The following is a 72,089-nucleotide window of genomic DNA, read 5'->3' on the forward strand; positions in this document are numbered from 1 at the left end:
CATGTAGGTTTCATTGCATTTCTCTAATCTTTAGCAATGTTGACGTCATGTGACTTTTTTCTTAAAGGATGTGAGTTAAATGTACCTAATGAAATCAGCTCCCTGAACGTTTTCCCAGTTTTGAATTCTTTTTCGTTGACCACCCCGGGGGACTTCTGGAGGGCAATTATTTACTTCCAGCCTAGGGGACCTTGGGAATATGAAGTCCCAATCAGCACAGCTTTTATAGTTGCTGTTACAAAAAAATGTCCACAAGGTGGCAGCATTTCTTCCTGTCCCACTTAATTTTCCTATTTCAGGACATTCATTGTTATTTTATTTTGGAGTAGAATTGATATCTAATATTGTGTTTGTTTCAGGTGTATGGGAGCTTGATTCACTTATACATAGATGTTTATCAGTTCTTTTTGGAGTTCTGTTTCCCATATAGATGATTAAAATGTGTTCTGTAGACTATCCTGTATGATTCAATGGATTTATTTTGATCAACTGTTTAATATATGAGCATATGTTGTTAGCAAAGTCTTAATTTATTCCTCCACCCTAAGATTTTTTTTTTTTGGTAATCATAAGTTTGTTTTCTAAGTTTGTGAGTGTTTCTATTGCATAATATTTGACATTAGCACTCATTAAAAAATATACCTGTCAATGATACCCTGTGATATTTGTCTTTCTCTCTCTGACTTCCTTTACTGAGTATGGTAATCACCCTGTCCATCTACACTGCTGTCAATTGCATTATTCTGTTCTAATTCATGGCTGAGTAGTATTCCAGTGTAGAGGTACAACACTCAGTCCTCATTTTTCTGTCAATGGATATCTTGGTTGAATTTGTTGAAGTGAAAAGGAAAAAAGAAGGAATGAGTTTTTTGCTTTCACTTTCCTAAGAACAAAGAAGAGACCTGAACATTCCTAGTTTTTTTACTTTAATGCTCCTAACTCTGCATGTCTGTAACTAAGTTTGCTTTTCTGGCCCCTAACTCTGCAGGAACTACACTTTGCACCTATTTACCTTTGACTCTATGCTAAATACATCCCTATCTGGTGTTTACTCTTGCAACACCCTTCCCCTTGTAGTTACACATCAGAAAGAAGGTCACTGAACTGCCAGACTCAATTACTGGATACTGACACCAGTTTATGACTGTCTTTGAAACAATGCAAGAGGAGGAAATCAAGATCCTATCCCCTTTGTTCCTCACCACTGACTGTGAACCCTCATCTTACATGAGCCCCTAAACTCCTCATGGGGGGCACAGTTATTGCGGCACGAGCCTACTCTGTTCCCCACTTCACCAGCTGAGAATTAAAGCCACTTTCTATTTCTTCCAAACTCAGTCTCCACAGTTTTTATTTGGTTTCACCAGACAGAGAAAGCCAAGATTTTGGCTAGCAACAATTCTAGTTCTTAGCCATTGTCAGTGGTGCTGCCCTGAAAACAAGGGTGCACAGGTCATTGTGAATTCTGATTTTCTCTGGGTCTAAGTCCAGACGTGGGATTGTCTGGACTTAGTTTCTCTGGGTCTAAGTCCAGATGTGGGAAAGTCGGACCATATGGTTTCTGGATGTTTAGTTTATAAGCAGCAAGTTTATAAGGACCAGTCTTTGTCTCTTGTAAACACTTCCAGGGAATAATCTTGGCAAGGACAAAGAGAGGCAAAACCCTTGTGGAAACTTGCTGCTTTTTATGGTGCTGCACCCGTTTACATTCACACGGAGAGTGCAGGAGTATTCCCTTTGCCTCCCTGCTCTGCAGCACGGATTCTCTGTAGGTGGTGTTTTAGATGGTGGCCATTCTAACCTGTGTGAGGGGATTTCTCATGGTAGTTTTGTTTTGCCTGGGCTTAGTAGTTAGTGAGCGGGAGTACCTTTCCTGGTGCTTTTTGAACTTCTACAGTGTGAGTATAGTTTGCCTTTTAAAATTATCTTCTTGAAAGGTGGCCCTGTTTGAATTCCTTTCCGATGTTTTACCCCAAGACATGACTGGAGGGCAGGTATCATTTACAGCATGCTCTCCACCCCCCAGGCTTGTGAATATTCAAAGCCCGACAGCACCTGTTTTAAACTTGTTCTGGAAAGCGGTCCTAAGGAAACAGCATTAATTCCTGCACAACTCTGGTCCTCAGGCAGTGAGTCTTATGGAAAACTCTGCTCCTGGATCACCCACTAAGGGGAATGTGCCAGAAGAAACACCCCAGGCTTGTATCTCTTTTCTCTTCCCCCTTATCCTTTATCTCCAGGACACAACAATTTTTGGAACACCACTCTGCAGAGGGTGCTATCATCTGTCAGTGGGGCAGCCCTGAGGATGGAGGCTGGAGTTGGGAAATAGGGGACACATGGTGCCCAGGGTACCATGCAAAGTTTTCCCAGCCCAGAGGCTCCACCATTTTTGGGGTGAAGTAGGCGTGGTTTCTCTGCACGCCAGATCCAGACCTGGATCTGGAGATTGGGTGCTCATGCAGATAGCAAGAGGCCCTCCAGGTCCATTGTAGGGAGCACATTTCCTGCTCCCAGCTCTGTCTGCCCTGAGAGCCTCCAGTCTTGAGACTGAAGCCTGCTCAGTCTCCAGGGATGTGACACCAGGCCAGGTCATTGTGGCATGAGGGCAAGAGTCACCATTCCTTATTTTCTTTTCTTTTTTTGTGTGTTTTCATTCCCTAATTTGAATTGGAATATATAGTTGAATGACAAGGTTGTGGGTTCTTTTTTTCTTCCATTTTGGATCTACAGCAACTAGATTCACTTACACATAGATGTACATATGTTCTTTTCCATGTTCTTCTCCAGTGCAGGATATTACAGAGTGTTGAATAGGAATCCTGTGTTACACAGTGGTTTCTGGTGGCTTCTTTTTATAATATTAGACTGAAACAGCTCTTTTCTCCCTGACCCACACTTTTCTTTTCTGGGGACCATAGTTTCTTTTCTCAATCTGTGAGACTGTTTCTCTTTAGTAAAGAAGTTCATTTGTATCCATTTTTAGATTTCAACTAGAAGTAATATCATATGCTAATATCTCTCCCTGTGTCCCTCACTTGGAATGATCATCTCTACTTTCTTCTCTAAGGCTGGATATAGCATTATGTTCTGCCTCTTTACGGCTGAGTGATGTTGCTTTGCGTCTATGTGCTCCCGTCTTCCTTATCCATTCATCTGTCCTTCCACACTTAGGTTGCTCCATGTCTTTGCTACGGTACCTCGTGCCGCCATGATCACAGGGGAACCGCTGTCTTTCAAAAATTTGACTTTCTCTGGATGGATGCCCAGGTGTGGGATTGCTGTGTCCTCATATAATTTTATGTTTATATTTTTTAAGAACCTCCATGGTGTTCTCCCTAGTGCATGTACCATTTCACATTCCTAACAAGAGTGTAGGAAGGGTCCCTTCCCTTCATACCTTCTCTAAACTTTTTTTGGAGATGTTTAGAGATGGCCAGTCTCATCAGTGTAAGGTGATACTCATTGGACTTCTGATTGGCCTGTCTCTAATAATTAGCAATGCTGAGCATCTTTTCATGTGCCTAATGGCAATCTGTGTGCCTTCCTGGAAGAAATATCCATTTTTATCTTTGCCCATTGATTTGTTGGGCTGTTGTCTTTTTGATATTAAGCTACAAGGGTTGTTTCTATGTTTTGGACACAAATTCCTTGTGAGTATCTTCATTTGCAAATACATTTTTCCATTGTGAGGGTTGTCGTTCTCTTTTGTTTAAGGTTTCCTTAAAAGCAAATGCTTTTAAGATTAATTTGGCCCTGTTTTCTAACTTTTGGTTTATTTTTCATTATTCTGAGAGGTTGATCCCAAAAGCACTTGATGGAATTGATGTCACAGTATGTCCCACCTATAGTTTCCTCAATAAATTCATAGTATCCATCCTTACATTCAGATCTTTATCTTATTTGAAGTTTATTTTTGTGTATGGCTTGAGGAATGTTCTAATTTCATTCTCATTTTCATTACTCAAGGAACCACCACACTGTCCTCCATGTTGCTTTCACCTATTTTCATTTCCAGCAATGGAGGAGGAAGTTTCCGTTTTCTCCACAGCATCTAGTGGATTTAACCTTTGTAGTTGTTGTTCAGTCACTCAGTCGTGTCCAACTCTTTGTGACCCCATGGACTGCAGCACGCCAGGCTTTCCAGTCTTTCACTGTCTCCCTGAGGTTGCTCAAACTTATGTCCATTGAGTCAGTGATGCCACCCAACCATCTCATACTCTGTCGTCCCCTTCTCCTCTTGCCCTCAATCTTTTCCAGCATCAGGGTCTTTTCCAATGAGTCAGTTCTTCTCATCAGGTGGCCAAACTATTGGAGTTTCAGCTTGAGTCCTTCCAGTGAATACTCAGCACTGATTTGCTTTAGGATTGACTGGTTTGATCCGCTTACAGTTCAAGGGACTCTCAAGAGCCTTCTCCAACATCACAATTTGAAAATATCAATTTTTGGCACTCAGCCTTCATTATGGACCAACTCTCACATCTGTACATGACTACTGGAAAAACCATAGCTTTGACTATACGGACCTTTGTTGGCAAAGTCATGTCTCTGCTTTTTAATACACTGTCTAGGTTTGCAATAGCTTTTCTTCCAAGGAACAAATGTCTTTTAATTTCGTGGCTGCCGGAACAGTCCACGTTGATTTTGGAGCCTGAGGAAATGAAATCTGACACTCTTTCCACCTTTTCCCTATCTTTTTGCCATGAAGTGATGGGACCAGATGCCAGGATCTTTTTTGAATGTTGAGTTTTAAGACAACTTTTTCACTTTCCTCTTTTACCTTCATCAAGAGGCTCTTTAGTTCCTCTTTACCTTCTGCCATTAAAGTAGTATCATCTGCATTTCTGAGGTTGTTGATATTTCTCCTGCCAATCTTGATTCCGGCTTGTGAGTCATCCAGCCCAGCATTTCACATGATGTACTCTGCATATAGGAGAAGGCAATGGCACCCTACTCCAGTACTCTTGCCTGGAAAATCCCATGGATGGAGGAGCCTAGTAGGCTGCAGTCCATGGGGTCGCTAAGAGTTGGACACAACTGAGCGACTTCAGTTTCATTTTTCACTTTCATGCATTGGAGAAGGAAATGGCAACCCACTCCAGTGTTCTTGCCTGAAGAATCCCAGGGACAGGGGAAGCCTGGCAGGCTGCCGTCTGTGGGGTTGCACAGAGTCAGACACGACTGAAGTGACTTAGCACTCTGCATATAAGTTAAACAAACAGGGTGAGAATATACAACCTTGACATACTCCTTTTCCAATTTGGAACCAGTCTGTTCCACATCTGGTTCTAACCGTTGCTTCTTGTCCTGCATAGAGGTTTCTCAGGAGGCAGGTAACACATTCTGGTATTCCTATCTCTTTAAGACTATTCCACATTTTGTTGTGATCTACATAGTAAAAGGCTTTAACATTATCAATGAAGCAAAAGTAGATTTTTTTTGGAATTCCCTTGCTTTTTCCATGATCCAGCGGATGTTGGCAACTTCATCTCTGGTTCCTCTGCCTTTTCTAAATTCAGGTTGTACATCTGGAAGTTGTTGGTTCATGCATTGCTGAAGACTAGCTTGAAGGATTTTGAGCATAATCTTGCTAGCATATGAAATGAGAGCAATTGCATGGTAATTTGAACATTCTTTGGCATTGCCTTTCTTTAGGATTGGAATGAAAGCTGACCTTTTCCACTCCTGTGGCCACTGCTGAATTTTTCAAATTTGCTGGCAAATTGAGTGCAGCATCTTAACCAGCATCTTTTAGGATTTGAAATAGCTCAGTTGCAATTCCATCACCTCCACTACCTTTGTTCATAGTAATGCTTCCTAAGGTCCACTTGACTTCACACTCCAGGATATCTAGATCTAGGTGAGTGATCACACCATCATGTTAATCTGGGTCATTAAGAACTTTTTTGTATAGTTCTGTGTATTCTTGCCACCTCTTCTTAATCTCTTCTGCTTCTGTTAAGTCCTTGACATTTTTGTCCTTTATTGTGCTCATCTTTGATGAAATGTTCCCTTGGTATCTCCAGTTTTCTTAAAGAGATCTTTAGTCTTTCCCATTCTATTGTTTCCTCTTATTCTTGACATTGTTCACATAGCAAGGCTTTCTTATCTTTCCTTACTATTCTCTGGAACTCTGCATTCAGTTAAGCGTATCTTTCCCTTTCTCCTTTGCCTTTCTCTTCTTTTCTTATCTCAGCTCTTTGTAAGGCCTCCTCACACAACCACTTTGCCTTCTTGCATTTCTTTTTCCGTATGCCTTCCTAGAAGAAATATCCATTTTGATCTTTGGCCCAGTAATTCCTTGGGTTGTTCATCTTTTTCATATTAGGTTGCAAGAGCTGTTTCTATGTTTTGGACACGAATTCCTTGTGGATATCTTCAATTACAAATATATTTTCCTGTTCTGAGGGTTGTCTGTCTCTTTTGTTTAGGGTTTCCTTTGCTGTGTAAATGCTTTTAAAATTAATTTGGCCCCATTTTCTAACTTTTGGTTTATTTTTTTATTATTCTGAGAGGTGGATCCCAAAAGCACTTGATGGAATTGATGTCACAGCATGTTCTGCCTATAATTTCCTCAATAATTTCATAGTATCCATCCTTACATTCAGATCTTTATCTTATTTGAAGTTTATTTCTGTGTATGGTTGAGTAATGTTCTAATTTCATTCTCATTTTTATTGTTCAAGGAACCAGCAGGCTGTTCTCCATATTGGCTCTCACCTATTTTCATTTTTAGCATTGGAGAAGGAGGGTTCCCTTTTCTCCACAGCATTTGGTGGATTTAACCTTTCTAGAGTGCTTGACAATGTCCATTCTGACAGGTTTGGGGTGATACCTCCTTGGAGGATTGAATTGTGCTTTCCTAATATTTAGTGATGTTGACATCTTTTCATGAGACTTTTTTTTTTTTTTTTAGGGTGTGAATTAAGGGTACTTGTTAAAATTGACTTCGTGAAGGTCTACCCAGTTATGAATTTTTTCAGTGACCTAGGAGACTCCTGGAGGGCACTTGTTTACTTATACCCCCACCCCCCTAACACCAGGACCTTGTGAAAATTAAGTGCTAGTCAACACAGCTTTTATAGTTGTAGTTACCAATATGGCCACAGGGCAGCAGTCTTTCTTTTTGCCCCACTTTCTTTTTTCTTAACCTTTTCCTGTACTTTCATTGTTTTTTTATATTGGAATAGGGCTTCCCAGCTGGTACTAGTGGTAAAGACACTGCCTGCCAATCAAGGAGACTTATCTTTTCGTAGGTGTTTTGAGATGGCCATCTGGACCAGTGTGAGGTGATATCTCGTTGAACTTTTGATTTGCCTTTGTGTCAGAAGGAGTGATGCTGAGCATGTTTTCATGTGCCTAATCACAATCTGTATGTCTTCCTCCAAGAAATACCCATTTCTGTGTTTTGCCCGTTTGTGTCTTGGGTTGTTGTGTTTTTGATATTGAGTTGTATGGGGCTCTTTGTATGTTTTGGAGATGAATTCCTTGTGGGTATCTTCATTTGCAAATATTTCTTCCCATTCTAGGTTGCAGTTGTCTTTCATTTTGGGTTTCCTTTCTTGTCCAAATGCTTTTATGGTTAATTGAGTACTGTTTTCTTATTTTTGGTTTATTTTTCATTCATCTAAAAGGTGTATCCAAAAAGACCTTGCTGTGATTTATGTTATTGTGTGTCCTGGCTATCCTTGTCAACACTTTCATAGACTCCATCCTGATATTTAGATGTTTTATTTGGAGTTTATTTTGTGTATGGTGTTTGGGAGTATTCTAACCTTATTTTCTTTGCCTCAATAACCATCGCACCATCCTTCACAGTGTCTGTTACCAATTTATATTCCCAGGATTAGGGGAGGAATATTCCCTTTTCTCCACACCTTCACCAGTGGTTATTGTTTGTAGAGCTTCTGAGAATGGCCACTCTGAATGGTGTGAGGTGATAACTTGCTGTGGTTTTGATTTGCATTTCTAATATTTAACAATGTTGACATGTTTTCATGTGATTCTTTTTAAAGGGTCAAAAATTACATTTGACATTCTGTGAAAAATGACAGAATGATCTCGCTTCATTTTCAAGGCAAACCATTCAACATCACAGTAATCCAAGTCTATGTCCCAACCACTGATGCCAAGGAAGCTGAAGTTGAACAGTTGTGTAAAGACCTACAAGACTTTCTAGAATTAACACGACAAAAAAGATGTCTTTTTCATCACAGGGAATTGGAATGAAAAAATAGGAAGTCAAGAAATACCTGGAGTAACAGGCAAGTTTGGCCTTGGAGTACAAAATGAAGCAGGGCAAAGGCTAGCAGAGTGTTTTAGGAGAACACACTGGTCATAGCAAACATCCTCTTCCAATAACACAAGAGATGGCTCTACACATGGACATCGCCAGATGGTCAATACCAAAATCAAATTGATTGTATTCTTTGGAGCCAAAGATGGAGATGCTCTATACGGCCAGCAAAAACAAGACCATGAGCTCCTTATTGCAAAATTCAGAGTTATATTGAAGAAAGTAAGGAAAACCACTATGTCATTCAGGTATGACCTAAATCAAAGCACTTATGATTATACAGTAGAAGTGACAAATAGATTCAAGGGATTAGGCCTGACAGACAGAGTGCCTGAAGAACTATGCATGGAAGTTCTTAACATTGTACAGGAGGTCTTGATCAAAACCATCCCCAAGAAGAAGAAATGCAACAAATCAACATGGTTGTCTGGGAAGGCCTTACAAATAGCTGAGAAAAGAAGAGAAGCGAAAGGCAAAGGAGAAAGGAAAAGATACAATTAACTGAATGCAGAGCTCCAGAGAATAGCAAGGAGAGATAAGAAAGTCTTCATTAGTGAACAATGCAAAGAAATAGAGGGAAAACAATAGAATGGGAAAGACTAGAGATTTCTTTAAGAAAATTGGAGATACCAAGGGAACATTTCATGCAAAGATGGGCATGATAAAGGAAAGAAATGTCAAGGACCTAACAGAAGCAGAAGATATTAAGAAGAGGTGGCAAGAATACACAGAAATATACAAAAAAGGTCTTAATGACTTTGATACCTACAAAGATGTGGTCATTCATCTAATGGCAGACATCCTGGAATGTGAAGTCAAGTGGGCCTTAGGAAGCATTAATACAAACAAAGCTAGTGGAGGTGATAGAATGCCAGCTGAGCTATTTCAAATCCTAAAAGATGATGCTGTTAAAAGTGCTACACTCAATATACGTGCAAATTGGAAACTCAGCAGTGGCCACTGGAGTGGAAAAGGTCAGTTTTCATTCCAGTCCCAAAGAGGGGCAGTGTCAAAGAATGTTCAAACTATTGTACAATTGCACTCACTTCACATGCTAGCAAGGTAATGCTCAAAACCCATCAAACTAGGCTTCAACAGTACATGAACTGAGAACTTGCAGATGTACCAGCTGGGTTTTGAAAAGACAGAGGAACTAGAGACTGACAACATTCGTTGGATCATAGAGGAAGCAAGGGAATTCCAGAAGGACATCTCCTTCTGCTTCATTGACGCACTAAAGCCTTTGACTGTGTGGATCAAAACAAACTGAAAAATTCTTAAAGAGATGGGAATACCAGACCACCTTATATGCCTCCTGAGAAACCTGTATGCAGGTCAAAAGCAACAGTTAGAATTGGACATGGAACAATGGGCTGGTTTCAAATTGGGAAAGGAGTGCATCAAGGCTGTATATTGTCACCCTGTTTATTTCACTTACATGCAGAGTACATCATGTGAAATGCCAGGCTGGATGAAGCACAAGCTGGAATCAAGATTGCCAGGAGAAATATCAACAACCTCAGATATACAGATAATAACCACTCTAATGGCAGAAAGTGAAGAGGAACTAAAGAGCCTCCTGATGAGGGTAAAAGAGGAGTGAAAAAGCTAGCTTAAAACTCAACATTCAAAACACTAAAATCATGGCATCTGATCCCATTACTTCATTACAAATAAATGGGGAAAAAATGCAAACTGGGACGGACTTTATTTTCTTGGGCTCCAAAATCACTGCAGATGATGACTGCAGCCATAAAATTAAAAGATAATTGCTCCTTGGAAGACAAGCTATGACAAACATTTCTTCAGTCGCTCAGTTGTATCTGACTCTTTGGAAACTTGTGGACTGCAGCACATCAAGCTTCCCTGTCCTTCACTATCTCTCAGAGTTTGCTCAAACTCATGTCCATTGAGTTGGTTATGCCATCCAACCATCTAATCCTCTGTCATCCCTGTCTCCTCTTGCCCTCAATCTTTTCCAGCATCAGGGTCTTTTCCATTGATTTGGCTCTTCGCATCAGGTGGCTAAAATATTGGAGCTTTATTTTCAACATCAGTCCTTCAAATGAATATACAGGGTTGATTTCCTTTAATACTGACTGGTTTGATCTCCTTGTGTCCAAAGGACTCTCAAGAGTCTTCTCCAGTACCGCAATTTGAAAGCTTCAATTCTTCAGGCTTAACCTTGTTTTTGGTCCAACCCTCACATCTGTATACAACTGCTGGAAAAACAAGTAGCTTTTAGTCTCACATATAGGATATCAAATTTGTCTTCACACATTGCCTGTTATATTTAGACTCTTGGTTCATACTTCACGTAACCACATACTGTGGTAATTAAGTACAATTAGAAACTAAGCTTTATTTTAAGGATATGGTTTGCCTACCAGCAGCGTAGGAATGTTCCATTTTCTTCAGCTCCTGTTACCCTGGTATGACATCTCAAAACTCATAAACTCTTGCTTGTTTATATGATTGTCAATTTCGTTTTAGCTCAGTATGAACAGAGAAGCAAAAAAAGAAAAACTAGGGGGCCAGTTTTTTCCGGTTTCTTTAGGGAGAGAAAGGTATCTATTAGAAGACAAAATAGATGCAGCTTGTAGGCTCTTTGAGTCACTTATTGTTTGCAGGAATTTTCTTCTAATTTTTTATTAGGTGTGATCTTTCATTCATATAATAACAAATAACAGAATTAGAAGAAACTAATTTGAAATGATGAATTGCTTCTACTCAGAAAATCTGAACACAAAAGAACCAATGTGAACCACAAAGATCAGGGTGCCAAGCTTTTAAGAATATTTTAGGTTTGCAAATAATAACTAGTATGCTTGTTTTTTCAAGAGTATATTCTTACTCTGATAAATAATAAACTTTTCCAGAAGGCTTCCAGTGGCCACCTCCTGCTGGAAGCCTGGGATGCTGGAATCAGGCCACTTCTTGTCTGTCTTTACAGGACACTAGGCTGCACTCTAAGAATATCTTGGCTGTCCCCAGGATCTGGACCATCAGGGGGCCACAGAAATTGGTAACAGTTTTGTTTTGCCTGTTGAAATGTTTAATGGCAAAGGTTCTTTCAATTCCCGACGTAGTTGAAGTGTGGAACCCAGTGATGATTTCTTTAAGAAATGTACATCCTAGTTCCCACACGAGGGTGAGCCCCGTGTCCAACAATGAGAGACCCTGCATGTGTGTGGTCTGTGCCTCCTAGAGAGCAGCTTTACGCTAGTCTAAGCCCGACCAAGTTCTGTCTACATGGTAGATTCAGGCCTCTCTAAATCTTGTCTAGGGGTTCCTTTGTAGCTGAGATGGAAAAGAATCTGCCTGCAATGCAGGAGACCCAGGTTCGATCCCTGGGTTGGGAGGATCACCTGGAGAAGTGAATGGTTACCCACTACCAATATTCTTGCCTGGGGAATTCCATGCTTAGAGGAGCCTGGCAGGCTACAGTCCATGGGGTCACAAGTGTCAGACATGATAACACTTTTATTTTCACTTTTCAAGTCCTGTCTACACTGATTATGTTTAATGAGACCGTGTGCTTTCTGCAATGAGAACATTTAGACCTGACTATTCTGTGTGCACTAGGACATGGAGACCTGGGTAGAGACCTGGCCTGGCCTCTGTCCTAGAAAACTCTGTGCCTGCATCTGAATGTCAGTGCTCAGAGGTCTGGGGTCTGGAGCTGAGGTGGGCTTCTCTGGGTAACTGTGCTCTTCTCTGAGTGGGGTTCCATGGCCCTCCCAGGGGGTCAGTGCTGCAGTAGGGCTCCTCGTCTGTCCCCTGCCAGGTTCACCTTCCTGGGGCTCATGGAGACTCCTCAGGTGGGCTACCTGGCAATCATTCCCATTTTCCAGCACATTCAGGTTGAGTAGGGAGGCAGGTTCACCTGGCAAATTGGTTCCAGGATACAGGGATGGGGCGAAAAGTCAATGGGCAGCAGGTGAGGTTGCTGCTATGATCTTCTTCGAATCCACTCTCTCCTCCGAAGAGAACAGAGCTGCCCCTTGTCTTTCAGCCCAGCTCTGCTATTTTCTCAACACCTCAGCAGGACAAGAAAGACAGAGCCTGCCAGAACTAAGGTAGTGTGTTCAACTCTAGCATGAGCTTTCAAAGCAGCAAAAAACCACACAGAATCAAAGTGAAACCAGAAGGGGCCTGACTTCTCATGGACAATTGAGGGGAGAGGAGACTGACTCTAGACTTCTTTCTAGGGTCCCAGGAAGTCCCAGGGACCTGGCTTATTTACACACTGGGGGCCCTCCGACCACAACCATGGTGTTCTGACCAAGGGGATGTAGACTCCAGGTTGGGTGGTCTGGGGACTGTGTGAGTCTCACCCCATCTGCATGCGTCAGGATCATGTGTATGGGGAGACCACACACAAAGCTTAGAAAAAGGTAAGAATACATGAGAGCTTCACTTGTGTTTAGGAATTAATAATCTATGGTATTCACTTTATACAGGCATGTACCTGTTTGCCTCTTTACCCCTGGGAGGTTCACCCTCCCTGGGGCTCCTGGAGACTCCTCAGGTGTCTGTCTACCTCATAATCATTCTGATTCACTAGGATGAGCATGGCAAGAAGGGAGGCAGGTTTACCTGGTGAGTTGATTGCAAGGCACATGGACCAGGCAAAAAGCCAATGGGCAGCAGGTGAGGTTGCTGCTGTGATCTCCTTCTGGTTGACTGTCCCTACTAGCAGAAAGCAGACCTGCCCTTCGTCTCCCAGCCCTGCGTCTGGCGTGTTTTCTCAACACCTCAGTGAAACAAGAAAGAACCAAGTCTGCCAGAATCAAGGTAGTGTGTTCAACATTATCAGGACAGCTGTAAAAACTGTTAATATAACACAGAACTAAAGGGAAAAGAGGAGGACTTCTTTGGGACAAAGTGGGGAGAGGAGACCGACCCTGCACTTCTTCCTGCCATCCCAGGAGTTTACAGGAACCCACTTGTTTTCACTTTAGGGGCCCAAGCAGCAGAGACATGGTGTCCTAACCAAGGGTCGTGGGACCCCAAGTGGAGGGTCTGGGGAGGTGGTGTCACCTTGGAGACTGTGGAAATGTGTCGCCAGGTACAGGGTCTGGAGATTATGTGGGTCTCACCCCCATCCACATGGGTCAGGATCCTGTATCCAGAGACCACATATCTGCTCTTTACCTGCAGTTTGTCTTGTCTCCTCAGAAATTCCAAGCATCTGAATTGAGGGTGTTGCCCTGATTAGCCTGTGGTCCTTTTCCTTCTCTTCATCTTGTTGCATTCATATGAGGTCAGGCACCTTTGAGTGGGTTCCTGCTCTGTGATCTGCTGAATAAAATTCTTTGGTGGTGTCATGTTAATCTTATAGCATATCACATGTCTAATCATAGGGGTCATGACTGTCTGGTTTCCCCTAGACTGAGCTCAGGTAATTTAATTTGTAATTCCATTTTTATTTTAAATTTGAGTAGAGTTGATTTCCAATGTTTTGTTTTAGGTATATATGAACTTCCTTCAGTTACACATAGACATATATCTATCCTTTTACTGTTTTTTGTCTCATATAGGATATTAACATTTTTTTCAGTACAGTTGCCTGTTCTATTTATTCCATAGGTCCTTTTTCATTATCAACTTGATACATATTAGTGTGTTTATTTTCATTCCAAACTCTTTATTTATCCCTGCCTTCTAACTTTGTTTTGATAATCATAGTTTGGTTTTCTCAGTCTATGAATCTGTTTCTGTTTTGTACGTTAGTTCATTGGTATGGGTTTATAGTTCCCACCTATACATGGTATCTTAGGATATTTGTCTTTATCTCCCTGAGTTACCTTACTTAGTATAATAATTTCTTAGTACATTTATGCTGTTCCCAATATTATTTTTTTGTTTTTTGACCATGTAGTCTTCGTTTTTCTGTCACTGGATATTTTGGTGGATTCTAAGTCTTGAATATTGTAAATAGTGCTACCTTGAAAATTGGGGTGCACATGTCATTTCAAATGATGAATTTCTCCAGATCTAAGCTTGGGAAGGGATTGCAGGGTCATATGATACATCTATGTTTAGTTTTTCAGAGAACCTCCATGCTGTTTTCCCTAATGGCTTCACCAGTTACATTCCCACCACGATTGTGGGAAGATTCCCTTATCTGTACATCCTCTGCAGTATTATTCTTTGTAGATCTTTTTCACAATGGCCATTGTGATCAGTGTGAGGTAATACGTCATTGTAGTTTGATTGGCATTCATTTAATAATTACTGCTGTCGAGTATCTTTCCATGTGTTTTTATTATTTTATACCTTATGAGTACAATTTACCTCTTGAAACTGACTTCTTGAAACTTGGCCCTGTTTGGAATTCTTTTCTCATTACTTACTCCAGGACGTTTTTTGAGGGCAGGTGTCATTTACAGCCCTGTCATACTTGTGACTATTAAGAGCTCTTTGGCACCTGTTTTATGGTTTCCCTGCTGGCTCATTGGTAAAGAATCCACCTGCAATGCAGGAGACATGGGTTCAATCCCTGGGTTGGGAAGATCCCCTGGAGAAGGAAATGGCAACCCACTCCAGTATTCTTGCCTGGAGACTCCCATGGACAAAGGAGCCTGGTGGACTACAGTCCATACGGTCACAGAGTCGGACACAACCCAGCGACTAAATAACAGCACCTGTTTTAATGTGTATATATTGATCTGAACCATCTAATTACTCCCTGCTCCCCCTTTCCATTTTGGCACTGGTAACTTTCTTTCCTAAGTCTGTGATGTTTCTCTTTTGTAATGAAGTTCATTTGTATCCATTTTTAGATTCCACCAGAAGGGGTATTCTACATCTCTCTTTCCCTGTCTCACTTCACTTAGTATGATCACCTCTGGTTTCTTCCCTGTAACTGGAAACGGCATTGTTTCATCCTTGTATATGTCTGAGTAATACTGCACTGGATATATGTACCCCATTTCCTGTATCCATCCATCTGTCCTAGTATACTTGAGTTGCTTCCTTGTCTTGGCTATTGTACCCAGTGCTGCCATGATCAGTTGTGGTACAGGTGTGTTTTTAAATTTTGGTTTTTCTCTGGATCTAAGCCTTCGTATGAAATTGCTGCATCACTTGGTATTTCTATGTTTAGTTTTTTAAGACCCTCTATAATGTATTCCCTAGTGAGTATACCATTTTATATTTCTACCAACAGTGTAGGAGGGCTGCCTTCTCTTCACACCCTCTGCAGAATTTATTGCTGTAGGTTTTTTGATATGGTCATTCTGATCAGTGTGAGGTGACACCTCGTTGTACATTTGATTTGTTTTTCTCTAAGAACTAGTGATGCTGAGCATCTTTTTGTGTTCTTCATGGCCATCTCTATGACCTCTCTGGAGAAATGTGAGTTTAGATCTTCGGGCGATTTTTACTGAGGTTTTTTGCTGTTGCTGTTTACATGGAGCCGCACAAGTGCTCGGTGTGTGCTTGCCTCAGGTGTGCGGGAGCCGGGTGCCCTGATGCGTGATAGTTATCCACCCTCGTTCCGGCTCTTTCTTCATGCAGGTGACTAGAGTGTGTGCTTGTCTCAGGTGTGCAGGAGCCGGCTGCACTGATGCGTGATAGTTATCTACTCTCATTCGGGGTCTTTCTTCATGCAGGTGACTACAGTGTGTGCACTAAACTTCCCTGTGCTATTCGGTAGGTACTTGTTGATCATCTATTTGATGTATATTAATGTGTGTATGTTAATTCCAATCCCTTAAATTATCCCGCCTGCATCTGGAGGATAACAGGCACTCCAGGTCCATTGTGGAGGCACACAGCCTGCTACATGCTCCCAGCTCTCTCAGCCCCAGGACACTCCAGCCTTGGGACCCAAGCCAGTCAGACTCCAGGGATGTGACAACAGTCTTTTTTGTTTGTTTGTTTTTTGATTTTTAAAAAAATTTTATTTTTTAAATTAATTTATTTATTTTAGTTGGAGAATAAGTACTTTACAATATTGTGATGGTTTTTGCCATACATCAACATGGATCAACCACAGGTATACATGCGTCCCCCACATCCTGAACCCCCCACCATCTCCCTCCCCACCCTGTCCCTCTGAATTGTCCCAGAGCACTGGCTTTGGGTACCCTGCTTCATGCACTGAACTTGAGCTGGTCAAGTTCCATATGGTAATGTACATGTTCCAATGCTATTCTCTCTCTCAAATCATCCCACATTCGCCTTCTCCCACTGAGCCCAAAAGTCTGTTCTTTACATTGGTGTCTCTGATCACAGTCAGCATTTCTTTTTCGTTTTTTCCACCATTTGAACTAGAGAATGTAGGTGAATTACTTTCTTGTGGGTGTTTTTTTTTCCTTCTACCACAACTTGTTTCACTTCTGTTAATACATAAATGTGTATGTATTTTGGTTTTATTCCATATAGGTTATTACAGAGTGTGGAGTAAGTTTCATTGTGTTACATAGTGGGTCCTGGTCATTTGTTTTATAAGCAGCATTGTGCATATATTAGTCTGAAGTTACTCATTTCTCCATGCTCCACATCTTTTTGTCTTTGTGACTGGAAATTTCTAAGTCTACGAGGCAATGTCTCCAGGCAACAAGTTCATTTTTATCCATCTTTAGAGTCCACCTAGGAGTGATACCATATGATACTTGTCTCTCCCTGTCTGCCTTAATTCACTTGGAATGATCATCTCTACTTTCTTTTCTGTGGCCAAACTTGACATTATTTCCTAGTTCTTTATTATTGAGAAATATTGTATTGTGTACATGTACCCCATTGTCTGTATCTATCCATTCATCTGTTCTACAGTTAACTTGATTCTCTGCCTTGGCTGTTGTACATAGTGGGGCCAGAATCGCAGGGTGACTCATCTCTTAAAATTTTGGTTGTCTCCACCTGGCTTTCTCAATGCCATCCCAGTCCAGACATGAGACACAGTCTGCTCAGACTCCAGGGATGGGATAGCACCCCAAGAGAGGAAGTTTGCAGGGAATAAACTAGGCATTGCTTTTTTTCTTTTTCTTTTCCTCATGCCAATCCTATGTTGGAGTATAGTTGATTTGTAGTTTTGTGCTTACTGTCAGTATACAACACTTGGTTCAGTATTGACACATACATACAGTATGTCTGTTCTTCTTTGGATTCTTTTTCCATAGAATTTACTGCAGAAGGTAGAGCAAAGTTCCATATGCTTATGTGTACCGCATCTTCTTTAAGCTTTAACCTGTCAGTGCACATTTTGATGATTGTGTGTCTTGGCTATTGTACGTAGTGCTGCAGTGAACAGTAGGGTGTATGTGTCATTTTGAATGATGGCTTTGTCAGAATACCAGGCCTAGGTGTGGGAATGTCAGTTCCTAGGCATATTTCCCTTGAAAGTTTTTTTTTTTGGCATGTCAAGGCTGTCTTTTCTAGTAGCTATTGCCAGTGTCCCTTCCTACCAACTGTGTGTGTGTGGGGGGTCCCCTCTCCGCTTGGCCCTCTCCCCCATTTACTATTTGTAGACTTGTGAGGATGGTCATTCTGACTGGTATAATTTGATTTCTTGTTGTTGTTTTGATTGGCATTCCTCCTGTAATAATTCAGGATGCTGAACATCTTGTCCTGTTGTTAGGTAGTTAGAATAGGGAAAAAGAGTCCAAAATGGCGGTGGCTAAAAGACCTGGAAGGGAAAGCCCGAGAAAATAGAACAAAGGAAGATCCGAGGACCGGAGTGACAACCTCAGGTAAAACAAAGAGCGCTCCTGCCTAAGCCCAATTTACATAAGACAGGCCCAGAGACAGAAAAACATATAAAAAAAGGAGCCAAAGCCCTCTTCTCTCCTTCTTTTGCTCCCTCCCTTTCTCCCGCGCAATGGGGCGATCTTCTCTTCGCATCTTTGGATCGACGTGCCCTCATGCCTCGAAGATGGATTTTCCTGCTATTATGTAAATAAATAGAGCTGTAACACTGAGCTGTAACACTGATTTATTTAAGAGCTATAACATGGTCCGTTCGAGACCTGAGAGCTATAACACGGTCTGTCCTCCGAGAGCTGTGGCCCGTCAAGGGGCTTTAATGTTCATCACTCCAAATTTTTGTTGTGACGAGACAAAGAGCCGAGGAACATACACTCGCGTGACACTGTGAAGGTATGGTTTTTTCTTTTTCTTTTCTCCTTCATGCTTGTGAGAAAAATACACCTGTTGCAGTTAACTTTTTGATAGTGGGTTGTGTTTGTAATTTATTTCTGCAATATTCTCTCTAGGGCTTTTCCTGAGGGCAACTGTCGTTGAGTTCAGTTCAGTTCAGTCGCTCAGTTGTGTCCGAGTCTTTGCGACCCCATGAACCACAGCATGCCAGGCCTCCCTGTCCATCACAAACTCCCAGAGTCCACACAAACCTATGTCCATCGAGTCGGTGATGCCATCCAACCATCTCATCCTCTGTCGTCCCCTTCTCCTCCTGCCCCCAATCCTTCCCAGAATCAAGGTCTTTTCAAATGGGTCAACTCTTTGCATCAGGTGGCCAACTGTCATTAACAGCCCCCAAAATCTTGTGAATTGGAAGTGCCAGTAAGCACAGGTCAGGCTTTTTTGGTGACTCAGATGGTAAAGAATATGCGTGCAATGCAGGAAACCCAGGTTCAATCCCTGGGTCAGGAAGATCCCCTGGAGAAGGGAATGGCAACCCACTCCAGTATTCTTGCCTGGGAAATTCTTACCCTGGCCGGTAAGCACAGGTGGTCAAGTTGTAGTTACAGAAAATGGCCACATGGTGGCAGCAGTTTTCATTCCCAACTCTGGTTCTTGGGGCAACCAGAACCTAAGGAGTTGGCTTCCTAGGCTGTGAACTGGAGTGGAATGCGCCTGAGCAAACCCCCAAGGGCTTGTGTCTCACTACTTGTTCCCCTTAAAGCTTTACCCCTTTCCTCAGACTCATCCCAACCGGGGCCACAGCACCCTGCTGAGGTGCTAGGAGGCTGCACTCTCAAGAAGGAGGTTTAAGCTGTGAACCCCAGCACCACAAGAACTGAAAGCTAGGTGGCATTTCCAAGGTACTTGAAGCCAGACAGTCATCAAAACATTCTTTAGGTGGGCTAAGGACTATGGTCCTTGTCAGAGCAAACCAGAAGGTACAAGTTTAAGAGGGGGCTCAATTAAGGGCACCCTGTCTGGTGGTTTCAACCCCACCCCAGTGCAGCCTTGGACCAAAGCCTGCTCAGGCTGTAGCCATGGATAGCAGCCGGGGTCAGGAAGTCAGCAGAAGTAAACTAGGCAAGGCTTTTCCTTTTTATTCTTTTCTTTAATTTCATGCCTCTGGTGTGCTGCAGTATCGCCGGCGTGCAATATTGTGCCTGTTGTTAGTATCCAGCCACCTGGTTAAGTTATGACATGTATGTAAAGCATATGCATTCTTTTTCGGATTCATCTGCTGTGGAAGTTATTGCAGAAGGTGGTGCAAAGTTCCCTGTGCTGAATATCGTGTCCTTGTGGACTACCTGTTACATATACAGATTTGTGGCTATAGTAGAGATATACATTTCTGTAGAAGGAAAGAAGAAAGGAAGGGGGTAATCCTTGTAGATTATCTATTACACTATACATTTCTGTGTATATGTTAGTCCTGACTTGATAATTAATCCCTGGCTTTTCTTTGGTTTTATTAATTTTTTAAAATTCTTTGTATTTGAATTCTCAGGGTCTTTTTATGTTTAAATTCTGTTTTATGTTTATGTTTTATGTATTATGTTTTATGTTTATGTTTAAATTTTTTGTTTAAATTCCTTTGTATCTCTCTTGCCTAGAAGGGACATCACATGTTATAGTCTTCCTCTGGCTGACTTCACTTGGAGTATGATCCTCCAAGATCTATCCCTGTGACTACCAGTGGCATAATTTCATGATTTCAGTGGTAGTCTTTTATGGCTGAGTATTAGATCATTTTCTGTATGTGCCACATTGCTTTTAGACTTTAATCTGAAGGTGAACATTTTGCTGGGTCTGTGTTCAGGCTGCTTTAACTAGTGCTGAAGTGAACATTGGGATGCATGTGACTTCTTGAAAGATGGTTTTCTTGGGATATAGGCCCAGGTGTGGGAATGTCAAATGGTAGGCTTATTTTGCATTTATTGTTTGTAGTCTTGTGAGAATGGCCAATCTGGTGAGATCTGATTTCTCATTGTCATTTTGGTTGGCATTCCTCCTGTAGTAATTAGGAATGCTCAGCATCTGGTCCTGTGGCTGTCAAGTTTTTTTTTTTTTTCCTCCTTCATGGTTGTGAGGAAAATTTACCAGTTTTAGCTGATTTTTTGAAAGTCAGTTGTGTTTGTATTTTTTTCTGCAATATTCTCCCCAGGACCTTTCCTGAAGGCAGCTGTTATTAACAGTCCCTGAGGTCTGTTGAATTGGAGGTACTCGTAAGCACAGGTGGTCAAGTTGTAGTTATAGAAAATGTCCACAAGGGGACAGCACTTTTCACACCCTACTCGGATTCCTCAGACAACCAGAGCCTAAGAAGAGTTGGCGTCCTAGGCTGTGAATTAAAGTGCAAAAAGAATTCATTTGAATCAGTTCTAATGAGATGGATGAAACTGGAGCCCATTATACAGAGTGAAGTAAGCCAGAAAGATAAAGACCAATACAGTATACTAACACATATATATGGAATTTAGAAAGATGGTAATGATAACCCTATATGCAAAACAGAAAAAGAGACACAGATGTACAGAACAGACTTTTGGACTCTGTGGGAGAAGGCGAGGGTGGGATGTTTCGAGAGAACAGCATCGAAACATGTATATTATCTAGGGTGAAACAGATCACCAGCCCAGGTTGGATGCATGAGACAAGTGCTCGGGCCTGGTGCACTGGGAAGACCCAGAGGGATCGGGTGGAGAGAGAGGTGGGAGGGGGGTTCAGGATGGGGAATACATGTAAATCCATGGCTGATTCATGTCAATGTATGACAGAAACCACTACAATATTGTAAAGTAATTAGCCTCCAATTAATAAAACTAAATGGAAAAAAAAAATAAAGTGCAATGTGACTGAGCACACACCCAGGGGTTTAGTCTCAATACTTCTTCCCCCTAAAGCTTCACCCCTTTCCTTCAGACTAATCCCATCCTGGACCACAGCACCCTGATGAATTGCCTAGGAGGCTGCATTCTCAGGAAGGAGGTTTGAGCTGGGGAACCCAGTACCAGGAGACATGGAAGCTAGTAGACTTTTCCAAGGTCTTCGAGGCCAAAGTGTCAGGACACCATTGATTGTGTACCCTACGGACTGTGGTCCCTGCCAGATCAAACCAGAAAGTATAGATTTAAGAGGGTAACCAGCCTGGTCGATTCAACCCCATCACAGTCCAGCCATGAAAACAGCCTGCTGAGGCTCCAGGAATGGGATGGAAGCCCAAGTCAGGTGATTATTTCATATATGAAAATAGAGTTTCTTGTATATCCTATATGAACACATGGGTACAGATTTAATGAATGAAAATACAGTTTTCTATATTTCATATATGAAAGCATATGTGCATATTTCCTATTTTGTGAATGAAAAGATAAGTACAAATTTCATGAACATAGAATTTTCTATATTTCTTATACAAAAGTATGTGTGAATTTTAACATATAGAAAAGGTGCATATTTCATTGATGAAAAATAGAATTTTCATTGTTTCATATATGAAGAGATGGGTGCATATTTTATGAATAAAATATAGTTTTCTACATTTCATATATGAAAACATGGGTGCATATTTCATGGGTGAAAATGGAATTTTCCATATTACATATATGAAAAGATGGTTGCTTATTTCAAAGATGAAAATAGAATTTTCTATATCTCATATATAAACAGAGAAGGCAATGGCAACCCACTCCAGTACTCTTGCCTGGAAAATCCCATGGACAGAGGAGCCTGGTGGGCTGCCGTCTATGGGGTCGCACAGAGTCAGACACGACTGACGCGACTTAGCAGCAGCAGCAGCATATATAAACATGGGTGCATATTTCAAGATGAAAATAGAACTTTCTACAGGTAATATATGAAAACATGAGCGTATATTTTATGAATGAAAATGGAACTTAATATTTCATATATGAAAACATGGGTACATATTTCATATATGAAAAAATTTTGATATTTCATATATGAAGCTAGGGGTACATATTTCATATGAAAATAGAATTTTTTATACTTCATATATGACACTATGGTTGCCTGTTTCATATATGAACATAGAATTTTCCATATTTCTCATATGAAAATATGGGTGCATATGTCATACATAGAAGTAAAATTTTCTGTATTTCATAGATGAAAATATAGATGTATATTTCATACAGGAAAATAGAATCTTCTGTATTTCACAGATGAAAATATAGGTGCATATTTCATATATGAATAGAGAATTTTCTATATCTCATAGGTGAATATATAGGTGCATATTTCATGTGAGAGTTTTCTATATTTCATAAATGAAAAGATAGGTGCAAATTTCATATATGAAATAGAATTTTCTATATATCATAGTTGTTGAATATTTCATATATGAAAATAGAATTTTCTGTATTTCATGTAGAATAACATAAGCCCAGTTGTGGTAATGTCAGATCCTAGGCTTAGTGCCTTGATAGCTTTTATTCGGGCATGCCAACATTGTCCTTTATTGTGGCTGTTGCCAATGTACGTTCCCACCGACAGTGTAGGAGGTTTCCCCTTACTCCAAACTCACTCCTGCATTTATTGTAGACTTGAGGATAGCCATTCTGACAGGTGGGATTTGACTTCTCCTTGTCATTTTGACTGGCATTCCTCCTGTAATGATTAGGGCTGCTGAGCATCCTGTCCTAGGCGGAGGTATGGGGGTTTTGGGGGTTTTTTCCCTTTAAGGGTGTGAGGAAAACAGACCTGTGGCCGTTGGGGTCATTTGTGTTTGGAATTCATCTTGCAATACCCGCCACAGAACATTTCCTGAGGGCAGCTGTCACGGGCAGCCGCCCAGCCCTTGTGAATTAGAGGTGCCAACCAGTGCTAGCGGTCAGATGTAGTTACAGGAAGTGTCCACAAGGCGGCAGCGCTTTTTGATGCCCATCTTCGGTTCTTTGGGCAAGCAGCAGTTTCAGGAAAGTCGGCTTCTGGGCTGTGAAATAGAATGGAATGTGCCTGAGCAACAACCCAAGGGCTTGTGTCTCACTACTTTTTCCTCTTAAAACATCACACACACACACCCTTCTTGTAGCATCACTTTTTTCACCTTAGCCCTTCTTGATAGCTGTTTTTTGTACATTCAGAGTCTATCCATATACTGGCTGTAGCCAATGTATATTACCACCAACAGCTTAGGGGTATTCTTTTTCTTCCATGCTCTGTATTTGTTGTTTGTTGACTTTTGATGATGGCCATTGTGAGTGGTGAGATTTGATGTCCGTTGTCATTTTGATTGGCATTCCTGCAGCCATTAGGGACGCTGAGCATCTTGTCCAGTGGTGGAGGTTTGATTTAGTTTCATTTTTTAGTTTTTTTCCTTAAAGGGTGTGAGGACAATTTACCTTTGGAAATTGGCTTCCTGGAGTTGGCTGGTTTTGGAATATATTTCTCCAATACCCGCCCCAGGGCATTTCCTGAGGGCAGCTGTCATTAGCAGAACCACAGCCCTTGTGAACTGAGGTGCCTGTGTGCACTGGTGATCAAGTTGTAGTTACAGAAAATGTCCACAGGATGGCAGCACTTTTTCTTGCCCACCTTTGGTTCTTGGGGCAACTAGATCCTTAGGGAAAGTTGGCTTTCTGGTCTGTGAATTAGAGTGGAATGTGTCTGAGCAAACACCCAAGGGCTTGAGTCTCACTTCTTTCTCCCCTAAAGCAGCTCACAAACACCCCGTCCAAACTAATCCCTTCTGGGTCCACAGCACACTGCTGAGGGTGCCTATGTGCCTGGGAGGCTGCACTCTCAGGAAGGAGGCTTGAGCTGGGACCCCCAGAACCAGGAAAAGCGGACGCTCCGTGATTATTGCGCCCAACTCTGAGAGGCCTTGATCCCACTCAGCAGTCTGGTCCTCACAGCAGACAGTAGAATTTTAAAAAGGGTTCAACTGATGGCAATGTGCCAGGCTGTGTCAACCCCACCCCAGTTCAACTGTGGGACCTAAGCCTGCTCATCTTCCAGGGTTGGGATAGCATCTCAAGTCAGGAAGGTCAGAGATAATAGTCACTGCTTTTCTTTCCTTTCCTTTAACATCTTGCTGATGCATGAGTACAGTCAGTTCAAATGTTGTGTTTGTTGTCAGAGCACAGCTGACAGATTTGGGTATTATGTATCTATGGGATATTTCTATTGTCTTTTGTAACTTTTTTTTTTTGCCATGGAAGGTCAGAGGTCCTTGTGAATTATCTATCTCATCAGGTCCTTGTGAATTATCTATCTTAGATATAGTTTCCTGTATACAAAGAAGGAAGTTAAGAGATAATTTTTGTGGATTATCTCTTAGAGATACAGATTTCTGTGTGCATCTGGAAGGAAGGAATGAAGGAAGGAAGAGGATAATCCTTGTGGATTATCTATTACAGATACAGATTTCTTATCTATGTAGGTACCTACCTCCTAATTCATTCCAGGCCCTTCACTTTTTTTTTTTTTTTTCTGGAACCCTTTATTTGATTTTGAATTCTCAGAGTCCTTCTTGGGTTGTAAATTTGTTGCCTTGTATGTATATTTTTATTTTTCCAAGAAGGTATCTCATATGCCATAAACTTCCTCTGCCTGACTGATTTCCCTTAATGCATGATCCTTCAAGGTCTATCCTTGTGGTTTCCAGTATCATAATTCCCTAATTTCAGTGGCGATTTTTTAGGAGCGAGAAATAGTCTATTGGATATATGTACAACATCTTGATGCCATGGAGGACTCTGATCCCAGCCAGAGAGCAGTAGATTGTAGACCTTTAAAAAGGGTTCAACGAAGGGCATTGTGCCAGGCTGTGTCCACCCCTCCCCAGTCCAGCAGTAGGACCCAAGTTTGCTCAGCATCCAGGGATGGGATATCATCCCAAGTCAGGGAGGTCATTTATAACAGAGGAGGTCCTGCTTTCCTTTCCTTTCACATCTTGCCATACTACATTGCAGCATAGCTGAGTTATGGTATTGTGATTGCTGTCAGCATACAGCTGCTTGATTCAGGTATTTTGTATCTATGGTGTTTCTCTATTGTGTTTTTGGACTTTGTGCAATAACAAGTCAAGCAGAATGTTTAGCATCAGGTCCTTGTGGATACCCCCTATTTCCTGCAGCAAAACATGGGTGCAGGTTCTCCTGCATGAAATATGAAATTTTCCATATTGCCTTTTCCCTGCACCTTCATCAGCAGTTATTGTTTGTCGAGTTTCTGACAATGGCCATTCTGCCTTCTATGAGGTGACACCTTCCTGGGGTTTCGATCTGCATTTCTAATATTTAGTGATGATGACCTCTTTTCATGTGATTTCTTTTCTTTTTTTTTTTTTTCTCATGTGATTTCTTTTCAAGGGTAAGTTCAACTCACCTCTCCAGATTGGCTCCCTTGAACTCAGCCCTGTTTTAAATTTTTTCTGATGACCACCACTAGGACGTTTGTGGAAATCAGCTGGTTTTTACTTCCAGACCCTCTGACCTTGAGAATACTCAATGCCCAACAGCACAGCCTTTCAAGTTGTTACAGAAAATGGCCTTGAGGCAGCGATTTATTCAGCCCCACACAACTTTTTCCTCTGTAATTTCCATGTTATTTTATTTTGAATAGAGATGATTTCTGAATTTATATGTGTTTCAGGTATATAGGAACTCGATTCATTAATGTATAGAGGTTTATCTATTCTCTTTCAAGTTCTTGTTCCCATCTAGGTGATTACAGTGTGTTCAGTAAACTTCCATTTGCTATTCAGTAACTCATTTTCGACCATCTATTTGATCCATATAAGTGTGTCTGTGTTAATTCAAATTTCTTAATTTACTTTGCCTGTACCTGGAGACTGAGGGCTTCTGCAGAGGGCAAGAGGCACTCCAGGAACATCATGGGGGCGCACTGCCTGCCACATCCTTCCAGGTCCCTGAGCCCCACCACAAGCCAACCTTGGGACCCAAGCCTGCCCAGACTCCAGAGATGTGATACCAGCCAAGGTAACCATGGGATGAGGGGAATAGAGTCTGCGTATGTTTCTATATTTTTTGTGTTGATACAGTTATTTGAACTTGAGTATATGAGTGAATTACAATGCATTGGGTGTTGTTTTTTTTTTTTTTAAAAATTCATAGCAACTTGATTCACTAATTGTTGTTGCATATAAGTTAAATAAGCAGAGTGACAATATTCAGCCTTGTTGAAATCCTTTCCCAATTTTGAACCAGTCCATTGTTCCATGTCTGGTTCTAACTGTTGCTTCTTGACCTGCATACAGGTTTCTCAGGAGGCAGGTAATGTGGTCTGGTATCCTCATCTCTTTAAGAATTTCCCAGTTTGTTGTGATCCACACAGTCAAAGGCTTTAGCGTAGTCTATGAAGCAGAAGTAGATGTTTTTCTGGAATTCTCTTGCTTTTCCTATGATCCAACAGATGTTGCAATTTGATCTCTGGTTACTCTGCCTTTTCTAAATACTGCTTGAATGTCTGGAATTTCTTCATTCATGTACCATTGAAGCCTGTCTTGGGAGCTAACTTTTGCTAGTGTGTGAAGTGAGTGTAATTGTGCATAGTTTGAACATTCTTTGACATTGCCCTCCTTTGGGATTGGAATGATAACTGACCTTTTCCAGTCCTGTGGCCTGAGTTTTCCAAATTTGAGTTTTCAAGTCTGCTGTCATATTGAGTGCATCACTTTAACACCATGATCTTTTAGAATTTGAAATAGTTCAGCTGTATCCCACCAGGCTCCTCTGTCCTTGGGGTTTCCCAGGCAAGGATACTGGAATAGATTGCCATTTCCTTCTCCATGGGACCTTCCCGATCCAGGAACCAAACCCTGGTCTCCTACATTGCAGGCAGATTCTTTCCTGACTGAGTTACCAGGGTCTGTTAGTGATTCACTCATATATAGATGTGTATATGTTATATTTTGGGTTCTATTCCTGTATGAAGTGAAGTGAAAGTCTCTCAGCCATGTCTGACTCTTTGTGACCCCAAGCCTGTACAGTCCATGGAATTCTCCAGGCCAGAATACTGGAGTGGGTAGCCTTTCCCTTCACCGAGGAATCTTCCCAACCCAGGGATTAAACCTAGGTCTCCTGCATTGCAGGCAGATTCTTTACTGACTGAGCTACCAGGGACTGTTAGTGATTCACTCATGTGTAGATGTGTATATGTTGTATTTTGGGTTCTATTCCTGTATAGGTTATTACAGAGAGTGGAGTACCATTCCTTTTGTTACCCAGTGGGTCCTTGTGATTTATTTTCTAAATAATAGTGTGCCTATGTTATTTCAAATAGCTGATTTCTATGGGCCCAATATGTTTCTTCTCTGCTAATTTCTTTTTTCTAAGTCTGTGAACTGTGTATCTTTGCTCAGGGAGCTCATACATATCCATTGTTAAATTCCACCTAGAAGTGGTATCATATTTTTTGCTCACTGTCTGTCTTATTTCAGTTGCTATGATCATCTCTACCTTCTTCTCTGTGCCTGAAGATGCCATTATTTCATTGCTCTTTATGGCTCAGAGGAGAGTGAAAAAGTTGGCTTAAAGCTCAACATTCAGAAAACTAAGATCATGGCAACTGGTCCCATCACTTCCTGGGAAATAGATGGCGAAACAGTGGAAACAGTGTCAGACTTTACTTTTTTGGGCTCCAAAATCACTGCAGATGGTGACTGCAGCCATGAAATTAAAACACGCTTACTCCTTGGAAGGAAAGTTATAACCAACCTAGAGAGCATATTAAAAAGCAGAGACATTACTTTGTCAACAAAGGTCCGTCTAGTCAAGGCTATGGTGTTTCCAGTGGTCATGTATGGATGTGAGAGTTGGACTATAAAGAAAGCTGAGTGCAGAAGAATTGATGCTTTTGAAGTGTGGTGTTGGAGAAGACTCTTGAGAGTCCCTTGGACTGCAAGGAGATTCAACCAGTCCATCCTAAAGGAGATCAGTCCTGGGTGTTCATTGGGAGGACTGATGCTGAAGCAGAAACTCCAATACTTTGGCCACCTCATGCGAAGAGCTGACTCATTCGAAAACACCATGATACTGGGAAAGCTTGAATGCAGGAGGAGAAGGGGACGACAGAGGATGAGATGGCTGGATGGCATCACCGACTCGATGGACATGAGTTTGAGTAATCTCCGGGAGTTGGTGATGGACAGGGAGGCCTGGCGTGCTGCAATTCATGGGGTCACAATGAGTAGGACACAACTGAGTGACTGAACTGAACTGAATATAGCATTGTGTGTGTATATCCCATATTCTTTATTCCTTTCAATGTCCTTCCACACTTAGGTTGCATCAGTGTCTTTGTTATGAAAACTGGTCTGGCAGGGATGGCATGGGTACCCCTGTCTCTGAAAATGTTGCTTCTCCCTGACTCTATGCCCAGTCATGTGATTGCTGTTTCCTAAGGCACTTCTGTGTTTCGTTATTTCAAGATCCTCCATATTGTTCTTTCTAGTGGATGAACCAGTGGACATTTTAGAATTCTCATCCAAATTAATTTCTTGATGGGAATTTCTATTCCTAAAATTTTCCCATTTTTATTTTGCTAACTTCATTCTTGATTATTTTTTGTGTTTGTAGTTATCAATCCACTATTTCTTTTCCCACTGAAGTACAGGATACAGCATAGTGATTCAGTATTTTAACGGAGTATACTCCATTTAAAGATATTATAAAATCATGGCTATATTTCCCTCTGCTAATTATGATATGCTATTATTTTTCTTACATTACATATAGTGATTTTTATCTCTTAACCTCTACTGCAGTCTGGCAACACCTACAACCACATCCCTCAGGCATCCCATCAGTTTTCTGGATTTGTGAGTCTCTTTCTGTTTCATAGGTAGGTTCATTTGTGTCTTTTTTTAGATTCTATACAAATGTGATTTCTTATGGCCGTTTTCTGTGTGCTTCTGACAACCTTGCCTTAGTATGAGAATATGTAGATTCATTTTCCTGAAAATATTTATAACTTCAATCAGAATTTTCCATGTTTCATACAGCAAATTATGGGTACAGATTTTCATGCATGGAACATGAAATTTGCCATATTTCATGGAGGAAATTATGGACACAGATTTTCCTGCATGAAGTATGATACTTTCCAAATTTTTTACAGGAAAATGTGGCTGTAGATTTTCCTGTATTAAGTATGAAATTTTCCATATTCCATGCAAGAAAATATTGGTACATATAAAGTATGGAAAATACATCTTCAGAATGAATTCCTTTTGATTCATTCTTTAAAGAAAATCCCATTTCCCTGGTGGCTCGGATGGTAAAGCGTCTGCCGGCAATGCAGGAGACCTGGGTTCGAGCCCTGGGTTGGGAAGATCCCCTGGAGAAGGAAATGGCAACCCACTTCAGTACTCTTGCCTGGAAAATTCCATGGACTGAGGAGCCTGGGGTCGCAAAGAGTCGGACACGACTGAGTGACTTCACTTTCACTTCAAAGAAAATCAGCAAAAATTTTCTGTATTTTTTAGTGGTAGTAATTATCACAATGTGATAAAATGTGTCTGGTAAAATGTGTCTTTACCTGCTTTCTAGGCCATATTTATCTTGTTGGTAGATTAATTGGCCTCATTTAACTAATTAGTTATTTTTGAAATATATTTTAAAGTGGTAAATCTAGTTTCTGTTTTTTTAAATAATCTCATGCTAAGGAAGTTTCTCAGTCAGATCTTCTGTTGTGAGAAATATGCCATTTTCATTTTGCTGGTTTTTTCTTCTTGATTTTCTATTGTGTTTATAACTATACATCAAGTATGTTTTTTCTAGCTGAAGTACAGTTGTTTAACATAACTACATGGTTTTCTCAGGATATAGGCCCAGGTGTTATAATGTCAAATCCTAGGCTTTGTCCCTAGGGAATAGTAGCATTGTGTTCTATGGTGATTTGCATTTGTTTTGTCTTTTTTCTTTCCTTAAAGGGTGTGATCACAATTTACCTTTGGCAGTTGGTTTCCTGAAAGTCAGCTGTGTTTCGAATTTTTTTTCCTATATTCGTCCCTGATCCTCAGAGCAGTTGTCACCAACAGAATCCCAGGCCTAGTGAATTGAGGTTCTTTTAGAACCTGTGATCAAATTTTATTTACAGAAAATATCCAGAAGGTGGCAGCACTTTTTTAAGCCCACTTTGGTTCCTGGAGGTAACCAGAGCCTTAGGGCAAGCTGGCTACTTGGGCTGTGAGATCAAGTGGAACGTGCCTGAGCAAACAGGAGAGGGCTTGAGTCTCACTACTTTTCCCCTTAAGCATCACACAGACACCCCGTCCTGACATCCTTTTCAGTTTCACAGTACACTGCTGAGGTTGAATATGGGCCTAGGAGGCTGCACTCTCAGGAATGAGCTCTGAATTGGGAACATGCGCATCAGGAGAAGTGGATGCTCGCTGACCCTTGCCTTCAGATTCTTTGAGGTCTTGATGCCCTGTGAGACTCTGGTCCCAGCCAGAATGTAGGGGACAGTAGACATTTAAAAATGGTTTGAAAAACGGTACTGTGTCAGGCTCTGCCACACACCAGTCCAAGAGTCGGACTGAAGCCTGCTCAGCTTCCAGGGATGGGATAGCATCTCAAGTCAGGGAGGTTGGGGATCATAGAGTAGGAACTGATATTCTTTCCTTTTCTTTAACATTTTCCAGACGTTACCTTGCAGTATAGTCAATTTGCAGTGTTGTGATTTTTGTCAGTATATAGCTCCCTGATCAGGTATTTGATAATCATGTGGTATCTCTATTCTTTTTTATTTTTGCCACAGAATGTCAAGCAGAGTGCTGAGCATCAGGCCTTGTGGATTATGTATCCCAGATACACTTTTTTTGTGTATACAGAGAAGGAAGGTAGTTAATTTGGGGGGTATATCTCTTACAGAGATTTCTGTGTATAGATTAAAGATTTCTGTGTACGTGTAGAATGAAGGAAGGAAGAGGATAATCCTCGTGGATTATCTATTACAGACACACATTTCTTGTTTATGTAGGTACAGAGCTCAATTCATTCAAGGCCCTTCACTTATTTTCTTTTTTTCCTGAACACATTGTTTGACTTTCGGTTCTCAGAGTCCCTTTTTGGATTGTAAATATGTTGCCTTGTATGTTTATGTTTGTTTTGCTTGGAACTTAACTCATATGCCATAGTCTTCCTCTGCCTGACTGACTTCCCTTTGTGTATGGTCCTTCAAGGTCCATCCCTGTGGCTCCCAGTGTCCTGATTCCCTAATTTCAGTGTCTGTTTTTAATGAGTGAGAAATAGTCTACCGGATGTATGTACCACATCATGTTTAAGCTTTACCCTCTCGTTGGAGACTTTGATGGCTGTCTGTCTTGGCTACTGGAAGTAGTACTGCAGCGCTCCTTAGGGTGGATGTGCCTTATGACCAGTTGTTTTCTCGGGATATAGGCCCAGGTGTGGGAATGTCAGATCCTATGCTTAACCTCTTTGGAGAGTTCTTTCCAGGCATTCGAGACTGTCCATTTTCCAGGCTGTTGCCATCGTATTTATCCACAGACACCTTAGGGGCTTCCTTTTCCTCCAGGCTCTCTCCCGAATTTATTGCTTGTAGATTTGTGATGATCATGATTGTGGCAGTTGGCATTTGATTTACCATTGTCATTTTGACTGACATTTCTTCAGTAATTAGGAATTCTTAGCACCTCGTCCTGTTGTGGAGGTTTGATTTTTTTTTTTTCTTAATGGGTGTCAGGACAATTTGCTTTTGACACCTGGGTTCCTGAAAGTTGGGTGTGTTTGGAAATTATTTCTCCAGTACTGCCCCAGGACATTTTCTCAGGGCATCTGTCATTATACAAGCCCAGTCCTTGTGAACTGAGGTGCCAGTGAACTCTGGAGATAAAATAGTAGTTACTAAAATTGTCTACAAGAAGACAGCACTATTCAGACCTCCATTTGGTTCCTGGGGTAACCAGAGCCTTAGGGAAAGTTGGTTTCCTGGGCAGTGAAGTAGAGTGGAATGTGCCTGAGCAAACACGAAAGACCTTGAGTGTCAGGTCTTTCTCCTCTAAAGCATCACACAGACACCCGGTCCAGGCTTATCCCTTCAGGGTCCACAGTACACTGCTGAGGGTGCTTGGGTGCTAGGAGGCTGCACTGTCAGGAACGAGCCTTGAGCTGGAGCCCCAGCATCATGAGAGGACTAGGCTTGCTGAGCCTTGCCTGCAATTACTTGAGACCTTGATGCGACACGCAGCCCTGACCCCAGCCAGAATGTAGGAAACAGTACACATTTCAATAGGGTTCAACTGACCATTGTCAGTGTACATCACGGGATTCAGGTATCACATATCTATGGGGTATCTCTATGGTTGTTTGGATTTTTGCCATAGAATGGTGAGCAGAGTGCTGAGCATAGGGGCCTTTGAAGTTATCTCAGATATACTTTTCTGTGGATACAAGGAAGGAAGATAGTTAATTTTTGTGGTATATCTCTTTGAGAAAGAGACTTTTGTGTATAGGTTCAAGATGCATATTTCTGTGTATATGTAGAAGGAAGAGGGAAGGAAGAGGATCATCCTTGTGGATTATCTACTGCAGATATACCTTTCCTGTCTGTGTCAGTACAAACCTCCTATTTCATTCACGACCCTTCAGTTATTTATTTTTTTTTTTATGGAACCCTAAATGTTTGACTTTGAATCCTCAGAGTCTCTTTTTGGGTTGTAAATTTGTTGACTTGCATGCCTATTTTTATTTTGCCTGGAATGTGCCTCATGTACCATGGTCTTCCTCCGCCTGACTGACTCCCCTTAGTGTATGATCCTTCAAGGTCCATCCCTGTGGCTCCCAGTGTCCTAATTTCCTAATTTCAGTGGTGATTTTTAATGAGTGAGAAATAGTCTACTGTATATGTGTACACTTCTTGTTTAAGCTTTAACTTCTGGTTAGAGATTTTGTGGTTGTTTGTCTCGGTTACTGGAAGTCGTGCTGGAGGTTAGTTGGGGTGCTTGTGCCTTTTGATAGATGGCTTTCTCAGGATACAGGCCAAAGTGGGGGAATGTTGGACCCTCAGCTTAGCAGGACCTGACTGTTTTTTTTCAGGCATGAGGAGACTGGCCGTGATACTGGCTGCTGCCGATATATATTCCCACTGAGAGCTCAGGGCGATTCTTTCTCCCCCAGACTCCATCCCATATTTATTGTTGCAGATTTGTGACACTGACCATTGTGAGTGGTGGGATTTGATTTCCCATCGTCTTTCAATTGGCATTTCTGCAGCAATTAGGAATGCTGAGCATCTTATTTGGTGGGGGAGGTTTGGGTTGGTGTTTTTTTTTTCCTTAAAGGGTATGAGGACAATTACCTTTGGGCATTCCTGAAAGATTCCGGCTGTGTTTGGAATTTATTTCTCTGGTGCTGGCCACGGGACATTGGGCTGTCATTCACAGAACCCCAGGCCTTGTGAGTTTGAGGTGCCTGTGAGCTAGGGTGATCAAATTGTAGTTCCAGGAAATGTCCACAGGGCAGCAGCACTTTTCAGGCCCAGCTTGGTGCCTGAAGGCAACCAGAGCCAGCGCAAGTTGGCTTCAGGGCTGTGAGATGGAGTGGAATGTGCCTGAGCAACAGGAAAGGGCTTGAGTCTCACTACTTTTCCCCCTAAAGCATCACACAAACACAGGGTCCAGACTAATCACTTTAGGGTTCACAGTTCACTGCTGAGGGTGCTTAAGGTACTAGGAGGCTGCACTCTCAGGAAGGAGGCTTGGACTCGGATCCCCAGCACCAGGGGAGGTTGAGGCTAGCTCAATTTTGCCTTGAAATTCCTTGGGGCCTGATGCCAGGCAGGACTCTTGTCCTAGCCAGACAGAGCACACAATAGACCTTTCAAAAGTGTTCAATGAAGGGTACCCTGCTAGGCCGTGTTGACCCCACCTGAGTTCAGCAGCGGGACCCAAGCCTACTTAGGCTCCAGGGATGGGATAGCATCCCATGTCAGGGAAGTTGGACATAATACAGTAGGCAATGCTTTCTTTCCCTTTTCGTTAACATTTTGCCAATACTACCTTGCGGCATAGACTATTTGCTTTCTGCCATTAGGGTGGTGTCATCTGCATATCTCTCCCAGCATCTTGATTCCAGCTTGTATTTCATCCACCTGGCATTTTACTTGATGTACTCTGCATGTAAATTAAATAAACAGGATCACAATATATAGTCTTGACGTACTCCTTTCCCAATTTTGAACTAGGCGATTGTTGCCTGTCCAGTTCTAACTATTGTTTCTTTAGTTGTTGTTGTTTTTAATTTTTTAATTAAAACATTTTTTTCTTTATTTATTTTAATTGGAGGCTAATTACTTTACAATAGTGTGGTGGTTTTTGCCATACATTCACATGAATCAGCCATGAGTGTACATGTGTTCCCCATCCTGAACCTCCCTCCCACTTCCCTCCCCATCCCATCCCTCAGGGTCATCCCAGTGCACCAGCCCTGAGCACACTGTCTCATGCATCGAACCTAGACTGGCGATCTATTTCACATGATAATATACATGTTTCAATGTTATTCTCTCAAATCATCCCACCCTCGCCTTCTCCCACAAAGTCCAAAAGTCTGTTCTTTACATCTGTGTCTCTTTCAGTGTCTCACATACAGGATCATCATTACCATCTTTCTAAATTCCATATATATGCATTAATATACTGTATTGGTGTTTTTCTCTCTGACTTACTTTGCTCTATATAATAGGCTCTAGTTTCATCCACCTCATTAGAACTGATTCAAATGCATTCTTTTTAATAGCTGAGTAATATTCCATTGTGTATATGTACCACAGCTTTCTTATCCATTTGTCTGCCAATGGACATCTAGGTTGCTTCCATGACCTGGTTATTGTAAACAGTGCTGCAATGAACATTGGGGTGCACATGTCTCTTTCAATTCTGGGTTCCTTGGTATGTATGCCCAGCAGTGGGATTGCTGGGGTTGTATGGTAGTTCTATTTCCAGTTTTTTAAGGAATCTCCACATTGTTCTCCATGGTGGCTGTACTAATTTGCATTTCCACCAACCGTGTAAGAGGGTTCCTTTTTCTCCGCACCCTCTCCAGCATTTATTGTTTCTAGACTTTAATAGCAGCCATTCTGACCGGTGTGAGATGGTACCTCATTGTGGTTTTGATTTGCATTTCTCTGATAATGAGTGATGTTGAGCTTCTTTTCATGTGTTTGTTAGCCATCTGTATGTATTCTTTGGAGAAATGTCTGTTTAGTTCTTTGGCCCATTTTTTCATTGAGTCACTTATTTTTCTGGAATTGAGCTGCAGGAGTTGCTTGTATGTTTTTGAGATTAATTCTTTGTCAGTTGCTTCGTTTGCTATTATTTTCTCCCATTCTGAAGGCTGTCTTTTCACCTTGCTTATAGTTTCCTTCATTGTGCAAAAGCTTTTAAGTTTAATTACGTCCCATTTGTTTATTTTTGCTTTTATTTCCATTACTCTGGGAGGTGGGTCATAGAGGATCCTGCTGTGATTTACATCAGAGAGTGTTTTGCCTATGTTTTCCTCTAGGAGTTTTATAGTTTCTGGTCTTACATTTAGATCTTTAATCCATTTTGAGTTTATTTTTGTGTATGGTGTTAGAAAGTGTTCTAGTTTCATTCTTTTACAAGTGGTTGACCAGTTTTCCCAGCACCACTTGTTTCTTGACCTACATACATACAAGCTTCTCTGGAGGCAGGTAAGGTGGTCTGGTGTTCCCATCTCTTTAAGAATTTTCCACAGTTTGTTGTGATCCATGCAATTAAAGGCTTTAATTCTTTGAAAGTTTTTAATTTTATGAAAGTTTTAAATTTGATGATGTAAAATATATACCTTATTTTATATATGACATATATACATCTATTTTTATATGAGGTATATACCTATATTGTCATATAAGGGATATATACTGATATTTCACATAATACATATATACCTATATTGCCATATATGAAATATATACATCTATCTTCATATATGAAATATATATTGAATACTACTCAGCAAAATAGCAAAATGAAAATGGGAAATTTTTAAAAACAGAAGATTCCATCAAGATATTGATTTTAATGAGATTTTTAAAAATCACATTAAGTAGTTTTATGCTTTAGGAAGAACTTATCAGTGAAGTTAAGGCAATTAATCTAAATACAGGATAATATTTTTTTATTTAAGATGCTTGTTAATATTCTCTGACAAAACATTTTATGTTCATTATTTTTGATGCATACCTAGTGATTTTAGTTCACAGTGCTCTATAAATAGAAGTCATTTACCAATCTTCTAGTTTCAAATTAAATCTTCTGTACCTATTAAGATGTAAGAGAGTGTACTTGAGTTAGAAGGGTTATCTTAAGTCTCTAAAAACATTACTCAAAAGGCACAACAATGATTTTCATTATGGTCCCTGGACTGGTATTTGCAAATCTTCTAAATCAGAAGGTCTGGAACTGCCATCTGACAATTTTAGTTAGTAAGCCGTCCAGGTGAATCTGAGGCACTGAAGCAAACTGAAGTTTGAGAACTATTGCCCTGGAAGTCCTGGCAAAACTCATATTTTACCAAGCCCAAGTTGTACAAATTATGAGTTATAGTTAAATTTTCATTTCATGAGTTATAGTAAAATTTTCATTCTTTTGGTTACAGAACAATTGTAAATGAGTGTACTCAGAAAATATATATATGTATATTTTCATATGTGAAATATATACCTAGGTTTTCATATATGAAATATATACTGAATACTACTCAGCTATAAAGGCAATTAACATATGGCGTTTTCAGCAATATAATCCTAGAGATTATCATAGTAAGTGATGTAAGTCAGAAAGACAAAGAGCAATACCATATAATATCACTTGTATGTGAAATCTAAAGTATGACACCAGTGAACTTATCTATGAAATGGAAACAGACTCACAGATATAGAGAACTAGTGTTTACCAGTGGGGATAGGGACATAGGAGGGGCAAGATATGTGTAGGGGATTAAGAGATAGAGACTACTATGTATAAAATCAATAAGCCATAAGGTTATATTATACAGCACAAAAAAATGTAGCCTTTATTTGTAATACTTTTAAATGGAGTATAATCTATAAAAATATTGAATCACTATTTTGTATATCCAAAACGAATATAGTATTATACATAAACTGTACTTCAACTTAAAAATTGTTGATGGCTATCTACAAAAACAATAAGGAATAAAAAATAAGTGAAATAAAGATGGGAAATTTTTAAAAATAGAAGATTCTATCAAATAATGGATTTATATGAGAATTTTGAGAATCACATAAAATAGCTTAACTCTTATACTTTTTGCTTTTCAAGAGCTTACTAGTCAAGACGAGCCAATTAATCTCCCTAACACTAAACCTTACCCAGCTAAGGACACTAAGCACATTTTGTCACCAAGTTTCTCAAGATGACTCTGGTGGCAAAGGTTTCTTTAACTTTAACCTCTCTTGTCACTAATTGTAGCTATTTCAGGAACAACATTGTTCTGGTAGCAATATCATGTGGTTCAACAGGTCCTAAGACTACATGACCAAGGGTTTTCTTTTTTTCTTTTAGTTTCCATTAAAAGCTTTATCAAAACCTCCCTCTACCTTTTTAAAACTAGGGTTTTCTTTTTAAATGAGCAACTTAGGAAAGAGTTGTGCTGTACTTCATCTTGTCAGTGTTAAATTCTCATGGAGAAAAATTTACTTGTGAATCTATTAGCCCCAAAGCCTTCTATTCTCCCCTTAAAGTGAGCCTGTCTTGCATTATTAAGAATTTGGGAACTGCAAAGTGAAAAGATTACTGTGTTGAAGGAGCTGCAAAGTGGCCCATTTGGGGCAGTCCATCTGGGCAGGTGGAAGGGGCAGTGTGATGTTCTGTTAAGTGGATCAGGGAGCTCACCATGTCAGATGAATTCTTCCGGGAGGCCCAGACCATCAGTTAAGTTTCTTCTGGGGAATTGTGGTTACCCCTCACCATGAGAGTGTGTTCATGGTAACAGGTCTATCTGTAACATCTGTAAGGCCTGAATCAAGAGTCCACATATCATAGAATATAAAATGGAATATTAGTCATAAAAAATGACAATGCCATTTCAGCAACATGGATAGATGTAGAGATTAGCACATTAAGTGAAGATACAACACAGAAAGACAAATATCATATGATATCACTTATGAGTGGACTCTAAACTGTGATGCACATGAACTTCTTGACAAAACAAACAGTCTCAGAGAAGACAAACATAAGGTTACCAAAAGGGAAAGGGATGGGGGATTAATCAGGAATTTGGTATTAACAGGTACACACTACTACATATAAAATAGATAAACAAGGCCCTTCTATATAGCAGAGGGAACTATATTTAACATTTGTAATAGAAGGAAAGTTATGACCATCCTAGATAGCATATTAAAAAGCAGAGACATTACTTTGCCAACAAAGGTCCATCTAGTCAAGGCTATGGTTTTTCCAGTGGTCATGTATGGATGCGAGAGATGGACTGTGAAGAAAGCTGAGCACCAAAAAATTGATGCTTTTGAACTGTGGTGTTGGAGAAGACTCTTGAGAGTCCCTTGGACTGCAAGGAGATTCAACCAGTCCATCCTAAAGGAGATCAGTCCTGGGTGTTCATTGGAGGGACTGATGTTGAAGCTGAAACTCCAATCCTTTGGCCACCTCATGCGAAGAGTTGACTCATTGGAAAAGACCCTGATGCTGGGAAAGATTGAGGGCAGGAGGTGAAGGGGATGACAGAGGATGAGATGGTTGGATGGCATCACCGACTCGATGGACATGAGTTTGAGTATACTCTGGGAGTTGGTGATGGACAGGGAGGCCTGGCGTGCTGCGATTCATGGGGTCACAAAGAATCGGACACGACTGAGTGACTGAACTGAACTGAATAATCTGAGAGCATGTATGTAGGTGTGTTTTATATATATGTATTATATATGTTTATATATAATAAATATAATGTTTATTGTATACAATATACATATATCTAACTGAATCCCTTGGGTATGCACCTGGAACTAACACAACATGAAACAACTATTCTTCAATTAAAATGCACCCATTTTTTGATAGGAAAAAAAGAGTCCACATATCATTGATACAAATATTTGAAGTTTAAGTCAATTTAAAACACCATTACACAAAATGCATGTCTTTATAACTGCTTAAAGATGCATCACCGAGCTCATCGCCTTGAGTAACATGATAATGCATGTCCCTATAGTTAGACTAAGAAGAAAGGAAATAACTAAATATGTAATGAATCCTTATCTGTGAAAAAATTGTCAAGTTGAGATGTCAAATCTAGTTTATTTCATATATCTGAAAATTACAAATTCATCCTGAATGCTCCTTATTGTTAATTATTTAAGAAATGCAAATCAAAATTTCAATGAGTTACCACCTCAAACTGGTCAGAATGGCCATCATTTAAAACTCTTCAAATAACAAGTGTTGTGGTTGTGTGTTGAAGGTGTGAAGAAAAGGGAACCTTCCTTCACTGTTGGTTGGACTGTAAATTGGTGCAGTCACTGTAGAGAAGAGTATGGCAGTTCCTCAGAAAAACTAAAAACAGAGTTACACTATGATCCAGCAATCCCACTTCTAGCCATACATCCAGACAAAGCCATAATTTGAAAAGATACATGCTGTATTCTAAAAGAATTCGTGCACACCAGCTGTGGATCTACCAGGAAACCTTAACTCTTACAGCTGAGATAGCAAATTTGATTTCACATGTTGTCTGCTATATTTAGACTCTTGGTTCACACTCCATGGAAGCACATACTGTCATAATTAAATCCAAATTGAATGTTAGCTTTATTTTTCAGATGTGGTTTCCCTCCAGCAGCGTAGGAGCATTCCCTTTTCTCCAGGTCCTATTTCCCCGATGTTGAGAGAGTCAATTCCTAAGCAGGCTGATAAGAAGTCTGGGGTTCTCAAGGAGGAGAGAAGGGCAAATGTTTTTTTTTTCTTTAAGCCCAGAGCTGATTATTGCATAACAAAACAACTCATCTTGCTCATGGATATGTTTTCCCTTAAACTCTACCAATGATTGTATAACAACAATGTATCCTGCTTGAGGAAGTGTTTTTCTTTCTTGAGAACTTTTGAACTAATCCTGTCATCTTAAAATGTATATTATAGGAGTGGGTCTGGTAAGACCTTTCTATTTTTAGTTCTAATCCCATTATCTTAAAAGGTAAATTGTGGGAGTTCAGTTGCTCCGTCGTGTCCGACTCTTTGTGACCCCATGGACTGCAGCACGCCAGGCCTCCCTGTCCATCACCACCTCCCAGAGTTTACCCAAAGTCATGTCCATTGAGTTGGTGATGCCATCCAACCATCTCATCCTCTGTCGTCCCCTTCTCCTCCTGCCCTCAATCTTTCCCAGCATCACGGTCTTTTCAAATGAGTCAGCTCTTCGCATCAAGTGGCCAAAGTATTGGAGTTTCAGCTTCAACATCAGTCCTACCAATGAACACCCAGGACTGATCTCCATTAGGATGGACTGGTTGAATCTCCTTGCAGTCCAAGGGACTCTCAAGAGTCTTCTCCAACACCACAGTTCAAAAGCATCAATTCTGTGCTCAGCTTTCTTTTCTTTTCTTTCTTTTTTTTTTTTTTTTTTTGCGCTCAGCTTTCTTTACAGTCCAACTCTCACATCCATACATGACTACTGGAAACACCATAACCTTGACTAGACGAACCTTTGTTGACAAAGTAATGTCTCTCCTTTTTAATATGCTGTCTAGGTTGGAAATTGTGGGAGTGGGTCTGGTAGTTTCTTTACAACTTTGAGACATTCTTTTGATTTACTGTAATAACCAATTGAAAAAGTATATAACTCCCTTGAGAAGACTAGCCAGGGGGGCACTCTCTGTCCCCCTTCTGATGTTTATGTCAGAAGCTTTCTGTGTCCCTTTTTATACTTTAATAAAACTCTACAACATAAAAGCTCTTGAGTGATCAAGCCTGGTCTCTGGTCCCAAAGCTAAATCTTTGGAGATCATTAATCCAACATCATTCACCATAAGCTATCACCTTGGGGGCTCATCTGGGATCTTCAGGACAAGGTAAGAACACTCAGAGCTCTAGCCTTTCTGCTTTCTCAGTATACACGTTTTCTGTTTTACTTTATCACCTGTACGGTGTGCTTGTATGAGTGAATGACATGCCCTGCATGAAGCAATTGATGAGCCCTGCTCTGAGGTTTCATGGTGCCTCGTAATGACTGAAGGCAGTCCCCAAAAGGGGAGCCTTGTCAGGGTTTATAGCAACCTGCCAGTGCCAAGAAACACCCAGCGCCCCTGTGAGGGGGAGCAGCTGGAGAGATGGGCAACGCATGTGGACCAAACTTTCCTTTCTCAGTCACCTTTTCCTGGTCTCTGACCATTTCGTAATTGCATGGAGAACTAGAACTACTAATCTAATCTGTCGGATCATAGACTCTCAAGGGACTTGTGATCCATGCTGTTACTATGTACTTTTACTTAGACCTCATGTATGGAAGCGCCTAGCCTTGCCGGGAGCCAAATTTACAAGAGCATGTTTGGGAGCGAGGTGGAGCTCTAGCTCCAGGAACGTCTCTCAGGCTAGAGGTCAGTCTCTTGGCTGCCTGCCTCAGTGGCCAGCGAACTGAAAATGAGTCTTTGTCATGACTGTGCCTCCGATCTATGTGGATAAAAGCTCTGCTGGTGACCATGAGGTTTTTGAAGATACAGATCGGGAATTGCAGGATCTGGTTAGATTGGAAGTACAGTGGGCTTCCAATCACTTCACGGCAAATAGATGGGGAAACAATGGAAACAGTGACAGACTATTTTTTTGGGCTCCAAAATGACTGCAGATGGTGACTGCAGCCATGAAATTGAAAGACGCTTGCTCCTTGGAAGAAAAGCTATGACAAACCTAGACAGCATATTAAAAGCAGAGACATTACTTTGCCAGCAAAGGTCCGTCTAGTTAAAGCTATGGTTTATCCAGTAGTCACGTATGGATGTGAGAGTTGGACTATGAAGAAAGCTGAGCATTTAAGAATTGATGCTTTTGAACTGTGATGTTGGAGAAGACTCTTGAGAGTCCCTTGGACTGCAAGGAGATCCAACCAGTCCATCCTAACGGAGACCAGTCCTGGGTGTTCATTGATAGGACTGATGTTGAAGCTGAAACTCCAATACTTTGGCCACCTGATGCAAAGAACTGACTCATTCGAAAACACCCTGATACTGGGAAAGTTGAAGGCAGGAGGAGAAGGGGACGACAGAGGATGAGATGGCTGGATGGCATCACCAACTTGATGGACATGAGTTCAAGCAAGCTTTGGGAGTTGGTAAAGGACAGGGAAGCCTGGTGTGTTGCAGACCATAGGGTCACAAAGAGTTGGACATGACTGAGCGACTGAACTGAACAGTGGGCTTCTTCCTTTGGTAGTGCTGTTAGGGGATCAGAGGAGGCTGTCTGGTGGCTTTTGTCTCAACTCCTTAGATATTCCTTTTGTGGAACCTGTGGGAATGAACTGGAAGGACTGGCCCTAGTAGCTCGAGGACAAAAATCACTTTTTCCTCGCTGGCCGATCCTCCACCCCCTCTTTTGCTCTCACATTTACTGGTGTGGTGACACTCAGAAGGGACATCTTGGTGGTGGTTCATCCTTTGATGACTAACCACCTCCACTGTGGTCAGGACTGTATTCAGGGAGGTGTACGGGCACATGTGAAATGGATGCCTCCCCTCGTAGTCCTAGCTCGGGAAACATTCCGGGAAACTGCTCTCTTACACCCTGGGAGGCATCAGAGGAAAGGGACAAACCAAATCAAAAGTCTTGTTGGTATGGAACTGAATCAATTTGGGATGCCATCAGGTCTACCCCTGGTGCATCTTCCCCCCGCCTCGGTGGTAGAACCAGGAGGGATCAGTGAGGTGCCTGCGTCGGTAAGGGACAGACTAAGGCTGACCAGGGAAGGAAAGCTTTGGCGGGAAGTCTGCCTGCACCCCCACCTAGAGCAGGGAGGCACACTTTCGATGGAAAGAAGCCGTGGCTGTGGATGCTGCTTTTTTCTCTCTTACAGATGGAAGCTAACAGTTCCAGAACCACTCCTTTACAATGTATTTAAAAAAAAAAAACTGGGACAGGTTTGATCCCCCAAATTTAAAAAAGACACATCTGATCTTCTTCTGTGATACTGAATGGCCACGGTATCCTTTGGGGAATGCTGGCAGATTGAAAGGTCTCTTAATTATAATACTGTTTTACATTTAGATCAGTTCTGTAGAAAACAAGAGAAATGGGTAGAAGTGCCATATGTGTTGCTCTTTATCTCTCTGTGAGACATGCCAGACTTATGTCCCAAGGGTGCAGATTTGGGTGTGAAACCTTCAGCTCCCTCCTGTCCTCTTACTTTGCCCCTGTATCCGGGGTTCCCAACCAAACAGGGTGAGAATCAGGGCACCCTTCCAGGAGGGGTTGCCTCGGTCTTAGTAGAACTTCAAACAGTCCCAATTGCGGTTGAGACTATATATATATATGCCTTTATGGGACTAACTCTACTTTATGACTTCCCTTAGAGAGATGTAATGTGTGTCTTGGAATAGACGCTGACCCCTGACTCAAAAATTAGAGTTTTAGGGAAGCTACTACTTTTGGAGATGAATGGCTTGAACGTGAGACAATGGGAAAGAGGGAACATGAAATAGCCCTCCTTTCTACAGGGAGCCAAGCAGTTCCCATGACAGAGCCAAGTTGGGACTATAACATGGCTAAAAGAGGGTGGGATCAGAACCACTTTGTCAGATGTATTCTTGAAGGACTCAAGCGAGCACATGCTAAGACTTTAGAGTATGTTTAGTTGGCTGACATAAAACAGGGAGAGAAGGAAACTCCTAGTAAATTTCTGGATAGACTACAGGAGGCTCCCCACAAGTTTACTGACATTGATCCTGAAAGTGCAGAGGGAGGAATGATCTTAAAGGATAGATTTCTCACTCAGTCAGCTCCAGATATCGGCTGTAAGCTACATAAACCGGCATTTGAACCAAATTAGTCTTTAGAAAAACTGTCGCAGCTGGCTCAGATGGTATATTATGGTAGAGAATAGGAGGAGGAAAATAGGAGACAAAAAAAAAAAAAAAAAAAAGAACTAGGCAAAAGACTGAAGCCCCAGCATGGCTGTTAGATCTGCTCTGAAACAGCCTGAGGAAAATGCCCAGAGGAACCCAGGTGAAAAGGGATGAGCTTGTTATTACTATGGAAAGGAGGGGCATCTCAAGCAGGATTGCCCTCAGGCATCTAAGCTGCCCCAGGGTCTATGTCTGTAAAGGACCACACCTGAGGAGAGACTGCCCTCCAGAGACATAGGCCCAGGGGTTGGACTTTCAGGACAATCAAGACTAACAGTGCTTGAGGGTCCCCCACACAAGCTCCAATCCTAGTTACACCTGAGGAACCCCAGGTATTAATAACTATGGGAGACCAATTTTCTTCCAGACACTGGGGCAACTTACTCTGTACTTACTGAAGCCCCTGGCCCGCCTTCCTCCAGATCCACTACCATAATGGGGGTGTCGAGACAAGCCAAATGCTATTATTTCAGTTATCCTTTAAGGTGCAACTGAGACTCTCTGCTATTTTCTCACAAGTTTCTAATCAGGCCAGAGTCTCCCTCACCCATTCTGGGGAGCTGTATACTGAACAAGGTCCAGGTCTCTGTTCTCACAAATATGGAATCTGCTATTTTTAATTGAACAATATGTAACTCTTAGGGTCTGGGCTTATGGAAAAACTGGGTCCAGCACAAAATGCTGTTCCTGTCATTATCAAGCTCAAAGACCCTCACCTATTTCCACATCAAAAGCAGTATCCACTAAAGCCCGAGGTTATCAATCAATCAATTGATTCAGTTGCTCAGTAGTGTCCAACTCTTTGCAACCCCATGAACCGCAGCACGCCAGGCCTCCCTGTCCATCACCAACTCCCGGAGTCCACCCAAACTCATGTCCATTGAGTCGGTGATGCCATCCAACCATCTCATCCTCTGTCGTCCCCTTCTCCTCCTGCCTTCAATCTTTCCCAGCATTAGGGTCTTTTTCAAATGAGTCAGCTCTTCGCATCAGGTGGCCAAAGTATTGGAGTTTCTTTCAGCTTCAACATCCGTCCTACCAATGAACACCCAGGACTCATCTCCTTTAGGATGGACTGGTTGGATCTCCTTGCAGTCCAAGGGACTCTCAAGAGTCTTCTCCAACACCACAGTTCAAAAGTATCAATTCTTCTGCACTCAGCTTTCTTTATAGCCCAACTCTCGCATCCATACATGACCACTGGAAAAACCATAGCCTTGACTAGAGGGACGTTTGTTGACAAAGTAATGTCTCTGCTTTTTAATATGCTGTCTAGGTTGGTCATAACTTTCCTTCCAAGGAGTAAGCATCTTTTAATTTCATGGCTGCAATCGCCATCTGCAGTGATTTTGGAGCCCAGAAAAATAAAGTCAGCCACTGTTTCCACTGTTTCCCCATCTATTTGCCATGAAGTGATGGGACCAGATGCCATGATCTTAGTTTTCTGAATATTGAGCTTTAAGCCAACTTTTTCACTCTCCTCTTTCACTTTCATCAAGAGGCTCTTTAGTTGTTCTTCACTTTCTGCCGTAAGGGTGGTGTCATCTGTCATCAATATCTGAGGTTATTGATATTTCTCCCGGCAATCTTGATTCCAGCTTGTGCTTCCTCCAGTCCAGTGTTTCTCATGATGTACTCTGCATATAAGTTAAGTAAGCAGGGTGACAATATACAGCCTTGACGAGCTCATTTTCCTATTTGGAACCAGTCTGTTGTCCCTTGTCCAGTTCTAACTGTTGCTTCCTGACCTGCATACAGGTTTCTCAAGAGGCAGGTCAGGTAGTCTGGTATTCCCATCTCTTTCAGAATTTTCCACAGTTTATTGTGATCCACACAGTCGAAGGCTTTGGCATAGTCAATAAAGCAGAAATAGATGTTTTTCTGGAACTCTCTTGCTTTTTCGATGATCCAGCAGATGTTGGCAATTTGATCTCTGGTTCCTCTGCCTTTTCTAAAACCAGCTTGGACATCTGGAAGTTCACAGTTTATGTATTACTGAAGCCTGGCTTGGAGAATTTTAAGCATCACTTTACTAACGTATGAGATGAGTGCATTTGTGTGGTAGTTTGAGCATTCTTTGCGATTGCCTTTCTTTGGGATTGGAATGAGAACTGACCTTTTCCAGTCCTGTGGCCACTGCTGAGTTTTCCAAATTTTCTGGCATACTGAGGGCACCACTTTCACGGCATCATCTTTTCAGGATTTGAAGTAGCTCAACTGGAATTCATAACCTCCACTAGCTTTGTTTGTAGTGATGCTTCCTAAGGCCCACCTGACTTCACATTCCAGGATGTCTGGCTCTAGGTGAATGATCATACCATCGTGATTATCTGGGTCATGAAGATCTTTTTTGTAGAGTTCTTCTGTGTATTCTTGCCACATCTTCTTAATATCTTCTGCTTCTGTTAGGTCCCTACCATTTCTTTCCTTTATTGAGCCCATCTTTGCATGAAATTTTCCCCTGGTATCTCTGATTTTCTTGAAGAGATCTCTAGTCTTTCCCATTCTATTGTTTTCCTCTATTTCTTTGCATTGATCGCTAAGGAAGGCTTTCTTATCTCTCCTTCCTATTCTTTGGAACTCTGCATTCAAATGGGTGTATCTTTCTTTTTCTCCTTTGCTTTTCGCATCCCTTCTTTTCACAGCTATTTGTAAGGCCTCCTCAGACAGGCATTTTGCTTTTTTGCATTCTTTTTCTTGGAGATGGTCTTGATTCCTGTCTCCTGTATAATGTCTCGAACCTCCGTCCATAGTTCATCAGGCACACTGTCTATCAGATCTAGTCCCTTAAATCTATTTCTTACTTCCACTGTAGTCATAAGGGATTTGATTTAGGTCATACCTGAATGGTCTAGTGGTTTTCTCCAGTTTCTTCAATTTTCAGTCTGAATTTGGCAATAAGGAGTTCATGATCTAAGCCACAGTCAGCTCCTGGTCTTGTTTTTGCTGATTGTATAGAGCTTCTCCATCTTTGGCTGCAAAGAATATAATCAATCTGATTTCAGTTTTGACCATCTGGTGATGTCCATGTGTAGAGTCTTCTCTTGTGTTGTTGGAAGAGGGTGTTTGCTATGACCAGTGTGTTCTCTTGGCAGAACTCTATTAGCCTTTGCCCTGCTTCATTCTGTACCCCAAGGCCAAATTTGCCTGTTACTCCAGTGTTTCTTGACTTCCTACTTTTGCATTCCAGTCCCCTATAATGAAAAGGACATCTTTTTTGGGTGTTAGTTCTAGAAGGTCTTGTAGATCTTCATAGAACCATTCAACTTCAGCTTCTTCAGTGTTACTGGTCAGGGCATAGACTTGGATTACCACGATATTGAATGGTTTGCCTTGGAAACCAACAGATATCATTCTGTTGTTTTTGAGATTGCATCCAAGTACTGCATTTCGACTCTCTTGTTGACTATGATGGCTACTCCATTTCTTCTAAGGGATCCTGCCCACAGTAGTAGATATAATGGTCATCTGAGTTAAATTCACCCATTCCTGTCCATCTTAGTTTGCTGATTCCTAGAATGTCGATATTCACTATTGCCATATCCTGTTTGACCACTTACAATTTGCCTTGATTCATGGACCTAACATTCCAGGTTCCTGTGCAATATTGCTCTTTACAGCATCGAACCTTGCTTCTGTCTACCACCAGTCCTATCCACAACTGGGTGTTATATTTGCTTTGGCTCCATCCCTTCATTCTTTCTGGAGTTATTTCTCCACTGATCTCCAGTAGCATATTGTGTACCTACTGACCTGGGGAGTTCATCTTTCAGTGTCCTATCTTTTTACCTTTTCGTACTGTTCATGGGGTTCTCAAGGCAAGAATATTGAAGTGGTTTGCCATTCCCTTCTCCAGTGGACCACATTCTGTCAGACCTCTCCACCATGACCCGTCCATCTTGGGTGGCCCCACAAAGCCTGTGGTTAAGGTAGAGTTAAAACCCATCGTTTAAAGTTTAAAGGAACAATGACTATTTATTCCCTATAACAGTCCATACAACACTCCTATTTTGGGTGTAAAAATGTCAAATAATAAATGGAGACTAATTCAAGATATTTAAGTGCCTAATCCTTATACTTTGTTGTCTGAAATTCCTGAACAAGCCATACATTTTTCAGTCATTTGATTTGAAGGCTACTGTCTCGAGTTAAACCTGTACTAAATCATTATGGGGCTCCGTCAGCCCCATGACAGTCCATCCTTGGGAAACAAGCCTACCCAGGCTTCAGGGATGTGACAGCAGCACAGGTCACCAAGGCCTGAGGGGAATAGTCGGCATTCTCTTTTTATAATTTGTATTGTGTTTTGGTGTGTAGGTGACTTATAATGTTGTAGGGTGTGTTTATATATATATATATTTTTAGTTTTAGGTGGACAGCAACATGATTCACTTATGCATAGACATGTACATGTCCTTTTTTGGGTTCTCTTCCCATATAATTTATTATGCAGTGTTTAATAGGAGTCCTCATTGATTATTTCATAAAGAGTAGTTCATCTCCACCAGCTCGTTTCTCAATGCCCACCACTTTTCCCTTTTGGTAACTATAAGGTGCTTTGCTATATTGTAAGCCCATTTCTGTTTGTAAAGAAGTTCATTGGTATCCATTTTTAGAATCCACCTCCAAGAGGTATAATATGGTACTTGTCTTCCTTTGTCTCACTTCACTTACTATAATTGTCTCTACTTCCTTCCTTGTTGCTGGACATGGCATGGGCATGCTATCACCCTTTTTATGGCTGAGTAATATCACTAAGATCATGGCATCTGGTCCCATCACCTCATGGGAAATAGATGGGGAGACAGTGGAAACAGTGTCAGACATTATTTTTTGGGGCTCCAAAATCACTGCAGATGGTGACTGCAGCCAAGAAATTAAAAGACGCTTACTCCTTGGAAGGAAAGTTATGACCAACCTAGATAGCATATTAAAAAGCAGAGACATTACTTTGTCAACAAAGGTCCATCTAGTCAAGGCCATGGTTTTTCCAGTGGTCATGTATGGATGTGAGATTTGGACTGTGAAGAAAGCTGAGTGCCGAAGAATTGATGCTTTTGAACTGCGGTGTTGGAGAAGACTCTTGAGAGTCCCTTGGACTGCAAGGAGATCCAACCAGTCCATCCTAAAGGAGATGAGTCCTGGGTGTTCATTGGAAGGAATGATGCTGAAGCTGAAACTCCAGTACTTTGGCCACCTCATGCGAAGAGTTGACTCATTGGAAAAGACCCTGATGCTGGGAGGGATTGGGGGCAGGAGGAGAAGGGGTCGACAGAGGATGAGATGGCTGGATGGCATCACTGACTCAATGGACATGAGTTTGAATAAACTCCGGGAGTTGGTGACGGACAGGGAGGCCTGGCGTGCTGTGATTCATGGGGTTGCAGAGTCGGACACGACTGAACTGAACATTGCACTGTGTGCATGTACTCCATCTTGTTTCCCCATTCATCTGTCCTTATCTACTTAGATCACTTCCAAGTCTTGGCTGTTGTACATAGTGCTACCATGAACGTAGTGTGTGCCTGTCTTTTAAAATAATGGTTTTCTCTGGATCTATGCCCAGTAATGGGATTGCTGGGTCCTATAGTACTTCTCCCTTTAGTTTTTAATGAACCATTAAAAACTGTTCTGTTCTCCTTCATGAATATTGACTTTATTCCCATCAACAGGTAGGAGGTTTCTTTTTTCTACATATCCTCTCCAGCATTTATTGTTGTAGATTTTTTGATGCTAACCATTCTGACCCATGTGCGGCAATACCACATTGTACCTCTGACCCACAGTTCTCTAATACTTCTAGATGCTGAGCATCTTTTAATGTGCTTCCTGGCCACCTCCATGTCTTCTTTGGAGAAATGTCCATTTAAATCTTGTGCCTCTATTTGATTGGGGTTTTTTTCTTTAATATTGAGGTACATAAGCTGTTTGTGTGTTTTGGAGATAAGTTCCTCATGGATGTCTTTTTTGCAAATATTAGTTACATTTTGAGGGTTGTCTTTTTGTTGTCTTTATGGTTTCCTCTGCTCTGCCATCACTTTTAAGGGAAATTCAGTCTCAGTTATTATTTTTTCATGATTCTAACAGGTGGGTCAAAAGAGAACTTGCTGCATTTTATGTCAAAGCATGTTTTGCTTTTTTTCCTCAAGAGTTTCATATTATCATCCTTTTATTTAGGTCTTTACTTGTAGTTTATTTTTGTGTATGCTTTTAGGGAGTATTCTAATTTCATTCTCATTTCTTAAAAAACCTGCACACCATTCTCTATAGTGGCTGTTACTAATTTACCTTTCTACTGACAGTCTAGGAGCGTTCCCTTTTTCCCACAATTTCTCCAGCATTTATTGTTTCTCCAGTTTTGGACAGTGGCTGTTGTAAACCTTGTGAGGAAATGCCTCATTGTAGTTTTGATCTGCATTCCTCTAATAAATAATGATGTTGACATCTTTTCATGTGATATTTTTTAAAGGGCATGAGTTAAACTTACTTCTTCAATTGGCTGCTTGGACGCCTGCCTGTTTCACATCTACACAGATGTATATGTGATTGTTGTTTTTTTTCTTTATAGGTTAATACAGAGCATGATGTAAGTTTCCTTGTGTTACACAGTGGGTTCTGATGACTGACTTTATAAATAGTATTGTGCATATATTAGTCTGAAGAAGCTCATTTCTCCCTGCTCCACATCTCTATATCTTGGTGACCGGAAGTTTCTTAGTCTGTGGTGCTGTGTCTTGGGGCAATAATTTCATTTGTATCCATCTTTAGATTACACCTAGAAGCAGTATCATATGATACTTGTCTGTCCCTGTCTCCCTTACTTAACTGGGAATGATCATCTCTACTTTCTTTCCTGAGGCTGGACTTGATGTTATTTCCTACTTCTTTATGGTTGAGAAACATTTCATTTTGTACATGTACCCCATGGTCTGCTTCCATTCATGTGCTTCCATGACTAGCTTGCTTTCCTGTCTTGGTTATTGTACCTAGTGGGGCCAAAATCACAGGGTTGCCTATCTCTAATAAAACTTTGGTTTTTATAACTGGCTCCTTCGACCCCACCCAAGTCCAGACATGAACACACAAGCCTGCTCAGGGATGGGAGAGAAGCCCTGGTCAGAGAGGAGGGAGGGAATAAGCTCAGCATTGACTTTTCTGTTCCTTTTCTTTAATCTCATGTCTGTGCTATGTTGGAGTATAGTTGCAGTTTTGTGTTTATCTTCAGGGTACAGCCACCTGATTCACTTATGACATATACCCACAGCGTATCTATTCTTTTTTGGATTCTGTTGCCCTAGATGTTATTGCAGAAGGTAGACCAAGTTCCCTGTGCTGAACATCAGGTCCTTCTCGAGTATCTATTAGAGAAACAGATTTCTGTGTGTATGTGGAAGGAAGATAGGAGATAATGATTTTGGATTATCTATTACAGATACAGATTTCTCTATGTTTGAGATACAAATTTCTTTGTATATTTGAAAGGAAGGAAGGAAGAAAAGAGATAATCCTTGTGGATTCTCTATTACAGATACAGATTTCTGTGTATATGTTAGACCTGACCTCCTAATTGATCCTTGCTCTTTCACTTTTTCTTGGAAATCTTTGTGTTTGAATTCTCAGAGTCTCTTTTTGATTAATAAATGTGTTCCTTTGTTTCTCATTTTTCATTTTGCCCAGAGGGACATCATATGCTATTTTCTTTCTGTTTGGCTGACTTCACTTATCTATGATTTTCCAACCTCCATCTTTGTGACAATTAGTGGCATAATTTCACAATTTCAGTGGTGGTTTTTCATAGCTGAGTAATACTCCATTGTATATACAAACCACATCTTTTTTAACTTTTAATCTGTCAGATGACATCTTGCTGGTCCTGGTGTTGTGGCTACTATAAGTGGTGCTGCAGTGAACGTTGGGTGCATGTGACTATCTTGTTGATGGATTTCTTGGGATATAGGCCCAGGTGTGGGTATGCCAGATCATGGGCTGAGCTATTTTGAAAATTTATTTTCTGGCCTGAGAAGGCTGTCCTTTTTAGGGGTTGTTGCCAATGTCCACTGACCCATGTAGGGGTTTCCTCTCTGCCTGGCTCTCTCCCACATCTATTCTTAGTAGATTTGTGAGGATGGCCATTCTGAAAAGTGTGATTTGCTTTCTTGTTGTCCTTTATTTATTTATTTTTGTTACATTTATGTTTATTAAAAACTGTTACAAACTCTTGTTGTCTTTTAGGTTGGTATTCCTCCTATAATAATTAGGGATGTTGAGCATCTTGTCCTATGGCCATTTGTTTTGTTTTGTTTTTTCTCTTTTCCTTAGTGTGTGAGGAAAATTTACTTGCTGTGATTGGTTTCTTGAAAGACAGTTGTGTTTGGAATTTATTACTGCAATATATATTATAGGACCTTTCCTCAGGGCAGCTGTCATTAACAGCTCTCCAGGCTTTGTGAAATGCAAGATATTGAGTAAAACAATAGAATGGGGAAGGCTATATATCTCTTCAAGAATATTAGAGATAGCAAGGGAACATTTCATGCTAAGATGGGCCTGATAAAGGACAGAAATTGTATGAACCTAACAGAAGCAGAAGATATTAAGAAGAGGCTGCAAGGATACACAGAAGAACTTAGGTACAAAAAGGCCTTAATGACCTGGACAACCATGGAGGTGCGGTCACTCACCTGGAGCCAGACACCCTGGAGGTGAGGTCAGCTCTGCCTGTGTGTGTGCTGTCGCTTCAGTCGTGTCCACCTCTCTGTGACCCCACGGACCACCGGGCTCCTCTGTCCACGGGATTCTCCAGGCAAGAATACTGGAGTGGGTCCCTGGGCCCTCCTCCAGGGGATCTTCCAAACCCAGGGATTGAACCCATGTCTCCTGCATTGCAGGTGGATTCTTTATGGCTGAACCACGTGGGAAGCCTGGAAGGAAGCCTTACTATGAACAAAGATAGAGGAGGTGACTGAAATCCAGCCAAGCTATTTCAGATCCTAAAAGATGGTTCTGTTAAAGTGCTCCACTCAATAGGACAGCAAATTTGGAAAACTCAGAAGTGGCCACAGGACTGGAAAGGTCAGTTTACATTCCAATCCCAAAGAAGGACAATGCCAAAGAATGTTCAAACTACCACACAATTGTACTGTTTTCACATGCCAGCAAAGTAATGCTCAAAATCATTCAAGCTAGGCTTCAACAGTACATGAGCTGAGAAATTCTAGATGTACAAGCTGGATTTAGAAAAGGCAGAGGAACCAAAGATCAAATTGCCAACATCCATTAGATCATAGAGTTCTCCAAATTTGCTGTCATATTGAGAGTAGCACTTTAACAGAATCATCTTTGAGGATTTGAAACAGCTCAGCTGGATTTCAATCACCTCCACCAGCTTTGTTCAGTCGCTCAGTCATTTCCAACTCTTTGCGACCTCATGGACTGCAGCACACCCGACTCCCCTGTCCTTCACCATCTCCTAGAGGCTGTTCAAACTCCTGTCCATAGAGTCAGTGGTGCCATCCAACCATCTTGTCCTCTTTCCTCCTGCCTTCAATCTTTCCCAGCATTAGGGTCTTTTCCACTGAGTTGGCTCTTCACAGCAAGTGGCCAAAGTATTGGAGCATCAGCAGTAGTCCTTCCAGTGATTTTTCAGGGTTGGTTTCCTTTAAGATTGACTGGTTTGATCTCCTTGCTGTCCAAGGGACTCTCAAGAGTCTTCTCCAACACCACTGTGGTGTTGCATCAGTTCTTTGGTGCTCATCCTTCTTTATGGTCCAACTCTCACATCCATACATGACTGCTGAAAAAACCATACCTTTGACTATATGGACCTTAACTATTAGAGAAGAAATTTCTGTGTATGTTAGAGATACAGATTTCTGTGTATATGTGGAAGGAAGGAAGGGAGGGACGGAGGGAGGGAGGGAGATAATCCTTGGGTTTATCTATTGCAGATTCACATTTCTATATTTATGTTAGTACAAAGTATAGAGGCTGCACTCTCAGGAAGGAGGCTTCAGCTTGGTGAGTCTACCCTGTATCCTTGGGGCCGGAGGGTCAGGCCACCATCATTGGGGTGCACTAGGGATTCTGGTCCCAACCAGAAAAAAACCAGACAGTACAGGTTTAGGAGACCCTAACACTATAAAGGTGTCTCTGTGAAGGGCACCCGGCCATCTCACCCCACCGCAGGCCAACCCTGTGACTCAGGCCTCCTCAGGTCCAGGGATGGGATAAGAGCCCATGACTTGGAGGTCAGAAGGAATAAAGTAGGCATTACTTTTCTTTCCTTTTCCTTAGTCTCATTCCGATGCTATGTTGAAGTCTAGTCGATCTGAAGTTTTAAGCTTATCCTCAGTGTACAACGAACTGATTCAGTTATGACAGATACATTCAGCATATGTGTAGTTTTTTATTTTTTTCCATGGAGTTTATTGAACAAGGTCCAGTAAAGTTCTCTATTCTGATCATCACATCCCTGTGGACTATTTATTAGAGATACGGATTTTTTTTTTTTGTACATGTGCAAGCAACCAAGGAAAGAAATAGTCCTTGTAGATTATATATTCCAGCGACAGATTTCTATGTCTGTGTTAGAGATAAATACTTCCGTGTATAAGTGAAAGGAAGGAAGGAAGGAAGAAATCAAGGAAGGAAGGCTGAAGATAAGTCTTGTGGATTAACTCATACAGATATAGATTTCTGGATATATGTTGGATATACAGATTTCAGTGCCTATATGAAAGGAAGGAAGGAAAGAAGGAAGGAAGGAGGAGATAATCCTTGTGAATTACCTATTACAGACACAGATTTCCCTGTATACGTTCGTACTGACCTCCTAAATCATCCCTGACTCTTTCCCTTTTATTTTTATTTCCCCCCCTTTGGAATTCTGGGTTTGTATTTGCATCTCAGAGTCACTTTTTACGTTGTAAATGATTTCCTCTTTCTCACCTTTTTGCAGTTTTGCCCTCCAGGGATATCATCTATTTTCTTCCTCTGTTGCTGATTTCTCTTAGTATATTATCCCCCAAGGTCCATCCTTGTGGGGACCGTTGGCCTAATTTCATAATTTCAGTGGCAGTTTTTAAAGTCCAAGTAACAGCCCTTTGTAAATAGGTAGCACATTTGTTGAAGATTTAATCTGTCATTAGCACTTGTCTTGGGTTTGTGTCTTGGCAATTGGAGATACCACTGCAGTGAACATTGGGGTGCATGTGTCATTTTGAATGATGGTTTTTCATAATATAGGCCCAGGTGTGAGTATTAGAATCCTAGGTTTAGCTGTCTTGAAATTTTTTCTTCTGGCCTGTGGAGGCTGTCCCTTCAAGGGGTTGTTGCCCATGTCTAGTCCCAGGGAACATGACGGGGGTTTTCATTATCTCCTGGCTCTCTCCTCCATGTAGTGTTTGCAGACACTGAGGATGCCCGTGCTGTCAGATGGGATTTGACTGCTTGTCATTTTGACCGGCATCACTCCTGTAATAATTAGCAATGCTGAGCATCTTGTACTGTGGCCATCTGGGTTCTTTCTTTTTTTTCTTTCCTTAAAGGTTGTGAGAAAAACTGATCTTTGAAATTGGCTTTTTGAAAGTCAGTTGTGTTTGGAATTCATTTCTGCAATGAATTCCAGGACCTTTCCTGAGGGCAGCTGTCATTCACTGCCCCACAGGCCTTTTGAATTGGAGGTGCCAGTCAGCACTGCTGGACAAGTTGCTGTTGCAGGAAATTTCCACAAGGTGGCAGCACTTCTTCATGCCCAACTCTGGTTCCACCTGCAACCAGAGCCTTAGGGAAAGTCCAGTTGCTCTGCTGTGATTTAGAGTGGAATGTGCGGGAGCAAACGCCCAAGGGCTTATATCTCACTACTTCTTCCCCCCTGAAGCTTCACCCCTCCCCTCTAGCCTCATGCCTGCCTGGGGCTCTGCTCCCTGCTGAGGTGCCTAGGAGGCTGCACTCTCAGGAAGGAGTCTTGAGCTGGGAACCCCAGCACCAGGAGACCTGGGGTCTGAGTGATTTTCTGTGTTCTTCCAATTCATAGGGTCGGGCCATTAGGATTTGAGTTCACTAGGATTCTGGACCGAGCCAGGCAAACCAGACAGTACAGATTTAAGAGAGGTGTCTATGATGGGCACCCTGCTTGGCTGTCTCAACCCCACCCCGGTCCAGCCCTGGAACTCAAGCCTACTAGGTTCCAGAATTTGGATAGCATTCCAAATCCAACAGGTGCAGAGAATAAACTAGGCATGATTTCCTTTCCTTTATTTTTTTTCAATCATTTCATGCCCATGCTCTGTTGAAGTCAATTTACAGTTTTGTCCTTGTGCACAGTGTACGGTGGACTGATTCAGCTATGACATACACATACGGGCTTTACTACTTTGAGTTGATCCTTATGCCATAGAGGTTATTGAGCAAGGTCACGTAAGTTCTCTGTGCTGAACTTCGGATGCCTTTAGGACATTATTAGAGGTGGAGCTTTTTTGTATATGTGCAAGGAACAAAGGAAGGATGTAGGCCTTGTGGATTACATATTACAGCTATTGATTTAATTGTTTATGTTTGAGATAAATATTTCTCTGTATACATGCATGAGGGAGAAGAAGCAGGCAGGCAGGCAGAGGAGAATCCTTGCTGATTAGCTAACAGAGATACATATTCCTGTGAGTATATTAGAGATACTCACAGAGAAGAAAATGGCAACCCACTCCAGTATTCCTTCCTGGGAAATCCCATGGGCAGAGGAGCCTGTTAGGCTAGAGTCCATGGGGTTGCAAAGTGTTGGACACAACTTAGTGACCAAGGAACAATAAACATGTTAGAGATACAGATTTCAGTGCATATGTGGAAGGAAGGAGATAATCCTCGTGGTTTGTCTATTACAGGTATAGATTTCTGTGTATGGTTAGTAGCAACTTCCTAACTCATCCCTGGCAGTTTCCTTTTATTTATTTGGGGGGCGGAATCCTTTGTGTTAGAATGTCAGACTCTTTTTGTGTTGTACATTACTTCCCCTGTACCTCTGTTATTTTGTCTAGAAGGGACATCATCTGCCTATTTCTTTGTCCGTTGCTGGCTTCACTTAGTGTATGATGTTCCAAAGTCTATTCTGTGGAGATAATTGACCTGATTTCATAATTTCAGTGGCAGTTCTTCAAGTCTGAGAAATAGCCCATTGTACATATGTTCCACATTTCTTTAAGATTTCATCTGTGGATGGACCTCTTCTCACGTCTTGGCATCAGGAGGTCCCACTGCAAATGAACGTTGGGGTGCATGAAGCATTCTCAGTGATGGTTTTTCGTAACAGAGGCCCAAGTGTGGATATTAAATTCCTAGGCTTAGCTCTCTTGAAATTTTTAGTTCTGGCCTGTGGAGGCTATACTTTAGGGGCTGTTGTCAATATCCATTCCCATGGCACTTGGGGGGTTCTGTTGTCTCCCTGTGGTCCCCACCATTTATCATTTGCTGACAGTCAGGATGGTGGTTCTGTCAGATGGGATTTGATTTCTTGTCGTTTTGATTGCCATTCCTTCTGTCATAATTAGGGTTGCTGAGCATCTTGGTTCTGGCTGATTGGATTTGGGTTCTTTTTTTTTTTTTTCATTAAAGGGTGTGAGCAAAATTTACCTGTTGCCATTGGCTTGTTGAAAGTTGGCTGTTTTTGGAATTTATTTCTGCAAAACCTGCTGAAAGACCTTTCCTGAGGCAGCCATCCCTAAGGGCACCAAAGTGCAGTTAGAACCGTCGTCACGTTGTGGTTACAGGAATGTCCACAAGGCGGCAGCACTTCTTCACGCCCATGTTTGGTTCCACGTGCAGCCAGAACCTTAGGGGAGTAGGCTTCCTGGGCCGTGAATTAGAGCGGAATGTGACTGAGCAAACACCCAAGGGTTTGCGTCTCACTGCTTCTTCCCCCTAAAGCTTCACCCCTCCCCTCCAGACTCATGCCTACTCAGCACTGCTCCCTGCTGAGGTGCCAGGGAGGCTGCACTCTCAGGGACGAGGCTTCAGCCGGCGTCCCCAGTGCCCAGACCCTGGACACTTGGTGACTTTACTCTGTATCCTCGAGGCCAGAGGGTCAGGCCACCATCGTTGGGGTGCACTAGGGATTCTGGTCTCAGCCAGAAAAAGACAGACAGTACAGGTTTAAGAGGCGTCTCTACGAAGGGCACCCTGCCGGGCCATCTCGACCCCACCATAGGCCAGCACTGGGACTGAAGTTTCCTCATGGTTCAGGGATGGGATAAGAGCCCAAGTCTCGGAGGTTGGCAGGAATAAAGTAGGAATTACTTTTTTTTTTTCCTTTTCTTTTCCTTAGTCTCAGCCCTATGCTCAGTTTAGTTGATCTGAAGTTTTGTGCCTGTCCTCATGATTTGGTTATGACAGATACATTCAGCATATATGTAGTTGTTTTGATTTTTTTTTTCCATGGAGTTTATTGAACAAGGTCCAGTAAAGTTCTCGATTCTGATCATCAGGTTCCTGTGGACTATTTATTATGTTGTAGCCACGCGTTCTGGGAAACAAACTCACTCAGAAGGACAATGCAGATAGTGGTGTGCAGTTTATTACACCGGCGGGCCCAAGGCAGAGTCTCCTCTTAGCCAAGGACCCTGACCATTTTGTGAAAACCTTATATACCCTAAGTGTACTTGCTCAAACCCACCTCCCCAAATTCTTTGAAACTAGTCTGGACAAGGTAAAAGAGAGATACAATCAAAGTTAACCCATGATTCATGTGTCACAAGACTAGATAAACAGTGGATATTTATCAACAGGCCTGTGGTCATATCCTGATAAACATAATGGAATTTACCACTTTGTTCTGTTACAGAGATAATTAGCATATTCTTTTAGGCAACGGAGAGTCCAAGTCCTGAGGCTCTTTTATCCAGGGGGTCTGATTTTCCATTGGTATGCCATTTCTATAGACACCGGGCACAAAGTTCAGAGTCCATTGGGAGGGTGACCATGCATGTAGCCTAAAGTTCGCAGCCTGGCCTAAGATGGAGTCCAGCTCTGTCTATTTCCTCCTTCAATTAGAAATACAGATTTTTATTACATGTGCAAGGAACCAAGGAAAGAAACAGTCCTTGTAGATTATTTGTTCCAGCGACAGATTTCTCTGCATATGTTAGAGATAAATACTTCTGTGTATATGTGCATGGAAGGAAGGAAGGAAGGCCGGAGATAAGCCTTGTGGATTAGCTCATACAGATGGAGATTTCTGGATATATGTTGGATATACAGATTTCAGTGCCTATGTGGAAGGAAGGAAGGACAGAGGGAAGGAAGGGAGGAGGAGATAATCCTTGTGAATTACCTATTACAGACACAGATTTCCATGGCTACATTAGTGCTGACGTCCTAACTCATCCCTGGCTCTCCCCGCGCCCCCACTGCCCCCTTTGGAATTCAGGGTTTGTGTTTGCATCTCAGAGTCTCTATGTTGTAAACGACTTTCTCTTTTTTTTCAATTTTTCCCTCCAGGACATCTGCTATTTTCTTCCTCCGTTGCTGATTTCTCTTAGCATATTTTCCTCCAAGATCCATCACTGTGGGGACCATTGGCCTAATTTCATAATTTCAGTGTCAATTTCTCAAGTCTGAGTAAATAGCCCATTTTATATTTGTACCACATTTGTTTAAGATTTCATCTGTCATTGGACCTTACCTTAGGTCTGTGTCTTGGCAATTGGAGGTACCACTGCAGTGAACATTGGGGTACATTTTTCCTTTTGAATGACAGTTTTCCATACTATAGGCCCAGGTGAGAGTATTAGAATCCTAGGTTTTAGCTGTCTGGAAATTTTTTCTTCTGGCCTGTGGAGGCTGTCCCTTCAAGGGGTTGTTTCCCATGTCTGTTCTCAGGGAACATGAAAGAGGGTTCCTTCATCTTGTTGCATCAGTTCAGTTGCTCAGTTGTGTCCGACTCTGCGACCCTATGGACTGCAGCACGCCAGGCCTCCCTGTCCATCACCAACTCCCGGAGCTTGCTCAAATTCATTTCCATTGCACTGGTGATGCCATCCAACCATCTCATCCTCTGTCATCCCCCTTTCCTCCCGCCTTCAATCTTTCCTAGCATCAGGGTCTTTTCAAATGAGTCAGTTCTTCGCATGAGGTGGCCAGAGTATTGGAGTTTCAGCATCAGTCCTTCCAGTGAATATTCAGGATTGATTTCCTTTAGGATGGACTGGTTGGATCTCCTTACAGTCCAAGGGACCGCCAAGAGTCTTTTCCAACACCACAGTTCAAAAGCTACAATTCTTTGGCGCTCGGCTTTCTTTATAGTCCAACTCCCACATCCATACATGACAACTGGAAAAAATACAGCCTTGAGTAGACGGACCTATGTTGGCAAAGTAATGTCTCTGCTTTTTAATATGCTGTCCAGGTTGGTCATAACTTTTCTTCCAAGGAGTAAGTGTCTTTTAATTTCATGGCTGCAGTCACCATCTTGTTGCATAGAGAAAATCAATTCTGACTCCATGTTGAAAACTTTTTTTTGACTTGCTTTTCATTGCTTTAGTTGTTATAATTGCACTCAATGGCTTGCCTGGAGGTCCCTATCCCCCTGCTTGACTGTAAACTAAAGTGCCTTTGTTCAGCTCAGGGAAAGATATTTGTCTCTGCCCACCTGTAAATAGAAGAAATTAACACACCCTTTCAGAAGACTTTTCATTCCCTTGGAAATGTTTTGCGAGACTGAAGACCCTCTCAACTTACTTCCCCACTGCATCTCCCTCTCCTTCTGCCTTTTGATTTTAGTTCCTCATTGTTTCTTTCTCTCTGGTCTATAAAACAACCTGGCATCCAGACCCCAATAAGATGGTTAATTTGAGGCACTAGCCTGCCATCTTCTCAGTCTGCTGGCTCCCCGATTAAAGTCCCTTCCTTGCCTCAACACCTCATCTCTCAGATTCATTGGCCTATCGTGTGGTGAGCAGAGTGAGCTTGGACTCGGGAACAATTTGGCTTAGCCAGCCAGGAGCCTTGCTGCTTGTGGCTAGCCGACCCCGATTAGGGAATACTGGGGCAAGACCCTAGCAGCTTCTGGGACCATTTGTTGTCCTGAAGTTCTTTCCTTCAAGATTCCCTAAAGTGGCACCAGCTACCCCCAGCACTTGGCAGTTGAGACAAGGAACTGAAAAACTTCTAGAGTTGACGGACTCCATTTATAGGGTAAGTATACGCAATTCAATAGTGGTTCAGCCAGTATAATGTTTTTTTGTGTCCTTTTGTGTTAAGAGCCAATTGGTTTGATTTTGGAAGGCAAGTTGCTCCAGTGTGCACATGGAAACATATTTCCCCCTCAATCTGGGCTTTTCCTTTATGGGATAAACAAATTTGGCTGGGTACCCATTTACAGAGGGGAGGTGTTGTTGGACTCTACCTTGAACAGGTTCATTGGGAATTAGTTCTTGTGGGGCATACCCACCATAGTTGCAAGTAGCTCAATTGTAGGGTAAATGTATTTACCTGATTTGGGAACTGGTCCAGTTGGAACTGGTTCATTTGGGAGGTAAATCTTGTGGGGGTGGGTAGCCTAGTTGGAATTAGTTCATTTGTTTTATACGGTAAAGTTATTACCCAATCTGGGAATCAGTTCATCTGGATGCATTGATGCTGGAATCTGTGCCGGTTTTGTTGGAATCTGTCTGGGTCTTCTGTGTTTGACATTATACAGCTGATAAAAGTGGGAAAACTTTCATCTATTCCAAAGGTAAGATCTATGGGCACATTAGATAAGATCAGGAGAACAAAGCCCCTGAATAGTTCAAAATTAAACAATCTGGCCTCATAGTCATCCACAAGCTGAGTGTCAGCATACAGACCTCTAGTTAGACACAGGCTGAGCATTTGCCCAGGTGCCTCATAGACAACATGAGCTGAGCGTCAGACTAGAGGCCTCAAACACACGGACTGAGCATCTGCCTAGAGGCCTCACAGACACACACAAGATGAGAGTCAGTCTTCAGGTTTGTAGTTAGATAGGAGCTGAGTGTCTGCCTACAGGTCTCATAGACATACATGAGATGAGCATCTGCCTGGAGGCCTCAAAGATAAACACAAGCTGAGCGTCTGACAAGAGGCCTGTATATAGACAAAGTCTAAGCATCTGCCTAGAGGCTACATAGACTCACACAAGCTAAGCGTGTGCCTGGAGAACTCATAGACACACATGAGCTGAGCTTCTAAATGGAGGCCTCATAGAAACACAGGAGGTTAGCATCTGACTAGAGGCCTCACAGACACACACATGAGCCGAGAGCCTGACCAGAGGCCTCATAGACAAACAATAGGTGAGTGTCAGCATAGAGGTCTCAGAGATACACACGGGTTGAGCATTATTTTCAGATCTCTAGATAAACACAAGCTGTGTCAGCCTACAGACTTCATAGACACACACAACCTGAGCATCGGCCTAGAGGCCTCTGTATAGACACAGGCTGAGCATTAGTTTAGAGATCCAATAGTCACACTGAAGTTGAGTGTCAGAGGCCACTGGGGAGACACAGGCTGAGAATCTGCCTAGAGGTTTATAGACACACACGAGCTCAGCATCTGCCTAGAGGCCTTGTAGACACATAAGACCTGAGGGTCTGCTTAGAGGCCTCATAGACACACACAAGCTGAGTGCAAGGCCAAAGACCTCATAGACAAGAGCTGAGCATCTGCCTGGAGGCCTCATATATACACATGAGCTGAGCTCATGCCTATAGACCTCTTAGACACACGTGAACTAGGCATCTGCTTAGAGGCTTCATAGAAACACAGGAGTTGAGCATCTGACTAAAGGCCTCATAGACAGATGAACTGAGCATCTGCCTTGAGGCCTCGTGGACACGCTGAGCTGGACCCCCACGGTGATGACAGTGCCAAAGCCAGCCGGGCCAGGACCAAGGCTGGGGATCTCCGGGACACAGGTATCTTCCTTGACTTGATGCACCTAAAGAAACGTGGAGGCTTCGACATATCCTTGTTTTACAGAGATATTATCAGTGTAGCAGAGGATGAGGACATAGGGATTCACTTTGAGGAGTCTAGCAAGCTTGAAAACCTGTTGAGGAAGGTTCGCGCCAAGGAGACCAGGAAGCGCGTGCTCTACAGGTTGAAGCTTAAACTCAACAAAGATGTAGCACTCACTGTTGGCATTTATAATATGGTCCAGAAGGCTTACAGACCTTCTCCAGTGAGGCTTTATCGTGAAACCAATGAACCAGTGAAAACCAAGACCCGGACATTTAATGTAAATACAGGCAGTTTGCTTTTGCCTAGTGACACCAAGAGGTCTCAGATCTATGGGTGTCGCCAGATTGTATTAGAGAAGGAGGAAACAGAAGAGCTTAAGCGGTTTGATGACCCAGGTTTGATTCTCATTGGTTTCAAGCCCTTAATGATGATGAAGAAGCACCATTACCTGAGGCCCTCGCTGTTCGTGTACCCCGAGGAGTCCCTGATAAATGGGAGCTCAGCCCTGTTCAGTGTTCTGCTCACCAAGTGCCTGGAGAAGGAGGTCATGGCCGTGTGCAGGTACACACCGCGCCAGAACATCCCGCCTTGTTTTGTGGCCTTGGTGCCACAGGAAGAGGAGCTGGATGACCAGAAAATTCAGGTGGCTCCCCCAGGCTTCCAGCTCTTCTTCTTGCCCTATGCTGATGATAAACGGAAGGTGCCCTTTACCGAAAAAGTCATGGCCAACCCAGAGCAGGTAGACAAGATGAAGGCTATTGTTCAGAAGCTCCGCTTCAAGTACAGATGTGACGGCTTTGAGAACCCAGTCTTGCAGCAGCACTTCAGGAACATGGAAGCTTTGGCGCTGGATTTGATGGAGCCTTAGCAGACAACTGCCCTCAGGAAAGGTCCTGCGGCAGGTATTGCCGAAATTCCAAACATAACCGACTTTTAAGAAGATGATTTCAAAGGTCAATTTTCCTCACACCCTTTAAGGAAAGAAAAAGAAAAAAAAAAAAGGAAAGAACCCAAAAGGCCACAGGACAGGATGCTCAGCATCCTGAATTATTATAGGAGCAGTGATCAAAATGACAACAAGAAATCAAATCTTGTTTGACAGAATGGCCATCCTAACTGTCTGCGAACTGCATGGAGGAGAGAGCCAGGAGATGAAGGAACACTCCCTTCATGTTCTCTGTGAATACACATTGGCAACAGCCCCTTGAAGGAACAGTCTCAAGGACAGCCACAGGCCAGAGCAAAAAATTTCAAGAGAGCTAAACCTAGGATTCTAATACCCACACCTCAGCCTGTATTACAAAAAACCGCCATTGAAAACGATACACGCACCCAACGTTCACTGCAGTGGTTCCTCCAATTGCCAAGACACAGACCCAAGAACAGGCCCACTGACAGATGAATCTTAAAGTCATGTGGTACATATGTACAACGGGCTATGACTCAGACCTGAAACCCCACTTCTGAAATGATGAAATTAGGCCAACAGTCCCAACAAGGATGGGCCTTGGAGGAAAATACACTTAGGAGAAGTTAGCAACAGAGAAAGAAAATAGCAGATGATGCCCCTTGAGGGTAAAACTGAAAGAATGAAATATAGAGGAAGTAATTTACAACATCATAAGAAACTGAGTTGCAAACACAAACTAAGAGTTCAAAAAAACAGGAAAGGGCCAGGGATGAATTAGGAGGTTGGTATTAATGTATACAAAGAAATCTGTATCTGTAGTAGATAATCCACAAGGATTATTTCCTCCTCCTTTCCTTCCATCCTTCCTTCCTTTCACATAGGCACTGAAATCTGTATACCTAACATATCTCCAGAAATCTGTATGAGCTAATCCCCAAGGATTACATCCTGCCTGCCTTCCTTGCTTGCTTCCTTCTGAGAGGGTTACAGGCAGGAAGGCTAGGATCCCCCAAACTGAGGAAATAGGCTGCAAGTGTCAGACTTTTTTAATCGCTCTCTTAAGTGGCAGGAGGAAACAAACTACAAGTGTCAGACTGTGTTTTTCCTCATCTCTACAAAATTAAACGGTTTCTTTTAAAATTCTGTGTTGCCATGATGACACCTGGGTCCACCTCAACTTAACTTTTCTTAAACCTTGAGCTAACCAATGCCTTTTTCTCACAGAAATGTTTTTCTTAAACTATGTTAATGAACTATGTATTTACATTAGACTCTTTCTTCAAGTCAGTTCTGCCTGAGACTAGAACCAATGGTGGCTCAACAAACCAGTATGTTTCACTCATGGAAATGTTCTTTAAGCTATGTTAATGAAACTATGTATTTGCTCGGAAAACTGCCTTTCATCAAGATTCTCATCAGTTGTTTTATGGCCCTCAATGACTCACCTTGTGCCAATGTTATTTCAAAATGCATGTTGTGGGTGAGGGGCCTGGTGCCACTCTGAGTTTTAAGACATTTCCTTTCTCTAATTATCAGCTCGCTAATAGGTATATAACTTTTTGCTAAAAACTAGCAAGGGGGCACTATTCCTTGCCCCCTTCTGATGTCTATGTCAGATGCTTTCTCTATCTCTTTTATACTTTAATAAAACCTTATCACACAAAAGCTCTGTGCGATCAAGCCTCGTCTCTGGCCCCAGATTGAATTCCTCTCCTCTGGAAGCCAAGAATCCCAGTCGTTCACGGCTCATTGTGGCAACCTTTCACTTCCATGCACATATACACAGAAATATTTGTTTCTAACATATTCATAGAAATCTATCACTGAAATAGATAATCTACAAGGACTACTTCCTTGGTTCCTTGCACATGTACAAAAAATCTATCTCTAATACATACTACACAGGGACCTAAAGATCAGAATAGAGAACTTTACTGAAACTTGTTCAATAAACTCTATGGCAAAAAAACACTACACATATGCTGAATGTATCTGTCATAACTGAATCAGTTCATCGTACAATGAGGACAAGCACAAAACTGCAAATGGACTAGACTTCAACATGGCATCAGCATGAGACTAAGGAAAAGGAAAGGAAAGTAATGCCTACTTCATTCCCTGCCTCCTCCAAGACTTGGGCTGTCATCCCATCCCTGGGCCCTGAGTGGGCTTGAGTCCCAGGGCTGGACTGGGGATGGGTAGAGACAGCACAGCAGGGTGCCGAACATAGATCCTCTTCTTAAACCTGTACAGTTTGGTTTGTCCTGTCTTGGACCAGAATCCCTAGTGAACCCAAATCCTACTGGCCCGACCCTCTGACTTTGAGAAACACAGAAAATCACCCAGACCCCAGGAATCCTGGTGCTTGGGTCCCCAGCTCAAGACTCCTTCCTGAGAGTGCAGCCTCCTAGGCACCTCAGCAGGGGTTGGTGCCCCAGGTGGGCGTGAGGCTAGAGGGGAGGGGTGAAGCTTCAGGGGGGCAGAGGTGGTGAGATAAAGAAGGGCTTGGGTGTTTGCTCAGGCACATTCCACTCTAATTCACAGCCCAGGAAGTTGCCTTTCCTTAAGGCTCTGGTTGCAGGTGGAACCAGAGTTGGGCATGAAGAAGTGCTGCCACCTTGTGGACATATCCTGTAACAACAACTTGCCCAACAGTACTGACTGGCACCTCCAATTCAAAAGGCCTGTGGGGTTGCTAATGACAGCTGCCCTCAGGAAAGGTCCTTGGGCAGTTACTGCAGAAATAAAGTCCAAACACAACTGACTTTCAAGACGCCAAATGCAACAGGTACATTTTCTTCTCACACTTTAAGGAAAAATAAAGATAAACAATTCCCAAATGGACACAGGACGAGATGCTCAGCATCCCTAATTATTACATGAGGAATACCAATCAAAATAACAGCAAGAAATCTAATCACACTAGTCAGAATGGTCATACTAAGAAGTCTACAGATAAATGCAGTAGTAGGCTGGCAAGAGATGTAACAACCCCTGCTCCCTGCCTGACTCTGTCAGTGGGATTGACATTGGCAATAGCCATTGAAAGGACAGCCTCCCCATGAAAGGAAAAAGAACAAAACTTTCAAAGGAGTCAAGCCTAGGATCTGACATACCCACACCTTGTCATATATCCCATGAAAAACATGATTTCAAAAGACACATGCTCCCCAACATTCACTGCAGCACTACTTATATTAGCTGAGACACAGACATGAGAAAATGTCCACCGATGGATTAAAGATTAAAGAAAATGTGGTACACATATATAGTGGGCTATTCCTCATCCATGAAAAGCCACCACTGAAATTATGAGATTATGTCATCGGTCACTACAAGAATGGGCCTTGGAGCATCATACAATAAGTGAGGTCAGCTAGAGACAGATGAAGATAAAACAATATATCTCTTACAGGCAAAATTTTAAAAATATACAAAGGAACTCATTTAAAACACAAAATACTGAGAATTCAGTCACAATCAATCAATCTCAAAAAAGTAACAATAAATGGGCAGGGATAAAAATCAGAGGTCCAGAATAACATATACACAGGAATCTGTATCTGTAATGATAATCCCCCCTTCAAGGATCACTGCCTTGTCGTGGCAAAGGGATTTGCAAAACTCACTGAAGCTATGAGCCATGCCACCCAAGATGAAGGGGTCACACCGGAGAGTTCTGACAAAACGTGATCCGCTGGAGGAATGGCAAACCACTCCAGTATACTTGCTGTGAGAAACTCATGAGCCTGCTGTTAAAAAATCTAGTGGATGTGATGGAATTCCAGTAGAGCTATTCAAAACCATAAAGGATGATGCCATCAAGGTGTTGCATTCAATATGTCAGCAAATCTGGGAGACCCATCAGTGGCCACAGGACTGGAAAAGGTCAATCCTCATCTGGATTCCCAAAAAGGGTAGTACTAAAGATGTGCTAACTATCAGACAGTTGCACTCATCTCCCATGCTAGTAAGATCAATGCTTAAAATATGCTAGACTTCAGCATTACACGAACCAAGGACTTCAAGATGTCCAAGCTGGGTTTAGGAAAAGAAGAGGAACTAGAGATCAAATTGCCAACATTCGTTGGATCATAGAGAAAGCAAGGGAATTCCAGAAAAACATCTACCTCTGTTTCATCAACTACACTGACTGTGTGGATCATAACAAACTGTGGAAAGCTCTTAAAGAGATAGGAATGAATACCAGACTATCTTACCTGCCTCCTGAGAAACCTGGATGCAAATCAAGAAACAATAGTTAGAACCCTGTATGAAACAACTGATTGGTTCAAGATTGAGAAAGGAGGACAACAGCGCTGTCTGCTGTCACCCTGCTTGTTTAACCTGTATGCTGAGCACATCGTGAGAAAGGCCGGGCTGGATGAGTTATAAGCTGGAATCAAGATAAGTGGGAGAAACATCAACAATCCCAGATATGTGGATGATACCACTCTAATGGCAGAAAGTGAAGAGGAACTAAAGAGCTTCTTGATGAGGATGAAGGAGCAGAGTGAAAGAGCCGGCTTAAAACTCTGTATTAAAAATACTCAGATCATGGCATCTGGCCCCATTACTTAATGGCAAATAGAAGGGGAAAAGGTGGAAGTAGTGACAGATTTCCTCTTCTTGGGCTCCAAAATCACTGTGGATGGTGACTGCAGTTATGAAGTGAGAAGATGATCGTTTCGTGGCAGGGAAGCTATAACAGACCTAGAAAGTGTGTTGAAAAGCAGAGACGTTACTGTGCCGACAAAGGTCCAAATAGTCAAGACTACTGTCTTTCCATTGGTCACATATGGTTGTGAGAGCTGGACCATGAAGAAGGCAGAACTCCAAAGAATTGATGCCTTCAAACTATGGTCCTGGAGAATACTCCTAAAAGTCCCTTGGACAGCAAGATCACACCAGTCAATCTTAAGGGAAATCAACCCTGAATACTTATTGGAAGGAGTGATGCTGAAGCTCCAGAGTTTTGGTCGTCTTACACAAACAGCCGACTCATTGGAAAAGTCCCTGATGCTGGGAAAGACAGAGCAGAAGAAGAGGGTGTCAGAGGATGAGATGGTTGGATGCAATCACTGGTGCAATGGACATGAACTTGGGCAAATTGGGAGATGATCAGTGCCAAGGATGCCAGGCGTGCTGAGGTTCATGGGGTTGCAAAGAGTCGGCCATGAAAGAACTAGACAGACATTTCTCCAAAGAAACACATGAAAAGAAGCTCAACATCACTCATTATCAGAGAAATGCAAATCAAAACCACAATGAGGTACCATCTCATGCCGGTCAGAATGGCTGCTATCAAAAAGTCTACAAACAATAAATGCTGGAGAGGGTGTGGAGAAAAGGGAACCCTCTTACACTGTTGGTGGAAATGCAAACTAGTACAGCCACCACGGAGAACAGTGTGGAGATTCCTTAAAAAACTGGAAATAGAACTGCCATATGACCCAGCAATCCCACTGCTGGGCATACACACTGAGGAAACCAGATCTGAAAGAGACACGTGCACCCCAATGTTCATCGCAACACTGTTTATAATAGCTAGGACATGGAAGCCACCTAGATGTCCATTGGCAGACAAATGGATAAGAAAGCTATGGTACATATACACATTACTCAGCTATTAAAAAGATAGCATTTGAATCAGTTCTAATGAGGTGGATGAAACTGGAGCCTATTATACAGAGTGAAGTAAATCAGAAAGAAAAACACCAATATAGTATATTAACACATATATATGTAATTTAGAAAGATGGTAATGATGACGCTATATGTGAGACAGCGAAAGAGACACAGATACAAAGAACAGATATTTGGACTCTGTGGGAGAAGGTGAGGGTGGGATGATTTGAGAGAATAACATTGAAACATGTATATTATCATATGTGAAATAGATCGTCATTCCAGGTTTGATGCATGAGACAGGGTGCTCAGGGCTGGTGCACTGGGATGACCCTGAGGGATGGGATGGGGAGGGAGGTGGGAGGGGGGTTCAGGATGGGGGACACATGTACACTCATGGCTGATTCATGTCAATGTATGGCAAAAACCACTACAATATTGTAAAGTAATTAGCCTCCAATTAAAATAAATAAATTTACAAAAAAAAAAAAAAAGAATTATCATCTTCACACACACACAGAGTCGGCCATGACTGGGCAACTGAACAACAATGATACCACAAGGATTATCCTCTCCTCACTCTCTTCCTTTCAAATATACACAGAAACCTGTATCTCTAACATATACAAAGAAATCTATCTCTGTCGGTGTTATAACTATCTGTTATAGATAATTCATAAAGATTATCTCCTCCCTTCCTTTCTTCCACAATCACAAAAAAAATCTGTATATCTAACAGATAATCCAGAAGGACATGGTTTTCAGCAGAGTGAACTTTGCTCAACCTTCTGAAATAACTTACGGCAAAATAATTCCCCTCAAAAGTGATAGGCAGTATGTATGTGTCATCACTGAATCAGGCGGCTGTTACTGGCAAGAAGTGCAAAACTGGAGATTAAAAAAAAAGTAAAAGATCATAAAAAAAGCAAGAGAGTTCCAGAAAAATATCCACTTCTGCTTCATTGACTACGCCAAAGCCTTTGACTGTGTGGATCACAACAAACTGTGGAAACTTCTGAAAGAGATGGGAATACCAGATCACCTGACCTGCCTCCTGAGAAATCTGTATGCAGATCAGGAAGCAACAGTTAGAACTGGACATGGAACAACAGACTGGTTGCAAATAGGAAAAGGAGTAGGTCAAGGCTGTATATTGTCACCCTGCTTTTTGAACTTATATGCAGAGTATATCATGAGAAACGCTGGGCTGGAAGAAGCACAAGCTGGAATCAAGATTGCCGGGAGAAATATCAATAACCTCAGATATGCAGAAGACACCACCCTTATGGCAGAAAGTGAAGAAGAACTAAAGAGCCTCTTGATGAAAGTGAAAGAGGAGAGTGAAAAAGTTGGCTTAAAACTCAACATTCATAAAACTAAGATCATGGCATCTGGTCCTATCACTCCATGGCAAATAGATGGGGAAGCAATGGAAACAATGAGAGACTTTATTTTGGGGGGCTCCAAAATCACTGCAGATGGTGACTGCAGCCATGAAATTAAAAGATGCTTGCTCCTTGGAAGAAAAGTTATGACCAACCTAGACAGCATATTAAAAAGCAGAGACATTACTTTGCCAACAAAGGTCCATCTAGTCAAAGCTATGGTTTATCCAGTAGTCATGTATGGATGTGAGAGTTGGACTATAAAGAAAGCTGAGTGCAGAAGAATTGATGCTTTTGAACTGTGGTGTTGGAGAAGACTCTTGAGAGCCCCTTGGACTGCAAGGAGATCCAACCAGTCCATCCTAAAAGAAATCAGTCCTGAATATTCATTGGAAGGACTGATGCTGAAGCTGAAACTCCAATACTTTAGCCACCTGATGTGAAGAACTGACTCATTTGAAAATACCCCAATGCTGGGCAAGATTGAAGGCAGGAGGAGAAGGGGATGGCAGAGGATGAGATGGTTGGATGGCATCACCGACTCAATGGATATGAGTGAGTAAACTCCAGGAGTTGGTGAAGGACAGGGAAGCCTGGCATGCTGCAGTCCATGGGGTCGGGAAGAGTTGGA

General features: G+C 41.9%; 1 protein-coding gene and 1 long non-coding RNA gene across 2 annotated transcripts; one reads left to right on the top strand and one right to left on the bottom strand.

The window, feature by feature from the left end:
• Positions 1–26,830: 26,830 nt before the first annotated feature.
• Positions 26,831–46,612, bottom strand: LOC122706829. Its single transcript, XR_006344473.1, has 2 exons — positions 46,560–46,612; positions 26,831–26,932 (listed from the first exon to the last, which is right to left on the bottom strand). It is a non-coding gene; the product is annotated as an uncharacterized LOC122706829 (long non-coding RNA).
• An 11,713-nt stretch (positions 46,613–58,325) lies between these two features.
• On the top strand, positions 58,326–64,403 carry LOC122706390 (X-ray repair cross-complementing protein 6-like). Its single transcript, XM_043921553.1, has 3 exons — positions 58,326–58,427; positions 58,500–58,636; positions 63,398–64,403. The coding sequence occupies exons 1-3, from the start codon at positions 58,326–58,328 to the stop codon at positions 64,401–64,403; spliced, it is 1,245 nt and encodes a 414-aa protein (XP_043777488.1).
• The last annotated feature ends 7,686 nt before the right edge of the window (positions 64,404–72,089 follow it).

The sequence above is a fragment of the Cervus elaphus genome, chromosome 13 (genome assembly GCF_910594005.1).
Source record: "Cervus elaphus chromosome 13, mCerEla1.1, whole genome shotgun sequence".
Taxonomy (NCBI): Eukaryota; Metazoa; Chordata; class Mammalia; order Artiodactyla; family Cervidae; genus Cervus; species Cervus elaphus.

Excerpts from the sequence above, each read along its gene's own strand:
- LOC122706390 (XM_043921553.1), top strand. The coding sequence starts at position 58,326 with ATGTCCACAAGGCGGCAGCACTTCTTCACGCCCATGTTTGGTTCCACG. Across the intron at positions 58,428-58,499 it reads GCCGTGAATTAGAGCGGAAT|ACTCATGCCTACTCAGCACT; the intron begins GTGACTGAGCAA and ends CCTCCCCTCCAG. Across the intron at positions 58,637-63,397 it reads TGTATCCTCGAGGCCAGAGG|GCCTCGTGGACACGCTGAGC; the intron begins GTCAGGCCACCA and ends ATCTGCCTTGAG.